The sequence below is a fragment of the Dipteris shenzhenensis genome, chromosome 2 (assembly GCF_047967505.1).
Source record: "Dipteris shenzhenensis isolate YYH24624 ecotype China chromosome 2, Dip_SZ_1.0, whole genome shotgun sequence".
Lineage (NCBI taxonomy): Eukaryota > Viridiplantae > Streptophyta > Polypodiopsida > Gleicheniales > Dipteridaceae > Dipteris > Dipteris shenzhenensis.
The window spans coordinates 42,933,116-43,005,204 of record NC_141597.1 but is presented as its reverse complement, the minus strand read 5'-3'; the positions used below and the strand labels follow the sequence as shown (position 1 = coordinate 43,005,204).

The 72,089-nt window shown below is 41.6% G+C and overlaps 2 protein-coding genes and 1 non-coding gene across 3 annotated transcripts in view; 2 read left to right on the top strand and 1 right to left on the bottom strand.

Annotated features, from left to right (window-relative positions):
- The first annotated feature begins 35,615 nt into the window (after positions 1 to 35,615).
- LOC147904788 (protein PHLOEM PROTEIN 2-LIKE A10-like) lies at positions 35,616 to 37,932 on the top strand. The gene has a single exon (XM_087388388.1). It carries the CDS (start codon positions 35,830 to 35,832, stop codon positions 37,678 to 37,680), a length of 1,851 nt encoding a protein of 616 aa, XP_087244514.1. The 5' UTR covers positions 35,616 to 35,829; the 3' UTR covers positions 37,681 to 37,932.
- Positions 37,933 to 38,317: 385 nt separating this feature from the next.
- Positions 38,318 to 38,391, top strand: TRNAV-UAC (transfer RNA valine (anticodon UAC)). Its single transcript has one exon. It is a non-coding gene; the product is annotated as a tRNA-Val (tRNA).
- A 23,772-nt stretch (positions 38,392 to 62,163) lies between these two features.
- Positions 62,164 to 72,089, bottom strand: part of LOC147904786 (TRAM, LAG1 and CLN8 (TLC) lipid-sensing domain containing protein) — a 17,440-nt gene continuing 7,514 nt past the window's right edge. The window contains exons 2-3 of the mRNA XM_087395796.1: positions 62,656 to 62,933; positions 62,164 to 62,497 (exon numbers count right to left, since the gene is read on the bottom strand). Of these exons, the coding sequence (XP_087251922.1) occupies positions 62,183 to 62,497; positions 62,656 to 62,933 (593 nt within the window). The 3' untranslated portion in view covers positions 62,164 to 62,182. The remainder of the gene's footprint in view (positions 62,498 to 62,655; positions 62,934 to 72,089) is intronic.

Below are 72,089 nucleotides of genomic sequence, written 5' to 3'. Positions count from 1 at the left end.
ATTATTGAAGAACCACTAAGTGAGTGGGAGGATCCTGATATTATTGAAGAACCACCAAGTAAGCGATGTTGTACGCACAAACACTCCAAAGCAAAAAACGTGCACAGGGTGGTAGCATGCAAGCCATCGGAGATAGCAGTCATCTATGATGGGGGTATGGCAGACCATGCATTTCGGACCCTGCTGCATAGCAGAATAGGCATCCAATTTAACTATTGCGGCCGTCAACACCACAGTCTTGCTTTGTACATGAAGAAGTTGCTTCTTGATTCCTTCCTCCCTCATCCTAAGGCTACAGATGTTCTCCTTCATCTCCTCCACTTTTTGCTCACTCTGTGCAATAGCTTCATCTGATTCACTCAGCATCTATTGAAGCTGCGTAAATTGCTGAAAAACATTTAATGGGTGATTTCCAAGACTTCCACTCTAGTTTGGAAATCTCACAGGATGACGGACTGCTTTTCATAATTGTCGAAAGCCACGGCAAGCTTGTGCAAGCATCTATTCTAATCTTCTTGCAGGGTCATGTAGCTTGCTCTTTGGACTTCCAATAGTGTTTCAAAAATACAACACTCACCGTGGCTTCTACTGCAAATCGCTCCACTGCGGTGACTGGAACTAGCTCCACTATGGTGGCTGGAACTTGCTCCATCGTGGCTGCTCTCTGCATCCTTCTTGGACTGGGGAGTTGCCTCGTTGTCTTCTCCACCCCGGCTTCTCTCTGCCCCATCCTTCCTAGCCTTGAAGCTCTCTCGCAGTTCTCGCATCACCTTTCTAGTTTTTGCATTCTCCCTTTTTAGCTCCTCCAACATCTGGTCTTTTTCAATGTTCAATGCGTTTTGCATGTTGCAGAGCCGTTTGTAAGACCCTCCTTTTTAGCTCTCTGATCTTCAAGGTCCTTTCATATATTTTCTAGCTCCTTGTTTTCCATGTCCCCATCATTTCTCACCTCTTTGAGCCTATCTCGGAGCTCCTTCATGCGCTTCTCTGCTTCTTCTCTTCTATGCCTTTCCATGTCGACCAATTTTGTAGCGGCCTCAGCTTGCTCTTGTGCCTACAAGGCCCTTGCTTGTGCCTCCTCTACCTTGGCTTTTGCACCTTCCCTGAGACTTTTCTGAAGTTGCACTGCCTTTGCTGCATCGGTGGCTACCTTTTGAGACATCTGCTTCTCATATTGCTAAAAAATCCCTTTGAGGGTAGATGCCATCAGCAGGTGCATTGCAACTCCAGTGGACTGAGATGACAATTGGGATTTGCCATCCATGCAATTCTTTAGGTTGGTTAACACGCTCTTGGAGATCGCCCTTGAGAAAGATACATCACGTCCTTTCAATTGCTCTACTGCTACTTGAACTTGCCAGAACTTGCAGGTCCCTCTCGTATCAGGAAAGAAGTGAATGGTCTTCTTCAGCACATCTTGGAGGTCTGTTGGCAAGCTCGAAATCTTGACTCCACCATCTTACTAATATGAGCATTGGGGTATACGTCTAGAATATCCTGCCTCTTCCATAGCTTCGCGAAAAAGTGTGCTTGCGAACTGCCTGCAGAAATTCCTAGAGCCTTTTCAATCATGGTTTCATTGATGGTAATCTTCTAACCTTGACAGATTAGTTGCCCCTCCTTCACGTTCACCTCCTGCACCATCCTGGTGAAGTTTTGGAGAGCATCCAAATTGGGCTTTTGAATAGCGAGAGAGGAGCTCCCATATGTCATGATTTCAAGATCAGGGGAGGAGAGGCTCTCGCACTGTGCTGCAGAGGGGGAGGAAAGATTATGTGAGGAGCTCCGAACTGTGTAGGGTCCATTATGAGAGGGGATAGAAGTTGTAGGAAGAGTGCAGGGAAGAAAGAAATGGTCGAGAGGGATAGAAGATGAAGCAGTTAAGGAAATGGAATAGTGGAGGCTTGAGATTGCAAGGGACAACGAAACGTTCGAGAGGGATAGAAGAGGAAATGGTTAAGGGAATGGACTAGTGGCCCGACTACTATCAAGGTGAGAGCCACCGTGGTGGTTGGCTTGAATTTTGAATAATTCAAGGTGGCAGTACTGACTTGCATGGTAATGAATGATTAGAGGTGGTGGCATCTAAGATACCCAGCCACGTTTGTGGTGGCAGGTAAGATTCACTGTGCTATCAGTCAATTACTAGCCACCGCAGTGGCCTACAATTACTCAACTTTCAGTTACCTCCACCGAGCTTGCATGCATGATTACTACGAGTGCAGTAAATTATGGTAATGAGAGATTAGAGGTGATTAGGGTTCATGATTTACTTTTGTGAGAATTACTGCCCAATGGTGGTGGCTGTCATTAGCCACGTTTGTCGTGGCTATCATTCCACCATGCCACCGCTCACCCACCACCATGCTTTAGTATGCATGATCACTACGAGTGCGGTAAAAATTACCAGTCACCAGGCTCGCGTGCTCATTAGAGAACTAGAGTGTATGGTAATGAGTGATTAGACATGGTAATGAGAATTATTGCCCGGTGGTGGTGGCTCTCATTAGCCACATTTGTCATGGCTAAGATTCCACTGGGTTGGCAGTTAATTATCAGCCACCAGAGTGGCACCACATGGCGTCTTCTTCATGATTACTAGCCTGTCTAGGGGATTCCATCGTGATGGCCTGCAGTTAATATGGATGGAACCCCGAGCTCTAGCCACCGCGGTGGCTCGAACTTCATAATATATATAAGATCTGTGGCATTTGGTATTTTACTACGTTGCTCTAGTCCACCCATGCTCTGGTACTTTGCTCCACACCCCTCTTCTAGCTCTTTTCTACCCCTGCTCTACTTTTTTCCATGCTCCCTCCTTCAACTATCGTCACTGTATCTGCTCCCCTGCTCATCTTCTGTTCACCCACTCAGCATGCCTAGTACCACCCCCCCTCGATGCCCTATGATCCCAATAATATTTGCCTTCTCATATAAGGTGATTGCGTTGCACTCACTTGGAGTAGAAATGCTAGCAATAGTGGAGACCCTTTGTTCCCACAGGCAACTCCCCACACATCTAAATGTCATCACCTTAGATAACATGCTCACAGAGGGCCTCTTTATGGCTGTGCTCTATGGGTTCCCCCTAGATGTCAACAAAGGCCTCAATATTTTTAGAGTAATTGCTAGGGGGGCCATAATTTGAGTCCTGGCAATGTGCATGGTCTTCAGCCTCTCTATCGTATCCTCCTTTGGCTCCCTAAAAATTTTTAATGCAAAAAGCTAGACTGGCAGAAAACTGAGTTGTACAAATTTCCTCTTGCTCAGACGCGGCTCTCAACAATGGCTAGATGTAATCTTTTGGGCTCTCAATGATCTTTTGGCTCACTAGACGTAATGTTTTGGTCTCTAAGGCATTTATTCAATTTGAGGCTCTCAATATGCACTGTTGTTAACTTTTATATTTTGTATTTGAATGGTTATGACCACTACTTGTAATCTTTTATTTAAGGCTCTCAGCAATTGCCAAGCTTTGATATATGTAAGATCCTCTGTTCAATTTTTGCTCGGTATAAGTTGATAATTTTTATATAACCTGTTATTGGATGTAAATGTACATTGTAATATCTTTTGCTAATTTTTCACTCAATAAATTGTATTTTTGCCATCATTTATATTTACTGCAATAAGGACTAAAATACCAGGAAAGAAGGACTATAATTTCCTTGGTTTATGACCAAAATAGTGCTAAAATAACTCCAACGACCCCACCATTCTGGTTGCATGGAGATACATCTAGAAAAATACAATTAAACTTTTAGAAAATGCAATTGAGACGATATGGACCTTGAGGGGTCCCCTTTAGGGAAAAGGGCCATATCAACATGCCATTTCTATCTAGTGGCATCCTGGATATTGTATAATGCATGTAGATATGGCCCTTGCCCCTCTAGGGGACCCCTCAAGGGCCATATCGTCAATTGCATTTTTCTTGGTTGCACAACGGAATACATTTTCCTTGGTACACAAATATATAACTCCAAGAACCAGCACGGTGGCATTCATAGATCTCCTCCTGTAATACGTAAAAATAGGTAACGGAGCTATAACTCCAAGAGCCAGTGTGGTGGTCTCTCCAAGACAACCTTGAATTCTGGGTGATGATAGGTGGTCAGGCTAGAGAGTGCGCTGAGGCGATGCTCAGAATGATAGTTTGCATCTCATTATTATGCCAAAAACCAACACGGTGGTCTCTCTAAGCCAACCTATGATTTGCATGGGCTGTGGGCAAAGAAGCGACAAAAGGCTACATGATGACAGGTAGTCAAGCCAGAGACTGCACTGCGGTAGTGTTCAAAATGATAAATTACATCTAATTATTAAAGCAAGAACTAGCATGGTGGTCTCTCCAAGCCAACCTTCAATTTTAATAATCTGCATGGGTGCGTGCCCTATGACAGGTGGCAAAGCTATAGCAAAAGGCTACATGATGATAAGTGATCAAGCAACGTAGGCCAGAGATTGCGCTACACGAAGCAGTGCAAAGATGCCATGTGTCGAGCTATGTGGTGTTCTGAACAAATAGATTGCATCTCATTATTACGCCAGTGCGCCTTCATGACATCGAGAAAATTTCCAACAAGAGCGTGGGTCCATGTAAAATTCAAATATTCACCTAGAAGCGCATCACGTCACGACCCCAAAATGGCCCCGAAAATAGTTTCGTGATTGGCTACACCCAAGCTAACGTTGACCCAATAGCTTGGAAACAGGTAGCTGTAAGGCATGAGCAACCAACAACGTGCAAAAATATGTCCACTCAATTAGTTGCGTTATTCTAAAATGAGCCAGAAGTATGGTAGGTATTGGAATGAGCATGAAGCACATTGTGGGAAATAGGCAGCTAACATGCAATGGTATCAATTTTGAACAAAGCTTTAAAGTTTGAAGGATGAATCAATTCAGTGAAGAGTATTCCATGCAATTGCCTCAGAAAAAAAACCGCAACAACATTGAATACGTACCGTTTCCTTTCTTTTCCTATAGGTTGCATTCACGTGATAAGAAATTTTGCTAGCAAGGTAATCTATGTATTTATAGCTTATGCTAATTTAAAAACTAATTAGCCTAAATCTATCATGTGGAGCTTGATTTTTTGGCAGTGGGAGGGCAGAGAAATGGTATGAAGATTTTATTACACGAGTCAAAGTAGGATAGGATTATAAAAAATGAAAACATGCCACATCAATTTGATCTTGATCAAGTGCTTGGTTGAAGCCAAAGAGAAAAATGATGGGTTAGGACAAGATTAGTGGAGGTTACTTACATGCATGGGAAAATTGAACGATTAGTAGTAATGCTAATGCATGGGATTCAACTAGAGACATCCATTGGACATTCAAAGGATGTGAACATTATTACAAGGTATAATACTTGTATCAAAGTGTAGTGATGCCCATTGGGAACATGAGTGAAGAAATTGTGATGATACTCATCCAATAAAAGAAGAAAATCAACATCCTTTCATAAAACAAATTAACCTATGCCCATATGCCATGCACAAATATACACAAAGCATACATAACACAATAAACCCATGCACTATGAACCAAAAGATTAGCGCACCATAATACATAAAAGAACAAAAGAACCAACTAAAACGTAAGCATGCATGTATCGATAAAGCCACACATGTACATCACACCTCATGCAATAATGAAGAACAAACAAAAGAATGCACTCAAACCAAGGAAAACAAAATGTAGTAGATGCAACGTAGAAGGAAATCTAGCTAAATGCTCGAAAACTTCCTAGTAGGAGCATTTCTTCTGAGTGAATAATCCAATGGTTAAGGGTCGTAAATCTTGCAAATTGAGTAAGGGTTTCTCTAATCCATCCAAGGAGCAAGAAAATCTCATTTATATTACCCAACCAGCATCTATACAATAGATGGAAGATGTAGATGGTGTAGAGATAAAGAGGGTCTAATGTACCCAGCAATGGAGAGCTCTCAAAGATAAGAACAATGCATATTTAGTTAGAATCTAAGCAAAGGACCATCTTGAGCAAGTGGTTGGCAATGTAGGGCCTCACCAAAAGACCAGTAAGCAATATCTTTCCTAATGAGAATCATCAAAGCAGTGTAAGAGAAGCCATTTCATAAAGGAAAGAATGGGCATGAGTACAAGTACAAGACAATTTAGTGGAAGAAGGAGCGCTTTGATTGGAGCATGAGCGAGATCTTGCTCCTATCTAATTGTGAAGGAGTAGTTTCATTAGAGCATGAGCGAGATCTTGGTCCTATCTAATTGTGTGTATAAGAGGAGCAAAACAAAACTATCTACGTAAAAGGAGGAAAGACATACTTGAGTGGCTAGCAACAATATAGTAGGGGTGGGTGAAGCTCAATCGGGGTGAACAAGGTATGAGAAGGTAGCATAATCATAGTAAGCTTGCTCTAGGTTTTTATAAAGGCATGTAGGATTGACTAACTTCTTGTGAGTTGGATGGAATCCCAAGGCATTTTGAAATCTTTTTTCCTTTTCAACCTTTGGTCCTTTCAAAGGCCTATAGAAAAATAAGGAAGGCCACATGGGTAGATTGTTTGGCCTTCCAACTATAGAACTTTGGGCCCTTTGAGCCACATAACTAAAAGGTCAATAAATAAGGCTAACTAATGAGTAAATAGTAATATTTTCAAAGAGAACAAAACAGAAAATGAGTAGGTGATTTGTGTGTGTGTTTTTCCTACCAATCAACTACCCTAACCTAATCAAACCAGTCCAGTCAAACTACAATTACTCAAGTAGTGCTCTAACCTTTCCAAGCAATCTGGATCCCTCATCCAATCATGTTTCAGAAATGGACCAACCCAATTGATGTTGTCAGATCAAGTATCAATCAAGAAGGCAACCTTCCCACCTTGTACATGAAAAGAGTTTTTCAAAGTCATCAAGTAGTAATTCCATTACATAATATTTCCTTCAATTATATGTAATAGTAGCATTCAAATTCTCTTCAAAATTCTTGTTGAGTTCAAGCATAGAATTTCGTTGTACATACCTTTGCTTCCATACATTGAAATGACACCTTACATGTAAAGGGTTTTCAACACCTAATACTTCTAATACCCTATGCAGTAAGAATGCAAAATTCATATGTTTCAAATAGCCAATATTTATTTGATCCTCAAATAGGAAAAAGTTATTCAAAATAGGGAAAGGGTAGTTCAAATCCATATATCTCAGTTCTCTGAAGCTATTTGATGTTGTACAATTACAAAAATTGAACCTATGAAGCTGGTCCATGTTCACAACATCCCTAGACATACACGGTAATGGTGCCTAAATCCCCTTTTCTTGCTTTATACCTCTTAACCAACTAACAAACTATTAGTATTTCAAAAGCAAGATTTAATGAGTTAATGCTTTATCAAACCGCTGTAATGCATGCATCACATGGTGACTCCCAACTCCTATCAATCAGAGTCCATCATACATGGCTTTGAGAACCCCAAACTCACATTTGGATTGGAACCTGGTGCGATTCTTCTATGATCACTTGAATACCCCTCCTAGAATATTAGGGTAAACATTTCTACCAGTGGAGAATGGCAGTGGCACCCTCCTGGTGCCAATCTCTTATTGGGCCCTAGAAAATGGCATTGAGAAGCCTAAACTCACATGTGCATTCTTCTATGTTCCACTGGTGGAGAATGGCAGTGGTGCCATCCTATAAAACACCAATGGAGAATGGCAGTGGTACCAATCTCAAGCTGGAACCTGGAAAGTAGCACTATGAACCCTAAACTTACATGTAGATTGGCACCTGTGCAATATGATCACTAGAATGCCACTACCCTATTGATCACATGCCACTATCCTATTGATCACATGACACTGCACATTGCTGGACTTGTAAGAAATGTGTTAGTCAATAGCTGCATAAATTCGGCTCTCATGGCCTGAATCCAAACTATCCCAAGCCTCTATATAGACATGATTACCAGCCTGCACTTCATGATCCAAGGGTTAGTAGCTATCGTATAAACACTAAACCAAGCCACGGCTATTCACTAAATCATCCAAGTGCACACTTGTCGACATTCCCTTATCTATTTTGGTCACTATGTAACGTGAGACCATGCTGCAAAGAAGTAACCAGAACAATAATATCTTTATTTCTGCATTGGAAAACCGATAGTCTAATAGTCTAACAATATACGAGACTTCTACTTTCGCTTATTCTTCTAAAGACAAACATTTGTACATACAAGGATCCCTATAATCAGATGTGTACAGAGCAAAATCTCCATATTTCATTGCCTCGTCGGTCCCTGTGTTCAGGGTAATAGGGCTTGATCATACGTTTTTGAGGTTTGTTCGCTGATGCTTGAATACCTTGCTATTCAAAGTGTATCGGGTGCAACGAGAGGTGGCTACAACAACAGCATATCAGTTCAGTTGCTAATTCCACCAACCCGCCTTAGCAAAGCATGAACTACATTACGTTACTGTATCTCTCTAGTCGGCGGTATGATTCTACCTCATTGTAAAACTGTGTGAGTACGTACGCGGGGAGATGGTAGCTGAGATGTATCCCAGTTGCGCAGTCGAAGTCTTCGATCACCTTGCATATCATTGCCTATAAACGTCACATAGTCCTATAACATACTCTTTTCACGGTACTAGCATTCATTCCGCAGTTCCTGAGACTGCGGGTGTGATGGCCATAAACGTGGTTATTCGGGAGCCACCACCCCAATTGATAAACGCTGCAGTTGTGTTCATGCAAGCTGGGGCCAAACAGCTTCACGATTTTCACCCCCGTATACTTCCCGACCAAGCTTGTCGTGCTTACGGTGTATGAGTGCCTTAAAGTGCAAGGCAGTTCATACCGGTAGGCCGAGGCTTGCAACAACATTACATAACAACTCTGACAACTCCTTTGCTAGTGCTTGGATGGATCTTCAAACGTTTGATTTTGACCACGAATTGGGATGTTCATGGTCTCTCATGCATTGTTGTCCAAAATTTTCAACAACAACCCATCCAAAAACAATCACACATAACGTTGGGACAACATAAGGCATCGGAGAGTCACTCACGTTATAGAGGCCCCACTATATTGTTTTTTTTTAAAAACATCCTCAAATATGGAGGGAGGTATCGAGTGTCCTTGCAATGCTTCCATCGTGGAGCATGATACGGGCACTCCTCATAGCCAAGGCAATTCAGATGTGGTGGGGGGCAAACACTACGCATCGCATTCCCAAAGTCATGTGTAATTTTCATGGCAGCAACAGATCAAACACATCAGTGGGAGAAAATGGTCGGAATGAGCTCCATAATCTCGTATTTGCAGAATGGCGGTTCATCATGCCAGGTGAAACTTAGCACCTAAGCACATTCTATCTGCTACTACTGATTAGCAAGGCGGTGCAATGAGATACTCTCTTCGACTATGTTCTCCTTTTGGCTCACCTCCCCATGTACAACGACTGGCCAAGCTTGCTCAGAGTTGCTTCAATGTTGCGTGAATCTCAAGACACTAAGGAGGGTATCCAAAGTCTCTCTATGCCTCACTACTACCCATTTTACTCACATCATCACAACTCCCAAGATAGAACCTGCACGGATTCTTTCGTCCTGTGCAATTGCTCAAGCCAAGGGGGTCAATGGTCATCGTCACTCTAGAGCTAGTGGTCTTGGGTTAATAAATGCTTTTTGATTGGCTCATCAATATAAACCCTATGGCAGTGTCATCCCTGTAGTTCAAATTCTCTATGCCTTGGAGACCATTACTCTTCTTCCACTTGAGAAACTGTCCGTAATTTGTGTTTCCAGCGTTCGTAGTTTGTAGTCACAATTCCATGAAGGTATTGGTTTGAATCGGTGACATCCTGGGTAATACCCACATGCTTTGTATGATCTAGTACCATCAAGTTGTCCGCCACTAGGATTGCTATCTCATTGGCTATTTAGAACCTAGGGCCACGTCATTTCTCATTGCATCCATGTGTATATTCTCTTCACTTCTTTTACCCATATCCCTATCATGACTCTAAAGGTTTAAGTCTTCCATATATTGTCTCTCAATGGCCCATACAGTATGCAACTCTAGTAAAAATTTACTCATCACCAACCAATAGGCATTTCTACTGTCCATAGCAATCGAATAATATTAGGGGCACTCGTATCCATATATTGCTTCTAAATCATTGTAAAACTTAAGATTGGGTGGTTACTTTTGAGTGACTATGCAAGCTCCCCTCCATTCATATTTCAATTACTTCCAGGTATAGGGATATACATACAAATATATAGATATAAATATAAATATAAATAAATAAATAAATAAATAAATAAAAATATAGATAGATAGATATATATATATAGAGAGAGAGAGAGAGAGAGAGAGAGAGAGAGAGAGAGAATAGTTTAGGGTTTTAGTTTTTTAAAAGTCAAAGGGCAATACCCCCTTTATAAAGTATACGACTACTATTCATTTTCACATTGCATTGGTCACACTCCTAGGTAACCCTGCTTTCCATAGCCTTCTCTTTTGTCTTCCCTAGCTTCCTTCTATACTCATGGCTTCCCTTTGACATTGTAGTTCTTTCAACGGCTCCCATGCTGACCAGATTTACCCTATTTTCTACAAGCTAATCCATCTTGAATCAAGCTTGAGATGTTTCCTTTTGGCTCATGATCCCTCTCTTTAGTTTTTTGGTAGAATTATCCATGGGTTAAAGGAAAGCCAGGGACTAAGTTTTAAATGTTATTTTACATATCTATCATTTTATTTCTTTTTGATTTGTAGTTACGAGGGTGCAAGTTAAAAAACACAAGGTAAGAAACATAATTGAGTAGTAATAAAAACAAAGACATTGCAAAAATGGAGACAATCGAGCCAAGTATCCATGGGAGAATCATTTGCATTTAATGGACATCTAGACTCCATGGAAGACTCAATCTTATCAAGTATAGGACAAGGCATGTTTGCATTCTCCAAATTTCCACAAGATGTAGTTTTATTTTCTTGTAGTGGTACAAGATATGGATATAATGAATGGAGAGCTATGTGCATAGGATGAGACTGTGAAGTTCAAGATCATCCACAAGCCAGGTTTATCACCCCGTGGAGCCAATTACTTGTCTCACACCAAAGATAAAGAAATCAAATAAAGGGATTGACAATAGTATTCCTCATGCTAATTGATGGTTTGCCTAGTCCTTCCATTTGCTCCTAAATTGGGAGATTGGTCCATTTGCTTTTACCTTCCATCGGAGAAGTTAGCTAAGGTCTTTGTTGAACCCCCAAGGTGTTAACTTTGATGTTCAAAATTGGCCCCACAACTCTGCTTCAAGCTGCTTCCTTGTGGCTTAGATTTTATTTATTCCTCATGGAATTAGAGTAGGATGCTACCTTGCCAAGGGGAATTGGTGGGCTATAACATTCACAAAATAGCTTGGAGATCATCATGGGCTTATAGACCAAAATATCAATCATCCAATAGTAGATGTCTTAGCCCATGTTGAGGCCCACAATCAAATTATTTTTGCTTTTTGCGTCTTGGAGAAATTTTAGGGTGGCCAAAGCCTCTAGCAATGAGATTGTATGGTTCACTTTGTTTTCCTAGTCGGGGGTCTTAGCTTGAGTGTGTGCCTCAAGGCTTACTTCATGTTGAGCGAGATTTACAAGGAGATGAGAGAGATGACTTCCAATGTTTGTGCTCTATCCTTTCAAGCTTGATTCACTTTGCATTGTCTATTGTCAAGTCCTTAGTGGGTCATCCGTGGCACGACTCTCACTCTCCAATTCAATGGGCTCCTTCTTTAGGGATACACATGGTTTCTTCACTCCTTCTACTACCTGGTTTTGTGCCTCCTCGGTAGATTGCTCCTTTGCTTATTTAGACTCTTGATTCTCTACTCATTGGCCACTTTCTTCTTGGCTTCCCTAACCACTCATTTTGTTTCCTTGTAGCTCAGCTTTCTTCAAGATTTTGTTCCAGCTTTGGCCTTCTATTCGTTGCAACACCCTCCTTCCTTCCTACTTCCTTCCTTTTCTTCCTCGGCATTTTCTCCCTTAGGATTGAATGGCTAGTACTAAGTGGTTATGGTCGCTAGATGTAATCTTTTGGCCTCTAAGGCTCTTAGAAATTGCTGAGTTTCTTGGGGTAGTGGAGGCTGAGGAGCCCATTTCTATGGCCTTGCCTTCACCTTTTTTGTCATCATCTTTCTTGGTTTTGGGCTTTTTGGGGTCCTATGGTTGGGTCAGTAGTTGTAGAATCTCCTTGACTTGTTATTGTGGCTCATCTTGTTTTTGCTACAGAACCCCCTTGAAAACATTTGAGCTATCATTCATAATAAGTATGTCTTGGATCTACATGGGCTTCTATTTGGATATGGGAATCTTATCCTTGGTCTTCTCGCATTGTGCCTCTAGGATGCTGACATGGGTTCTTAACTAAGTATTTTCTTTGTAAACTTGATCGCTATGGTTTTGAGCATGCTTTTGGGTCTTTTGGCACCAGTTGCTTCTTGATCTCCTTATGCAACTTTGGCACTATCTCCCTCTTTGCCTCATTGGCCTCATCAATGGCTGTGACACTCTGCTCAATGGCCTTTTCCATTTAGGTTTGTTGTTACTTTTGGTCCTCTTCAAAGGACATGCATGTGGCTCTTAATGAATTGTTCTCCTCATTGAGCCTGTGGGATCAAGTACTCTGCAACTTTGATGGTAGGAAGTTCTCTACAGTGTAGCACATTAGGCTCATTGCTTATCAAACCTTCAATGCAGAAGTGTTGTAATACTTGGTCATCCCAACCTAGTTGCACATATTGGGGAGGAGGGGTCATTGATACCTCATACAAAAACCATTTGTGGTCATCTAGTATAGTTTTTGGTTGGTATTTGCCCACCTCATGATGTGACTCCAAAGGGACTTCCCCCATGAATTGAGCTGCTTGTCCCTTTGGGGTACGGTCAGTCCCTTCCCCTAATCTTTGCAGCTTCATGGTGGGGATTCCTATTCTGCTAGAAGTACTAGTGCTACAGGTGGTGCATCTTGTTATCGTTGCTTCTGTAGCTTCAATTTGGCTGGTGGGGTTATCATTCATTAATTGTTCCCCTTTGGCATCTCTCCAAATAGATCATCCAAGACATTTGTGGAAGAGGTTGGTGGTTGGATCTTGAGCTCCTTTGTGCCTCTTACTAACAAATAGAGGTGAGCTTAGATGCGTCCTACCTTCTACCATCCTAATTGGATCTTTTTGACTTGATCATTAACTTACAAAGCCATAAGCTTTGACTTAGGATCTTTTAAACTGTGACCTTAGTGGATAATTGACCATGAGAACCTCTTGATGGTCTTCTTCCATGACAATTGCACTTTTATGCAAAAAGAAACATTGTGAGAGGACCATGTCATTGCCAGAGGACCATGTCCCCCCTTTTTCTATCGCCATACTTCAAGGATTTTATTGCAATCCTTCAGTGTCATCCATCTTTTCTTGCATCTTGAAGAAATGTTGCTATTAAGAGATATTGGATGATCTCTTTGTGCTTGTCTTCATATATCAACATCGTGAGTAGGTTATATGTACCTATGAATGTCATGTACCAAGTGCCTAGTTGGTGCTAAAAGACAAGTGACGTAGTGCTAAAAGACAAGGTGAGGCAATGAAGGACCCTAGCTATTAGAATGTTGTGCCTATTCTAGTAATACAAGAAGAAAAGAATATGAAACCTGAAGAAAAGTCAGCTGAATGGACTGAGGATGAGATAGATGACAATATATAAAGGTCCATGCTGACAAAAGATGTTAGACATGATAAATATGATGTAATGGCACTTGCCCCCTTGTAAGAGGGAGGTGTAAACCATTGTAAATGCAGTGGGTAGTATCCACTACAAATGTGAGTAGGAGGGTTGTGTATATAAAGTTATAGAATTCTAGGAGTTAGAGTCATTCTTGTTACCAAGGCAACTTGTGAGTGTGGAGAGTAGCTATGAGTTGTTTGTATATGACTACCATTTTGGGCTAAGTAATAGAAGTGAGGTTGATTCCATTTGTGTGTCTATCTTTACTTTTCTCTTTCATACATCATTGCATTCTACATTGTTCATTTCCCGCTTGCCCCCATAGGCTACACTTTTTCCACCCCATGATTCTATGTGGGTGACACCCCATTGGTCATCATCATCTAGAAAGGCAACTACCCTATGCACTTGGATGAACAAAGGGCCACGAGATGAATTGAGGAACCAACTCACACCACCAAGGATTTGTCACCTCTTTAAAATGAAACATGTCATCGATTTGATGCTTGAGAAAAACAGGGGGATTTGGAAAGAACAAACCAACCATGTGGTCATTTTAAGACTCACCATGTTCATTAAGGTCCCAATTACAACTTGCACTCACCATTTTCTCCAGGTTTTTCAAATAAACCATGTGGTCAATTTGATACCCTTGAAACTCAATAAGGTGTTCAAATTGACCATGTGGTTTCTTTGACTCTCTTGAAACTCATCAATATGAACAAATATCCACAGGAAGAGGAGAAGAGTGAAGATGAGGAGAGAGGGCAAGACTAGAGAGCACATCACAATTAACTGCATTGTACACTACATTTACATATCTTTTAGGGTTGGAGTCAAGGTTTTCATAATTGTTATGCCTTTTTAGCACTCTTTTATGTTAGTGAAATTCACAATATAAACCTGATGTTGAGATAAATGCTCAACACCATCCCTCATGATCAACATCATGATGTAGGCCTTACCTCAGTATGATGATTATGGGGAATGATGAAGAAAGACATTACATTTCATCACACCTCATTAATGGGAATGTCCCTCCTGTAAGTCAAACTAGGAACTTAATGCTGTTTCTCAAACATCTCCTTCCCAAGGGTTTGGTAAAGATATATTTTAAAAATATATTTGCTACTGTCACAATGTGATGTCACTAGTTAACACTCTTTATTTGATGAAGTGCTCTTTGACATCAATACGCTTTGTCTTTGAATGATATACTAGATTCTTGGATAATGCTTGAGCCCGCCAATCACCATAGTACATTGTAGTTGGCTTTGTGTCATCAAAGTAATCTATTTTTAACCATAGTCTTATAATCCATATATTTTCACATGCTTTATTGTGCGAGTGCTCTATATTTTTGGATTATTTGAAGAAAAAAGATAGCTGGGGATGTTTCTTTGACAACCAAGATATAGAACCTTGACCAGGAAAAATGCATATCTTATGTGGATCTCTGGATCTCATGATCTTCTACATAGTCACTGTCATGATATCCATGCAACCTTAGATGATTTCATCTATATTCTATTCCAAAGTGTCTTGTACATTTGATGTACCTCAATTCTCTATTGGATGAATTCCAAGACTATTTTGGACTTTCCAATGAACTATGCTGGTAAACTTACTACATAACAAACATCTAGCCTTGTGATAGTTAGATATATAAGAGATTTGATGAGCTACCGATAGTACTTGTCATTGATTTTTTAAAAATCAGGGTGTGTTTATATTATATCAAGTATCGTATCAATTACATCTTTATATCTCTTACCTGATAAACCAAAAAGGGAGGTCATATCATATGTTCTAAAGTCAATATTCAGAGCAAAACTTCCAACTGTCAACATAACCACGTAGCAGATAAGAATAAGATTTTCAAACATCATCTTCTATTTGTCATTGATTATAGCCTTTTTTGGATCTTTGATAGGTTTTAAATGCTCCTCCATGGAATTGGTTCCAATTTTGCAGCCTACCATATGAAACTCCTTTAGGAGGTTGTATGCATATTTTTATTAGCTCATAAAGGTGATGTCTATGAGTTTCTCCAAGACTCCATGCTAATATAATAATGCATAAGTCCAAGACCTTTCACGTCAAACTCTACAAATAAGTCTTGTTGTAGCTGGATCATGAAGATCTCATTGCTTCTCATCAAAATCAAATCATCTACATACAAAAGTACAATGGTAATTTATTCCCCTTGAACTTTGTAGTAGAGAGTTTGATTTACATTGAGCTTGATGTATTCCAATTAGAAAAATACTTTGTAGTAGAGAGCCTACATGAACTTGATGGGTCCTAGATCAAAAAAATACTTGTCAATTCTAATATACCGAAATTTGGGAGCTTGCTTTAATTCATAGAGAATTTTCTTAAGGTGAAAAACATAATTTTCTTTGCCTAGTTCAATATACCTTGGTCTTTGTTGCATTAGAATCCTTCATTTAAGAAGCCATCAAGAAAAGCGATTTTAACATCTAGCTATAGCAGACATTCCATCTACTGAGTGTGGTTAGAGATTGACAAAATATTAGGGAGTCCATATTGACTACTAATGTATAAGTCTCATCATAATCTTGCCCATATAAATTTCAAAACCTTTTGTAACTAGTCTATCTTTGTACCTTTCCATGTTGCCACACTTTTTTACAATTATCTTCTTTTTTGTTGGAAATTCACATAAATCCCAAGTATTGTTTTGTACAAATCATCCATTTCTTTATCTATATAAGGAAGTACATTGGCTCTTCTGTAGCCATGATGGTTGAATTGCTTTGTCTTTCGAAACATATGGCAATCTTGATGATGGTCTCTATTCTTTTGTAGATCGTTGGAGTTGCTCTTTTGGGGAATCTTCTAGGAATTCTTTCTCTTCTTCATCAACTTTCTTTGTATGTATTTGAGTTGTTGATGTGAATATCTCTTGTGTATATGATGACTTCCATTCCAATTCTTCATCCAAACACTACATCTCTGGAGGTAATGACCTTTGGGTTTATGGGATATATAGCTTGTATGCTTTGCTCTCTTTATGTAGCCAACCATAATGCATTTATGCAACTTTACATCCAACTTCTTGTGATGATTGTCATGTATGTGGGCACATGCTATGCAAGATGCCCAATGCATGGTTTGTATCCTATGAGTGCCTCATAGGGTGTCATACCTTGAATTGGTTCGATTAAAATCTGATTTAAGTTAAGTAGTTGGAATTGTGAATTGCTTCTTCTTAATATTGATGCAGATGATGCTTCTCACAATGAGCATTGCTCTAGTGCTATCTTCTAAAGAGTCCTTTAGCTACTACATTCTGTCGAGGTGTATTAGCACATTTGAATTGCCTTTGGATTCCCTACTCTCATGAAAGTTCATGAATGTGGAAGACATGTATCCACCTACTCTAACTAATTTGAGCAATTTGATCTTTTTTCTTGTCTGGTTCTTTGCCATGACTTTGAAATCTTGAAATCTAGAAAAAACTTCATATTTCTCCTGAGAAAATAGACCCAAAATATTTGTTGTAGTCATCAATGAAGCTCAAGTAGTACACTAAACCATTAACAATGTAGGTGTGGGCATAACCACAAATGACTGTATGAATCACATCAAGAGTACCTCTCAAGTAGTACACTAAATCATTAGCAATGCAGGTGTGGGCATAACCACAAATGATTGTATGAATCACATCAAGATTACCTCTTGCTACAAAGGTACTTCTTCCAAAGATGTCTCTTGATTGTTTACCAAAGAAACATGCTTAACAAACTTTTCCAAGAAATTGGAGTTTTGGAATGTTGACGACATATTCTGATTTCTGTATTGCATTAAACATATGAAGTTGACATGTCCATATCTCTTCTTCCATATCGTAAAAAGTGCTATTGATTAATTTTAAGGACACAATTTTGGTACTTAAGCTAGCATTCTGAACAAGCATCCTACTTTCATGGCTTTTCCAACTAGATGATTTCCTCTAGCTTTGTCTCATTCTATACATTCATCTCTAATAGACATAGACGCCTCTAAATTTACATTTGGTCATTTGTCCAAATGGACAAATATTCTTGCTAAGTTTTGTCAACATATAGGACATCATTCATTGATCCTTTGTTTCTAATAGGTGATCTCAAACTTCTAGACCCATAATCTAACTTTATAAAACATCAATAGTTAATTAAGGATTCTAATCCCATTCTCAATCTTACAATCTACTTCAAAATTTCTTTCCTAAAAGTCTTGCCATCTCTAATCGGTGTATTTAATTGTGACCAAAATATTTCTCAGTCTCGCATGGCTCCGTCTAAGATGGGAAAAATGAATTTATTTTGTTGAAACCTTACTATTTCATCTCACATGCAATCTTTCAATGTGCATTAGCCATTCCATCATGAGTGTACCCCCATCAAGACTTAGCTTACTTGATATATTTTTACTTTCCACTCTTCTTGATTTTAAACTTTCTTAAGGGGTTCATACTAAACCATCACTATAAAATTCAAACAACAATAAGAAACATACCACTCTTTGCAAGTTTCCATGTAGATTACTTTGATGTGATATTGTAGATACATAGACTTTTACCACCACTGGCTATAATGAATAAAAAATAAACCATTAAAATGAATCCCAGTCATGCTTAGCATGATTTTTAGTATTTATTTTTATTAGTAAGGTTGAAATTTATCTTTGGAATTCGGATATATAACATCAACTCTTTTAATGTAATTTTTCCTCTAAAAATCTCTCACCAATGTGTGGGAAAAAAATTTAAGACCATTAATTGCTATATGTAAAGATTTCATTCAAGGAAATATATTTGGCTCTCTTGAACGACCTATGTCATATGAAACCTAAACATATTTCTATGATATCCACCAAATAACAACACATCTATACCATGGGAAGAAAGCAAGCTATTATCTTCACTAGTATAGACTTCACTTGTATTGACACTCACACAAAACTTTGCGGGGTAACACTACCCCATGATTAGATTCAAGACTATAATATGAAAAATTACGTCCTCAAATCTAAATAGAATATGATTGTCTTGGGGAGAGAAGTTTTATGAAAATTTGAGTATTCCTGATGTAAAACTTTGTATTTTTGGCTATGATACAAAAGTTAGGAAACAAATTGTCAATGAAATCTTAAATATTTATGGATTAGTTGGGAGTATGAAATTGATATTAGACTCAGTTATTGATGTCTATTAGTGTATTTATGTTAGCATTCTTTTCCTTTTTGAAATCTTGGATAAGAAAATATAAAATGATTGCTTTGCTAATAGAAATTACAAAATATTATACATATATTTCCAAAGAATATATTATGAAATAGTATAAATATAATATTTCCTTTTGATACACAAATTGCTTTTGAAATTTAAATAGGTTGACCCAAAAGAAAATGGAAGTATTTCTACATAGCTAGCAAAGTATTTTGAGCTTGATACATATAAGAGTCGAATGGAATTGAATTGACCTCTTCAAGTTCGGAAATAATCCTTTGTGAAGGATAATTAGTCTTCTTCATTAGTGAAACTTATTAAGGGGATGGACATATGGTTCCAATTTCTTATCTTGGGGACAAGTATGACTTACAAGTTTGATACTGGACACCTAGCAAGTCATCAGTAAAAGAGTGTTAGGACTCCTGCAACATGAAATCTACAAGTTGTTTAACAAGAAAGTTAAGAGTGTCTAGTGCGGCATAATTCTTGTTTGTCACTCCAATGCTAAGAGCCATTAGCCACTCCTCTATACAACCAAGTCACAAGTTATGACTTTTCACTAGTGCCTCTAAGCTATGACTGAAGTTAAGTAACCTTGATGACAATTTGAAAAATTAATATGTGTAAATTGTATTGCTAGTACATGTAGAATGTTCTAGAGCATGTGTAGCAGAGTCATGACTCACACATATTATTGAGCTCTATTAGATTTAAAACTAGTCATTCAACCTAGAATTACTTGTTCTAGATCATGTGTAATGGAGTCATGACTCAAAAATATTATTGAGCTCTATTAGATTTAGAACTAGTCATTAAACCTAGGCATAACTTATAGCAGTCTATTCCACTCTAATCCCAATAACATGGCTATTCTATAATTCAATCATGGGAGGCATTGCATGGCCCAGTAATAACTAAGTATAAAGTACAACACAAAATTATTGCTTCATGTTACAACACTAATAAATTTTTTGTTGAAGCGTTGAACCATTGAAAGTTGCAATCATTTCTTAGATACACAATACTTGCAAGATGAAACATGGGGAGACATACTCACTCAACTCTATTTTATTCCTATTTGTTTTGGACCATGGAGTCTAGTATGTTCCCCCATACATGGAGGCTGATTAACTTATGTTTGTTTTGCAGCATGGAGGCTAGTATGTTCCCCCATACATGGAGGCTAATTAACATTAGTTTATTTAAGCTATGTCTGAGGGGAGTTCACATTATTCAAGAGGGTAGGATTTGAACCCACAATGTTGTCTTTCCCACATATGAGCCCTACCACTAAGCTATAGAGTGGAAAAGCATACCTAGTGCTAACTAAAATATAGAGTGGAAAAGCATACCTATAGAGTGGAAAAGCATACCTAGTGCTAACTAAAATATTATAAATTGTCCCTCCCCCTTTAGTACATGAGTTCTTCTTTAAAGCCCCTTCTTCTTTAATGCCCCCTTCTTAAGTGGTACCTCTTAATTGTTGAAACTCCTCCCTACCCCCTTTATCCCTTAGTTTAATCATGCCCTTTCCCTCCTCCTTTTCACCTCTCTTCTCTTCTCCACGACTACTTAATGGGAATTTCCCATTTTTCAATGTATGGGGGGCATACTTGCAAGATGAAACATGGGATATATAGCTTTCTCTAAGATCAAGTGCTTTAAACTTTTTGAATCATTTCTTCACTTTGAAATCAAGTAATTCTCTCTATTACACACTCTTCTCTATTGTTACGTCAACTGTAATACTGTGACATCGGTATAATGGGGAAACCATGAGGGCTTGACAATACTATGGGGGAAGAGGGAGCACTCAGGAAGGGATAAGAGGAGACACCAAAAGTGGTGGAGCAAAAGCTACTCCAGCTTATTCCTCTATCATATATATATGAGTATACATGGGCACTATACAAGTGGGTGGGCACACTGCCCTTTACCCCAACAACCTCCCACTTAAAGGCAGTGTGTCTTTAAGGGAGTATAGCACACACATAGTCTGAAAAACAAGATGACCACACCGTCATCCTATGCCCATCGACACTTTACAATGTGCAAAGTGCATAGAGGATATTCTGCTAGCAGATATCAGGTTTGCAGGATAGAAAATGACAAGCTGTAGATGCCTGTCAACCAAGATCTCATGCCAGATCTCACTAGGAGAGTGAACTCTCACCATCACGTGCTCCTGTGCTAAGTCCATAGCACCTGAACTGTCATTGTGCAGAGAAAATGTCTCTATACCACTTGTGATCATAAGCACATGACCTACAATAGACCTCTGCTGGTCTACCCAACCTGCATCACTTGCATGCTGCTCCTGGAAGCATAAGGACCTGATGTCCACAACCGCTTCCCTACTGCCAAAATCTGCCATAATCATGCTACCAACTCCCATTGCAATGGAAGAAAGAACTAGAAGTGTAGCCCCAATGGCAAACATGTGAGAACCAAGTCTCAACACAGTCATGGATGCATGAAGTACTATGGCTGCCATATCAACCATAACTTGCTGCTCAATTGATCTGTGATCGTCAAACCTGCAGTGTTTCAAGTATGGAGCCAATACAGGCAATGGAGTACTCCATAACTTCCCCCTCTCTATACTGAAACAACCAAGTATCTGACAAACATCATCAAGACCATGCAGCTCCCACTGCAAAGCATCCCTGTCCATAAGGAACCATATGGCAAGTAACTACCATATGGCAAGTAACCTCAGAAGGATAGCAACCTCCTAAATACTGAGACCATAATGTGTCTCACTACGCATCACATCTTGAGCTCTCATAACGGTATCAAACCTATGAAGCCAAGCTCGAGGGGATTGCTTCTGGCCATGGAGGCACTTACGAAGCAAACATATCAATGATTCCTGCCCATGCGCAATATGACCCGAGTCAATAACTGCAGACCACATCTGTTCTGGCATAACCAGCCAATGGATCATACCGGGCATCATTAGCCAAGGTATCCTCCTCACCATGCATAGCCTCATCCTCATCTACAAGAGGCACTCCGCATCCTGGGAGTAAACTATAACTGTCCATAGAAGATGCATTAACAATCTCCATAGTAGTATAAACCTGTGGAATACTCGAGACATCTGACCGTCTCTGACCAAAATCAGGAAGTAATCATGGCTGTCCCAACTTTATAACCTGCTCACCGTGGGAAAAACCTCCCACTCCAAGGGATATGGGCTGTCCCTGCATAGAATTCGGAGGTATCAGTGCACTTACACCCTCCTGGAACACCACTCTCCTGCTATCCACAGTCCTGGGCTGTCTAAACATAGCATCCTCTCTGAAATAGACATTATGGCTGCGTATCAACTCTCTAGTTGAAGAATCCCATAACCTGTAGTCCCTATTGGACTCACTATATCCAAAGAAGATACACCTCCTCGATCAGGAGCCATGAGCATAAGCCTCGCAGCCAAACACACGTAAATGCTCATAACATGGTGCCCTGCCTGTCAAGAAGTCAAATGGCACTCTACCATTCAGAGATCTCTTGGGTGACCTATTAAGCAAGTATGCAGCTGTCTTACATGCCTCAACCCAATAGCATTCGGTAAGACCTGCATATCATAGCATGCTACCAATCTTGTCCAATAGAATTTGATTTATGCCTTCTGCCAAGGCATCGTGAGCAGAAAGATGAGGGGTGGTCAACACCCCATTGATACCAAGTGTATCACATAGATGCTGAAATCTAGAAGAGGTAAACTCAGCATCACCATCAGTCATCAAGCTCAATAGCTTCTTTTCTGATTGATTTTCAGCATTACCCAAGAAGCGATGAAATGTATCATATACATCATGCTTCTGCCAAATCGGATATACCCATATGTACTTTGTAGTAGCATCAATAAATGTCACAAAGTAAGAGGCTCCACCCAGTGAAACGGTAGGCATAGGCCCACAAACTGCACTATGAACCAACTGTAATGGCTCAACATACCTCTCACTGACTGTCTTCCTCACAAAAGAGGATCCTGACTGCTGATCATCATCACAATCATGACATAAAATTTGAGAGACATCCATAACAGGAATGTATCTCAATGTTGTAAGGGCTTCCATACCTGCAGTTGACATATGTCCAAGTCTGGCATACTATAAACTAACTGATGGCTACTTACTAATCATAAGCATCTTATCTTGGACACCTGATACATGCAATGCATAAGAGAATCCAACCCGTGATCCCCTAGCTATAACCAAATTGCCTCTAGCAATCTTCCATGCATGATCACCCAAAAAGACATGATAACCTTCCTCAACCAACTGTCCAATACTGATCTTGCTCGTAGCAAGTCCTGGTATATGTCTAACCCTCTGTAGAACAAGAATAGAGCCACTAGGCATAACAAGGTGGATATCCCCATAACCATAGACATCCATAGAATGATCAATGCCCATTAAACCACTCTCCACAATGCATTCCTGATATGCACTGAACCATGACCTATGAGGGGTTATATGACATGAAGCACATGGATCTAACATCCAATCACCGAGAATGGGTACATCAGTGGCCAAGAAGGAGGTGTCAGACATAGACAAAAGAATGCCTTCATCACTGCTACTGTCAGTGGAAACCCTGGCATCCACGCCTTGAAGCTCAACATGCTTCTTCTCCTTCTTCCTGTCATTCTTAACCTTGCTCTTCTTCTTGCATTTTCTTAGCCATTTCCAGCAGTACTTTTTCATGTGGCCATACTTTCCACAATAGAAACATCTAACACAAGTCTGAGAGCTAGACTTGCTCCTGGAATTCCCCCTTGAACATGACCTGTTTCTACCAATTGATCGACGTTTGGAGTGCATATCAAGGCTGTATTTCAGCCCATCATGCTGTAACATAACACTATCATGGTCATACATCCGGCATATACGAGTATAGAACTCATATGCATGGCAGTCTACACCCTGTACACCATCCTGTACCTGCAAGTAGACTGACTTCGAGAGTGATGACTGAATGATAGAGCATGCTTGCTCATCCACGTCATCCCAATCACTCTGTTTAATGCTATTAGGCTTGACACCTTTGCATTGAATGGGCTTATGCTGCCTTTTCTGCACTAACACATCATAAATCTACTCTTTTCAATACTGAAAGTTTGATCCATCCAACCTCTCAATATCAAAGAGGGCACTACCAGCTGTAGATGCCATATCTGTGGCACAATAGCTCACAACCAAAAAGCAGTATAGTGCAATAGGCAACCCAAATGACCAAAAATATAGTGTTGTCTAGACCAATCAGGTCTCCAAATAAACTGGCTGATCCAATGCTTAAAAGCACTCAGCCATAAAGAGGCATAAACAAGAATATATGCAGCCCAGTAACCTGCCAATGCCTGGCAATTCAAGTAAGAAATGCACTGAACCAAATGAGCAATGCCTGCTCAACCAATGGCAATAGGAGCCGAGCTCAACTATCCATAAACATTAGTGCGGCATCCACTAATGCAAATCCATAATGCATCGAAATGGCATTTATAGCATCACCAATGCATCACCTCAAGTGTGCAATCCTTTGGCAACAAAATCAAGCATTCACCACTTGCCAAATGTGCCAAAGTGACTTGCCAAAATGCCAATAATGCCCTTGGACTGAAGTGAGATCCCAATCACTTTCTGTAATTTACTGTGAGTTCCCAATTCACTGTTGTGCAAGAGAAATTCCTACAACAATACCTCACAGCCACTTTGGGAAAAATAACACGCTGTCCTTGTGTTTGAACAGCGATATCTTTTCACTGAAAGACCGGATGCCAAAGCTCTAAACAGCAAAGTTGTAGCTTGTAAAAAGATCTACAACTTATCAGTTGACCTCAAGAGCCAAATCCTTGTGAATTCTCAGATATTCTCACCTGAAAAACAGCTTTTTGCACATTGGTCACAAATAGATAGTAGACTGCAACTTTTTGTGGTTTTGCAGAGGCTGTAACTCCTGCAGCTTATACCGGATCAACTTGCTTCCAAAAGCAAAGTTGTAGTATGTTCTGTGAACTACAACTTTCCAGTTTGGCACAAAGTGCAATTCTGCACCAGGAAAGAGATATTCAGTCTTGAAAATGACTGTTTTGTCATAAAAAATAGCAACAGCAGCAATTGTAATGTCCTGACTGATGGCAAACACAATGCCATAAAATCAGCCCCAAATACGGTAACAAATCAGCCCCAAAATGCTGACAAAATACATCCAGCAGATCACCCCGTATGTCAATTGCAACACCAGCAAAATGGCAATTACAATGCCCAACCAAATCAGCCCCGAGAATGCTCACAGATCAGCAATAAAATAGCCCAAAAGCACTGGCAAAACAGCCCCGAAATGTGCTCCAAACAATGCCAATCTGACAAGATCTCAATACATCACTGTACCACCGTATGTATCCAACATAGGCAAATAACCATGCATCCAACGAACTGTCAATGCATCTCAACCAGGCATGTACCACTGTCAAAGCATGTGTCACTACCACTGTCAAAGTGATGTACCTACAAGAAAGATATGCAACCCACTGACTAGAAAGAGAGAGCCGAGCTCTATGACAAGGGAGCTCGAGGACCCCCTACAACAAGCTTAGTTGACTTCTACAGCAAGCACTTCAAGCATTCACAACTATGGAGCTCATGGGCATCTTTATCGAAACACAGGCAGCAGAACAACTCTAGCTGCCCATCGACCAAAAAATGCCGAATGAGCTTTAGTGTAGCCAAGCTTCCCACAACCATACCAGACGAACATGGCAACCCGCGACCTCTGCAATCAAGCCTTCTGCAGCTCATCCATCAACACCTCCACCAGCCCTGCAATTGACGGCTAGCGGCTCTACACAAGTTTCAACGAATGCCAGATCTATGCCCTAGTCCTTAGCTCAACTCTATAAGGCAACCTCAACAACTGGCGACTCAAACGACTCCACCCACACAACAAACAAAGTCTCAGCACCACACAGCTTCAAGTAACGGGCAGCGCACATCTACATAAAAAATGTGCATGCTTCGACACTACACGGCAACGAGCTCCAATTGGCGACTCCAACTAGTAAGGCTCCACAATGCAAAGCTCCTCCGAAATAGCCTAGCAACTCATGCAGCATCCTCCAATGCTAGACTCCTTTGCCAACTCCTCACCTCCACGGCCAACCTCTCGGCCCAGGCCAACAGAGAAACAAAGCTCCATAAGCAGCTTGCTCTCAATGAGCTCCTCCGCCAAAACACCATTCAACAGACACGACGAGTAGCGCCTCAACCAAGTAGCACCTCCAAGCTCTCCAAGCCTTCCTCAACAACGGCTCCTACAGTAGTGCCAACCACCCTCATAGCAAACGGCCGACTCCTAGCACCAATAAGCTCCAAAGCTTCATGACCGCGCTCCATAGCGCTAATGCCCTCTACAAGCTCCTGTGCGACAGCCACTGTGCCATCAACGATGGATGTTTCATTTCTCTCCTCCAAGGATCTCTAAGAGTCCATTGCCAAGCAGCACCCATGCCTCACGAGCTTCTGCTTGGCTCTAATACCAGTTGTGGGGGAAGAGGGAGCACTCAGGAAAGGATAAGAGGAGACACCTTAAGTGGTGGAGCAAAAGCTACTCCAGCTTATTCCTCTATCATATATATATGAGTATATATATATATGAGTTTTATGATTTCTAGAAAATATACGTCTTTATAATGACCACTCCAGAAAGGGATGGTATGATTAGAGAAGCTGAGGAAAGAGCTAGAGAGGGAAAAGCAATAGTTGGAGAGGAAACACATGAGGAAGTACAAATTGAAATGCAAGAGGATAATGTGGAAATGGAGGATATTGATTACGGTGATTATGGAATTCCGTATGCGGAATAGAAACACAATTAGGGGTTATCAGTGAAACACTAAAAACCTTAGCTGAAGCTATAACTAAGATAGCCAATTCTCAATCGGTATCTATTACTAAAAAATCACCGATTCCTCCTAATCAAGTTGAGAGGTCTACCTCTTGACTTAGAGAAACCTCGAACATCCTTAAGGACTTAAAACCTCCAATTTTCAATGGGGAAGAAAAGGAGCATAATAAAGATGCGATTAATACGTTCTTGCAAAAATGGCAAGACTTTCATCGACTCAGGAATACACCTCCTGAAAATCAAGTCATGGAAGCAAGTCTTTCCCTTGGAAATAAAGCCTATAAATGGTGGATGAGCCTCAGGGAGACTGATAAAATTCCTAGATATTAGACTGAGTTTGAACAAGCCTTCCTAAAAGAGTTTTTACTGGAAAATGAATTAGAAAGAGCGTGGGAGGCTTGGGACAATTGCACTATGGGTAAAAACACTCTAGTCCAGTATAGGGAGGCAGTCCTTAAGCTGAAGGGAATTGATGAATTCCAAAAGATAAGGGGTTTTGTGAGAGGTCTCAAAGACACTTATGTTAAGGTGAAAAGAAATTCTCCAAAAACCTTTGAGGAAGCCATTAAGTATGCCCCAAATATCTGATGATACGACGGGGAAATTCAGAATTGGAACTTCGGAGCAAACAGGTTTTGTTCCAAAGTTCAATAAATTTTCCAATTTGAAAAGGAAAGGGCACTTTAAGAAGGAGGTTCCATAAAAAATTATCCTCTCTTGAAGAAAGAGGATTATGAAAGGGCCCGGCAAGAAAATCTTTGCTGCAAATGTCTGGGCAAAGACCATGCTGTTTGAAATTGTCCTAAAAATAAACCAACGGGAGCTAAAGCCCTAAATAGACCTCCACAAAAACAAGTGCATGCGGTGCAAGTGTTGCTGCTTAATGGTATTGAAAAGTACACTGAGGTAGAGGTCTACCATGAGGATAGCACCCACATGTGCTGTCTATCATTGGCAATGTGGCAGCCCACCTTTGGTCCTCATGATGTAATGAGGATGCATGGAAAAATTAAGGGGAAAAAAGTAAGAGTGATGGTCGATGATAGTGCAACACATAATTTCTTAAACTACTCATTAGTTAAGAAATTAAAATTGCCTAAGAGTCCCAGTGCCCATAAATATGTGGTCTCTTTGGTGAAGGGTAGTGATAAAAAAGTTTGGGACACCATGATATATAGTGTAGAGATGGATATTCAAGGCTATCAGGATGCCTTGGATTTCCAAATCATGCATCTCGACCGAATAGATGTGGTGCTTGGTCAAGAATGGCTGTATAGTCTTGGGCATAGCTTACAGAGGAGTTATCTTAATAACTCCATTATGTTTGAAAAAGAGGGTAAAGTATTCCAGATTCAAGGAGAACATGATGTGCCTAACCCTCCTCTTATTTGTTTGATGGAATTGGAACGACTACTACACCAAGAAGAATGCAAGGTATATCTTTGTGAACTTACTTTTATTTGTGATTTTATGTCTTCTGCATCGGAAAGAAGTAATGTTGTTTTTGATAATGTTAAAAAGTATAAATCTTCTTTCAATGATTTAATGTTTGAATTTAAAGATGTTTTTCCGTCTGATTTACCTACTGGTTTACCTCTTGAGAGAGAAGTAGATCATAAAATAGATTTAATTCCTGGATCTACCCCTGTTTGTAAACCCCCATATAGGCTTAGTCAAACAGAGGAACGGGAAGTCGAAAGACAGTTAATGGAATATCTTAGGAAGAACCAAATCCAAACAAGTAGCTCACCTTGGTCTGCACCAGTTTTACTGGTAAAGAAAAAGGATGGTACTATGCGTTTATGCATAGATTGCCGAGCACTAAATAAAATCACCATAAAAAATAAGTATCCTATGCCTCGCATTGATGAGCTCTTTGATCAATTGCAAGGGGCAAAATACTTTACTAAAGTTGATTTAAGATTAGGATATCACCAAGTACAAATTAGGGAAGAGAATGTCCCTAAGACATCATTTCGTACTAGGTATGGGCATTATCAATTTAAAGTAATGCCATTTGGATTAACAAATGCTCCAGCATCTTTCATGACACTTATGAATAGTGTCTTAAAGCCATATCTAGGGAAATTTGCTGTAGTATTTCTAGACGATATCCTTATTTATAGTAAAACCAGAAAAAAACATTTGGAACATTTGCAAAAAGTGTTCCAACTGCTTAGAGATAATTCACTCTTTGCAAAAGAATCCAAGTGTGAATTCTTTTCAAAAGAAATGAAATACTTGGGACATATAATATCCCAAGAAGGGGTTTGTATGGACCCTGACAAAGTAAGGGCAATATTGGAATGGCCACATCCTACAAATCTAGAAGAAAATATTCTTAGGTTTATGAGGATTCTATAGGAGATTCATCCAACATTACGCTAAGATTGCTATTCCGATGATGGACCAGCTTAAGGGGAAGGGAAGCACCTTCATATGGGATGAACCTCAAAAGAGAAGTTTTGAAAAATTAAAGGTAGCTATAGCGGCAGCTCCTATCTTAAAAGTAGTGGATCTCAATGAACCATTCGTGGTTGAGATAGATGCCAGTGATTTTGCTGTTGGGGCGGTACTTATACAAAAAGTTCGACCAGTGGCTTTTGAAAGCAAAAAGCTAGATCGTGCCCAATGGAATTACTCGGCATATGAGAAGGAACTATATGCTATAGTCTATGCTTTAAAAAAGTGGAGGCACTATTTATATGGTGCAAAATTTGAGATCATTTTTTATCAGGAGAGCATTAAATGGATTTGTAATCAACCAGTTTTTAAAGGTAGAAAAGCTAGATGGGCTGAGTTAATGCAAGAGTTTGATATACCATTGACATATAGGAAAGGGAAATTTAATGTGGTAGCAGACTCTCTTAGCCGAATGCCAATTGTTAATGAATTGAGTTTTACTCAATTTCAGAATGATTTCCTAGAGTCCTTAAAAGGGAAATGTGAGTTTGATCCTCACTTCTCTGAAATATGGAAAGCAATTAAAAACAGGGATCCAACTAATCGAGAGGCTTTCACTGAGGAGTCGCATGGAAATGGCGACACACCACAGGTTGGTGATAAAGGACTCAAGTGGAGAAAATATACTATTGAAGATGGCTACCTACTCTACAAGGGTAGAGTATGTGTCCAGGATGATAATGACATTAGGCACCAAATCCTTTTTGAATGTCATGATAGTCCAAGTGCTGGACACTCGGGAATTCAGAAGACATATGTGCTTTTAGAAAGACAATTCTTTTGGCCTAGAATAGATAAGGACGTCCAAGATTATGTATTGAAGTGCCAAAAATGCCAGGTCAATAAGGTTGAACGCCTTAAGGTAGAAGGTCTCCTACACCCATTGGAGATTCCATCTGGCAAATGGGAAAGTATCTCCATGGATTTCATTGTGGGACTACCTAGAACACAGAGGGGGCACAACTCTGTGTGGGTAATTGTGGATCGGTTGATCAAGATGACTCATTTTATTCCTGTCAGTGAAGATGTTAAAACCCCAGAATTAGCTAGGCTATTTGTGGAGCATATCTATAGATTGTATGGGTTACCAGCCGGTATTGTTAGTGACCGAGATAGCAAATTTAACAGCCATTTTTGGAGGGCTATGTTTAAGAGACTGGAAACTTTATTGAATATGAGCACGGTGGATCATCCACAGAGTAATGGTCAAAATGAAAGGGTCAATCAAATCATTGAGGATATGCTTCGAGCATATGTAAGTAAACGGCAAACTAATTGGGAACAGTATTTGCCCATATTAGAATTTGCATATAATAGTGCCAAACATTCAGCTACATGTTTCAGTCCATTCATGATGATGTATGGATTTCAACCAAGAGCCCCAATGATAGTGGGACTCCAAAAAGAGAAGGTTCAAGCGGCCAAAGACTTTCTTGAGGATATGAATCAAATGCTTAAATTAGCTAAAGATAGCATAAGAAGAGCTCAAGATAGAGCACGAAGTTATGCAAACCCCCACCGTAGAAAGTTGGAGTTTGAAGTAAATGAGAAAGTCTACCTTAAGGTACCTAAATCTTCAGAATCTCTAAAAACAGGTAAATGTCCGAAGTTGTCTCCTAGGTATTGTGGACCATTCACGATACTTAAGAGGATTGGAGAACTTGGTTACAAATTAGCCTTACGTGAGGGATGTAGAGTACATCCAGTTTTTCATGTAAGTAGGCTAAAAAGAAAATTAGGAGATGATGATAATGTGATTGGAAATGAAGTCCTAGTTGAACTTATTGAACCCGCATCTTTACCACATGAACCAGAAAAAATTGTAGATACATAAGAAAAAAGAACGCGACATACTATACGGAAAGAATGTCTGGTTAAGTGGAAAGATAGATCTGAAGAGAGTTCAACATGGGAAAAGTTAAGCAGTCTCCAGAGGAGGTTTCCCAATTTTGTTTTTGAGGACGTAAACAATTCTTAAGGGGGAGGGAATGTTACATCAACTGTAATACGGTGACATCGGTATAACGGGGAAACCATGAGGGCTTGACAATACTTACCTGTGTGGCTAATGAGGGCTAGGGTCTAGGGGGAAATCCTAGGCCTAGGCAATTAATGGAAGGGTGCAATAGTTAGGGTGCAATAGTTGAACCTAAAGAGGGGTTTAATGGTAAGGTCCACTTGGACACATGGCCATAACTTTTAATCCACAAGGAATTTTGAGGCACTATTAAAAGACAAAATGCACAATAGATCATTGTCTACAAAGTGGTTACCTCAGATCTGGATTTTATATATCTACAATTCATATTCATTCACTCTTGTCATCAAAACCACATCTTTGACCCACTATAGCCTCTTCCAACTAGCACATACATTGAATACAGATAAAGTTAGCTGCTGCATTTTATGTATTGATGTGCAATCTCCTTTAAACTAGCATGTCTTTACAATAGATCGAACTGCACTAGTCAAAGTGAGACATTGCATGAAACACCCAAGTAGTTCCTAACGAAGTCATCAGCCTGCTCAGATTTATCACCGGTCTACACATTCATACATCTGACATACCACCTTGGTATTTTTGGCAATAGATAGTTAATCACCTTGGTGATACACTTAATAGAGTGATCTTCTATTGGATGTAGGCCAATTGCACATCTCTTGCATTTGACTCGTTTTTGTCATTACTTTATTATAGGCTTGGTAAATTTCATACAAATTGTTCCTTCATGACTTGGATCACATAGTTCTTGAGAAATCTCATATCCACATAGGTTGGACTATGTTTTACAAAAACTTTATTTTGAGAGGGAGTATTATAGATTGAGCAAGTAGAGCATAAGCCCCACAATGGTATCTCAAAGCGTAAGCACCACAATAGTAGCTTTAATTTCCATGCTTAGGTTTATGGATGCTCACAAATAATGATTCCTTGTTTCCACAGTCTCAACAGGCTTCCACAATGAAGCATCATAGTGTTCTCATGGGTAGACATCTTGACAACAAATGCGTAAGTCTCTAGCATAGAACACATATAGCCTCCAATGTCATGGAGCCATTCACATTCTAATGCTATTTCACTCATGCCCCTAGAAGAAATATGGAAAAAAAGCACAATCATGGAAAGAAGTTCATGACAAAGGTCACAGGTTAGTCAGCACAATGACACACATAAAGTCCTCACAATGCCTTCCTTTGTAGCATCTACATCAACTCAGGTTGAATATTTTCATGATGTTGAACCATCACATGTATGCATGGATCCAACTCCATCTACTAAAGATGATGCAAATGTATAGTAGTAATGGAGCAGTGACCATGCACACTTGCAGGTAATCCCTTAGCATTGGGGCCTTTCATTACACTAGCACATTGTGAGGTACAACCATCACATGATTGCATAGATCAAGACTCCACATTTTGATCATGCAAATATGCAAATGTGTAGCATGAGGCCCTTCTTCCATCTCCATCACATTTTGGAGATATTTGCCATAGTGCATTGGCTATGGACTTTGGTTCTACTAGTTACGATTGACAAACCTTTAAGGAATCACCACATCTGCCCCAGTGCATCATACTTGGATTTAATTCATCATCATCGCTTGTGATTATTTGATCATTCCTCATCATGAGGACATTTCACTATTAGTTTGAACAATCTTACCATAGTGCAATTGATATTAGCAATATCTACCATAGAACAAATTGTGAAATTGAAGTATTCTAGCATGCATTCATGATTTCTTTGCATAGTTCATACTTCATGTAGTTTTGTGGTGTAATCCAAGACTACGAGTTTGTCTAGATAGCATTCCTTTATGTCATATCAACTTGGTACCTCATGTGCTTTTGGGACATCTCATGCATTTTCTTTTGCAATCATGGCTATTAGGCCTTCTTATAGTCAGCTCCTTAACGAGCTTATGACAAATACATTTGCATTTATCCTTGACCAACGTTTAGTCACTCCCATTGCAGAGTACCTTCAGCTCACATTACTTGAGCATTTAGGTCATTCAAGATGTCAGGCCCATCCCATGGAATATGCCACAACGTTCCTCTATCATATCTCTTCAAGTTTAGGACTTTATTAAAGAGAAGAGTCTTTTATCTATAAAGTACCATACTTGCTTCTCCAATCCTTGATGTTATGCAACCCCTTGATCCCTATGTCGATTATTCGATAGATCTTATATTGCTTTCACATATGCAGTGTTGCCACTTATGTTGGTTTGGTGATACCCTTGTTTGGCACAACCTTACTGAGTATATATTCATAGCTCCAACAATTAACTTCACATCTAGCTTCTTCTACAGATCAGCTTCATAGTCCACATTGAAGCTGTATGCATTGTACAGACCTTTGCTACATAGTCATCGTGTGCACACATGCACAAACCACTCTAATAGTTTTAGTTTTTCCTTTTTCAATTTTGGTTGCTATCATATGCACCAATAAATCCAAAAAGATCTTGTACATGTACTCTTTGCTTGTCTAGTGCAATTTAAGATGGGGTATTGAGAATGTTAGGCCATAGGGACAAACTCTAACCCTAAGGGGTGACTATGTATATATTTGAGTTTCATAGTGTATACTTAGTCATCCCTTGTGCACTCCACTCTCTCTACCTCAACTATTTGCTTGAGATATTTTCTTGGTGGTCTTACTCAAAGATAAGAATGATCCAATTACCTTTTGTAATTGCATGAGAATCTAACACTCTACCTATAAATTAAGTGATTAATGTTAGTTCAAGCACTTAATACTACTAAATTCAACAACAAATGGAAAGGGACTTCATTGGACATAGACATTGTTTCTCTGGAAATCAATTTGTAGACTTTTTTTACAAAAGTCCCATCACAACTTTTTAGTTTGCAAACTTTAACAAAGCAACTTCATATTCTTGACAGGTAAACCATGAGAAAAGGGGAGTGTATTAATTCATTGCTCATGTTCAAGGTGTATATTATGTTATTGGTGGTGATGGTTTCAGATTTGATGCAACCACAATTTGGGGTAGCACATGGCATAATTTAGGGCTAAATCTTCCTCAAATGATGTTACCTTACCGCCCATTCCTTTTTTGCCAAAAGTGGATAGACCAATGAGGGCAGTTGTACAATTTGCCTTTATTATATTCTTGCATTGTTATGTGCCTTTCATATACTTGGCACTATGGTCTGACACATTCATGTAGCATTGGCTAAAACGGCTAATTGTGCTTGCCTTACCAACAAGACTATATTTCATATTGTGAGCCTATATAAGAAATGATATTTGTACATTGTTAGGTGATCCTAATGTGGTGCCTCGCCCTTATATTGGCTCTTATGGATCCTTAACAAAGTAGAATGGTTAGCTGATTTTGATGTAGAGAATAGTGTGTGCGCCTCGAATTCCAACCTATTCAATGGACCTTCTAAGGTCCTTACTTTGTGCCATAATGTGAAAATCATCATCATCTCTCTCTCTCTCTCTCACACACACACACACACACACACACACACACACACACACAAGGGCCAATATCTCTTTTAAAAAGTCTTTGCTACAAGGATACCTATTAGGTTGTGAACTCTCCGCAAGTAGACAAAAGGGAAGGGTCAAAGTACCTTTCAAAGGGTTATTTTTAACTAAGGACGTAACAATTTCCAACTCTGTGTGAAATTATTCAAAAGGTCTTTTGACTTTGTGATTAAGGCTTCATGTTCAAAATGCATGAATAAGATGATGTGGATGCAATAGTCTCATATCAAAATGTGTTGCCATGCAATGCAAGCACCAAAGCATTGTGCATGTGAGTGGGAGATAGCATCAGGGACGTTGTCTTCAATTCCTACGGTGATGACATTTAGTACAACCTCCTATGAGGAAGTCAATGTTTGCGCAGTGGACGGAGCGAGCGATAGCCATGATTGTAATTCCGAAGGTTTTGGGAGCTAAAGCAGCGGTGGTTTGCACCGAATGCAACTGAAATGTCGAAGTGTTTTGATTATCAAGTAAAAACTTTGGGCGGATTTCAAAATCTAGCACGTGCTTGTTTTCGATGTCCAAGTGTGGCTTGCTTTCAACAAGTCTGTCTTTGTGTGCATATGACAAGGACTGATAAGAAGATTAAGGCAGGGCTGACAAGATTAAGGGAAGGGATAAAGGCTAATTGTTGATTATGCTCTTAATCTCCTTTCTCCCTCTCACGTTGATTATCCACATTGAATGTATCAGCGAGCTTGGCGATCATCGTCTTCATCTCCTAAAAATCTTGCGAAAATCCACAGTTGGAGCTCGACATCAAGCTCCAGAATCGCTTCCTGAGCTGCAGAATTGCTTCGCTAGTCCATTCTCTGCCTTCAAATTACTCTTTTTGCCGTCGTTTCTGGGCCGCGATGTCGCAGATTCTCTGCTTGCCTCCCTCCTTTTTCTGAGGTCTCCTCCCTCCAACATGGCGGTCCTCGCCGCTTCTGGCCGCCGCAGATTATGGCTTGCCGCCCTTGGCTTGGCCGCTGGTGGCTGCGCTTCTTACCTGGTCTACAAATCTTCCGCCTTTAGCCGCCGGAGAAAGCAGTGGATTCAGATCGTAAGCGCTCTTTCTTTCCTAGGCGCAGCAGTATCCCAAAGCGCTGAATCTCTTTCCATTCTTTCGGACGATCTCAAATCCTATCTTCTGTCCGATGTGGATACCCTGCCAAGGAGCTTGAGGCAAGCTTTCAAGATTGGTCAATGCCCGGAATTTCGGGAAAGCGTGACGGTTCTTTCCGCCGCGTTAACTCAGGGCTTGCTGCGCGGGTGCAGAAAACAAGGAGGTGGAGCCGCAAAGTTGGAGAGCTTGAAAGGGTTCCGATACCGGAAACGTCATATGGCGAATCAGGACGAACCACTGGAACCGTGTAGAGAGATAAGGGAGGTAGGTTTTAAGGCCAAGGAACATATTGCAACCATCGACAGGGTAGCTCAGCAAGGCTCACTTATGTTTGCAGACGATTGCTTGGAGTGTGAAAAGAAAACCAAAGCGGTTGGAATGTGGAAAGGGTGCGAATCGAAGAAATTGAAGGAGAACGAATTGTGTGGGAGACAGCTTCGGGGAGTCGGTGATCCTTCCAGCCATGTTGGGGGAGATAAAAGCTCTAGAAATGATGATGATAGACTTAGGACTGCGCAGAGCGAAAGCAAGCCTTCTTCCGAGGAGCTGCCTGAGAGGGTGCTTGAGAAGCTGTTTAGTGAGCCTGGCGTGGGTTTTGTTTCAGCTGTAGTGGGAAGTCTGGCTCGTAATTGTGTTCTGGCTCTCTTGGATGGCTTTCAAAACCAAACTGTGGGTGCTTTTGGTGATTATCCAGCAACAGACTCGCAGAATGTCAGCATAGACTCCACCCACGAGAAAGCACCAGGGAATTCTCAAATTGTGGATGTGATCTGTACTGACAAATGCAGGGCTCTTATTACTGAGTGCATTCAAACATTAGTGAGCACGGCAGTTGCAGTTTACATAGATAAAACCAAGGACGTGAATGTCTATGATGATATGATGGCAGGTCTTACCAATCCCTCGCATCTAGATCCAGTGAAAGATTTGGTGACCTCTGTTTGCAACGGTGCAATAGAAACACTGGTTCGAACATCACACGGGGTGATGTTCATGAAGAGCACTGGACAGTCAAGATCAGACAAGAATCTGCAATCACAAATGCAAGAGGAATGCAAAGTTCAGGACTTACCTGAAGCAGGTGGGGGACTAGTCCTCTCAGAAATGCACCCTAATGTGCACGATGAGCTGCTGAATGTCTCAAACGAGATCCCTTGTCAAGAAATTACAGCTGAAACAAGTACTTTGCAAAGCTTCACAGGTGACCCTTCTTCTAGTTTGGAATCATCTGATAGGTGTCTGAAGCCCATTAAAGGACCTTCATTCCAGGGAGATCTAAAAGAAGGTGCTGATAGATCGCACTTGACAAGCGTGGGGGACAACAGCAGCATGCGAAATTTTATAGATGTATTCTCTAAAACTGTGGCCATTCCAAGCAACCGTAAGCTTCTCTTGGACGTGGCTGGAACAATGAGCTCAGCTGCAATGAGATCACTTGTTGATGTTAGTGTGAAGTCGGTTAAATATTATTTTAGATCCAAGGAAGGTAGCAGAGCAAACATTGGTGTTTCAGAATGGATAGATGATAAAGACTGTGAGCTTCAGAAGAAGTCCACATATGATGTAGCAGTGAAGGCACTTCTGCTGGGAACAATCTGCCTAGCTATATGTTTGCATATTCTCACAGGTGTTCCGATGCTACAAAGTGTGTAGAATCTTATCCTATGAGGTTTCTCAAAAGTAGTAGTGTGCCAAATTTATATGTAGATTAACTTCATAGTGGCCATTTCTTTTAAGACTCGATGGCTTTCAAGCTCATGTAAATAGGCCTACGATACTATATATTCTTTCTGAATCTGTACAAGGTATCATGTGAAATCACTTCTACTACATGATCAAGTATCCTGCATTGTAATACTTATATTGGTTGGATTCCATACTTTAATACATGCATGTCATTTGATTATGGAACAGTTGTCTTTAACATGCGATTGGATTTTATGTACTTTTTGGTTTGATGCATATTTATGGACAATGAGATACTTTGGAATTCAGAAAAGCGGATGTATGGTTGTTATAATAATTTCGCATTAAGTTCAAATTGATTTTGAAAATGCAAATGGACACAGGCAACCTCTCTCTCTCTCTCTTTCTCACTCGCACACTTTTTTTTTTTAGTGAAATCTTTCACACACACACACATAGTGAAATCTCTCTCTCACACACACACACACACACACACACACACGCTTGCTTACACAAGCACACCCAGAGCTCCGTTTTTCTGGGAATTGCCCCGTTGACTTAACATCTCTTTAGAGACTACGTACCTCGAAATGTCGTTAAGAATGGTTTCGTGGTGTAGTCGGTTATCACGTCAGTTTTACACACTGAAGGTCTCCGGTTCGAGTCCGGGCGAAGCCAGCGTAGTAGAGATACTCTTTTGAATGAATTTTGAGGTGTAAATTCTCTTGGAATCTTTGATCTGAGTAGTACATAGTTTGACCATGTCCTTTATTCGATTGCTCAGCAATTCTTTTGCATTGATTGTGGTAAGAGTTCTCTTCGAATCTTTGATTCGAATCGTGCATACTATGAATCTAAGTCCTTTGGGACCGCATTTTACTGTTTGTTCATTTTCTTCACTATCTTAGTTTACGCCTTACATAATTATAGCTTTCTTAATCCACATGAAGTTGATTTTAAATACCCAAGTCTCTAGTCTTATTTAATTTGTTTGTTCAATGTGTTTATCCTTATGACGTTGATAGGTGCGTTTTGTAGTCTCGTTCAATTTGTTTGTCCTTATTGGCGTTGATAGGTGTCCATGGTTGAGTGCCCACATAATATGAGACCTCTCCTTCAAGACTTTCTCCCCCACGTTTGAGGATGCTCACCTCTCATTCAAGACTTGCTCCCCCATGTTTGAGGTTTCTCTAGCTTTTCGGCCTGCCCTCGTAGAAGGGGAGGTCTTAGTAATGAAATCGGCCCAAAGAAACGAAATTATGTAATTAAAGAATTCAATACACTAGAAATTTACAGCATCTCTCGATTGGATTGTGAACAAGTGTTCTAGTCCTCTTTGGAAAATTTCTTATTTTGTCACTCCTGTGCACACCCCCAACTCTCCCGATGTCGATTCTCTTCCTTTCCCACTCTCAACTTGTTCTCCCATTCCTCTTCTTCTCCCAACGCACCCCGTGTCGCTCGCACTCGAAACTTTGCACAACCACCCCTTTTCCAAAGCCAAAGTTCTAATGTCCTTCCTTCAGGCAGGCCTGATGAATCGCATTCACCTTTTTCCCTTTTTTGTGTTTTGATCATTTTGCATTTGTTAGTGTTAGTGCCGATGGCATTCCTTTACTAATTTTGATTTCCAAAAACTCTTTCAGTCCAGATTTGGACATATTCCCGCATGCAACTAGAGTCTAACTCCCACATAATCCCCTCTCTCTTTCTCTTCGATCTCTTTCTTTATGCTTTCCACCCTCTTCTCCATCTCAGGCAGGCCTTATGAATGATTTATGAGCATTCATCTTGTTTCCTCAACCATAGCCTAAACTCAAATAGCCTATGTTAATCTTATGTCAATTGGACTTTTAAGTTCTTTCTTCCTAAGATTGCCAAACCCACTACATTTTTGGAAAATGGATTTTGATTCAGTCAGGAATTCAAAGCCAAGCTTGATGACTGCTGTGGAGATTATTGTGAGGTCAAAGCCTTGTTCCATGCAACATGAAAAAGTTAGATTTTGTAGACAAGTTAGCAAGGCTATATGTTATTATTATTATTACTAATTATGAGATAGATTTCTATGTAGTAATTGAGCGGCAAATAACAACTCTAACCTAGGCGGAGAAATGCTTTGAGCAAACCATCAACATTAGATCAAAGTAGAGGGCAATATGACAAAAGGAGTTTGGTGAAGGAATTGAGTGAGCAATCGATTGAAGTAGGTGGTGTCCGAGGGATAAAAAGTCCATGACTAAAACTACTAGAAATCCTATGGGTAGAAGGAGAGCTTCTCAAAGGTGAGGCTCCATCATTGCTGTTAACTTACAGAATTGTGCAATTCGAGGAGCTAGCATGGGAGCTTCTTGCAGGGCTACTACCAGTCTCTTAGAGTGGGGGAGAAGGATCACAAGGCCAAGGGGCTTCCTAAAGGAGTACTACCAATTGAAGGTGTCAAAGTATTGCTAGAAGACCTAGTGCAAGGAGTGTTAGTGTTGTTTGTTGAGTTTGTTGTTTTGCTCACTAGCATCTATGTCATTTGGGTGTGTTGTAGCATGATGTCGTCTTTTTGTTGCATCACAATAGTGTTATTGATGCTTTCTACTTGTTGAGTCACCTGCTTGTTAATGTTTGAGTCTTTAGTTGATGCTCTGGCCTAAGAATTCTAACCAGTGACCCCTCTAGAAGATGTGAGTACATGGACTTGTGGTGCTATAAAGGCAAGAAGGTTGCTGATTGCTAGGATTATTTCTTTATTTTGTTTAATATCTACCTAAAATAGCCCAAAAGATGCATATATTAATAGATTTTATGAGATCAAATGTGGGATGGATATACAAGTTTACAAGAGTGGTATTAGTTCTACTTGCTTGTTGTGTGAAATGAGCACAAAATAATAGTAGAAAGGTACACATGCTCATGTGCTAAGCTTTTAGAGTGGAGTCAATTCAAAATGGATGAGTAAGGATTTTGGCAAGAGTATGTCCTTGCTACTAAGGACAATGGGTATGCAAAATTAGGATGTAAGCTAGGGGAAGGGTTGACTCACCAGTGTACTTGCTAGTAGAGAATATAGATGCCTTAGGTATGCAATTAGTCTCTAAGCTTAGGGAAGGGTTAACTACCTAGTATATTATGCTTATAGAGAGTGCACCTCCCGATGAATCCCCCTATAGTACCTTCATCGGAGGGTCTTGGAAGTGCCTTGAAGCATTGCCTCTCTAATCGAGCTAGAGCACCCCGTCCTCGTGTGAGTCATGTTGTACCTACATGGATCATTGTGAAACTGGTCCAATGAACACTACCCCCAAATATGTGTAAGACTGCACTATCTCCACTGGCTCATCTTGGTACATGAAGCTATGGTGATGGGACACTGCTCACGAGGTGTTGAAGATCATAACCTTGGTTTTTCCAAGGTTAACTGTCAAGCCTCTCTCTTTGCAAAACATCTCCAGAGCCTCTAGATGTTTCTGCAATCCCTCTGCTGAGGATGATATGAGGACTATGTCATCTGCGTATAGTATTATCTACACCATCAGGTCTTCAGCTAGAAGTGAACCCTCTCCATTTAGGCGATCTATGTCAAAGGATGTAATTTCATTGATATAGAGACCAACGAGAGTTGGTGAGAGGGGGCAACATTGCTTCACTCCGATAGTGCTCTCAACCCATTCTGATATACCTCTTGGGGCATGTACCCTCCCTTTGATGGACTCATATAGACTCATAACCCCCCAAATCATGATCTCTAGGAGCTGCAACTCATGTAACCTCCTGATCAGGTGAGAACGTGGGACAATATCAAATTCCTTACGAAAGTCTACAAAGAAATTATAGACTTTATGGTGCCTCAACTTTGCCTTCTCAATGATAGCCCTCAAGGTGAAGATGTGGTCCAAGGTGGAGTGTTGTCTCTGAAAACCTATCCTAGAGCCCGTTGCCCATGACCCTCTATGTGGCTGTTGATCTCCCTCTCTAGTACTGACCCAAATATCATAGCCAAGGTGTGGGCAATCATAAGAGTATGGTAGTTCCCAGCGTCCATGGGATCACTTGCCTTGTGTATCAGTACTACAGTGGTACTACTCCAGATAGGTGGGAAGCCATGGCATAGGACATCGTTGAACAACTATGCTAGAACCGAGGCTAGGACCTCCTAACCATGTGCAAAGTGCTCAATGCGTAGCCCTCATGATCTGGTGATCTCTGATTATGAAGCCAAAGAAGGGCATCCCGTACATTCTGTGTAGTAATCAAGTGACACAGTGGGGGTATGGGCATAGAGGACATATCAAGTGGTGCCTAACCCGGGAATCATAGACGGAGCACACATATGTATGCCAAATTGCTAGATCTGTGATAGGAATGGGCAGCTTCCCCTTCGACAGGAGCCCCCAGCTTGTAGTAGGATCTCCTTTGCAAAAGGATCCGATCAACTCATCCATCATGTGTATGAGAAAATCCCTTTTCTTACACCGTGTCACTCGGCATGAGATCCTTGTGTCTCTGGTGAAGTCAAATGTCCCAGTTCTCACTCACGTGTGAGATGGGCTCTCATCTCTTTGCACTCGTTGTCAAACTAGGGGTTTTGGGCATCTTCCATCTGAGACACGTGCAGATTGAGTTGTGGGAAAGGATCTGGTAGTAGCATCATGTATCACTGAGACAAGGGTGTCTGAGGCATGGGCGAGGTCTATACCCTCTCCTAGTAAGATTGGAAGTTTTGAGGCCAGGTGGCTCACGTACACTATGTCAAAAGCACGATCAAAATGGATTTGAACACGAGTGGGTGGCAGAAAGGCCCTCCTCATGACTGGGTATGGCGACCAAGATATAGAAGGCAAGGTATAAGTGGTCCCGAGTGGAGGAGGAGGCATAGTAAAGTTGTGTATCCGTGAGGCAAAGGCTAGTGGACCCAACAGGTAGTTGACTATGCTTCTACCCTACCATGTGCGAAACAAATGAGACCACCAAATGATGGCCATCTCAAGAGACCGTTATATATGATCAAGTCATGGATAGGCCCCAACTCAAGTAGGTGCCTCCCATGTGCTGTCACTAGTGCATCTACATCTGCATCTGCCGACTGCCTCACGATACCCGACTCTGGTGCATCCATCTCCGGTACTATGAGGGAATCATCATCGAAATCTAGCAGATCAACCTATCTATTTCGAGTACGTGCATTGCAGTCACCAAGGAGAAGAGCGTCCCCCTATCTAGAGAGCTCTGTGATGTCATCATGAATAGTCTCATATGGGTTGTGCCTATCAATGGTAGCTTCTTGTGCATAGAATGATGTGTCTGGGGGCAATGAAAATCGAACATGTATCTGGTAGCTGAATGTGCACCCACATATGTTAGAGAGAGAGAGAGATCTATTAATGTCTGCAAAAGATGTCACCGGTCTATGAGACACAATACTAACACCAAAAAGTGACTTACTACATTTGGATATCTAGAGAATCGAGGGACTGCACAAGGCTACCTCCTCTCGAGTTATTATAGGGCACAACTACATTCTAACACTATCATAAAGTGGCCTTTATAACATCTATTTAAGACTGAGAGTCTTTGGGTTTGATTTGAAGTCCCTAATCAATGCTTGCCCATCTCGATAAACTATCCATTTGTTTGCCTTGCGTGCTCCCTTTACCTTGGTGAGTTCAATGTTTCTTTGTTTGATCTGGATTGGAGTGAGCTCCTCAGATATCCAAATCTTTGTACCCTTCAACTTATGTGTTTGTCTAAGAATCTTGACTCTTGCTACCTTCCCTTTGTAGTAGGAATGTGCTTGTGTGCTAGTTTGATAGATATTGCAGATATCATTTTCATCCCATTTGACTTGCAGTGTACGTCCTTCCTGAGGCATGTGATTATGTCCTCAATTCTTTTCTCCTCATCATCATGAAGGCATCCTTCTCTTAGCCCCCCAATGCGTAAGATCATCTTGTTGCATTCTCTAGATTCCTATTCTTTTACTTCCACATAAAGGTTTGCTCTATTGACTTTGGTACTCGCATCAGTATAGCCATTTCTTGCTTGATTGAGCTCACATGAGTGGTGATCATATCCTTAACCATGGAGACCCACACACACATGCACATGCTCACATGCATGCACACATGCACACATCCACATGTATGTATGCACATGCACGCACACGCACGCACGCACACACACACACACACACACACACACACACACACACACACACACACACACACACACACACACACACACACACACACACACATCCCCTCCCTTCCTAGGTTACAACATGGGTATCATGTTGACCTCGAGGGAGTGGTTGGGTATGAAAGTTATTTGTTGTAGACTTTACTCACACAGGTTATGTGGAGTTTCCCTACTATAGTACCATGGTATGGTCACACTTCCCTTGTCTATTGTTCCCCTCTTGCTTGATGCTATATGCCTTGCCATATGCAACTAAACAAGGTCACACTTGTACCTCCTAGTGCTCTACTTTCTTCCTGGCATCCGCAATAATATGCCCCAACATTTTTTTGACTCCACAACAAAAAGTAGTAGTAATTAGGGTGACAAACAATCATTAACCACAAATGTTGTAATCAAACTAGTAATCCAAAGCAAGGCCTATAACCTATGCAAGTTGTGAGCACACAACGGAAGCTAAGAGGGAGAGAGGAAGCTTGAGAGATATAAGTTTTGGTGGGTGCAAAACACCCTAATCTTCTATTTCATCCATATATATATATGTGTTTGAGTATTATACATAACTGGGGTTAAGGTACAGTGGCCTTTAACCCCCACAACCTCCCACTTAAAGGCCAATGTGCCTTTAAGGGAGAACAACCAATGAGCATACTTTCCAATGCCCATCAATACACGATAATACTCAAACCGCTGTGACTAGGTAGACTCTTTGTCAGCATATCTGTAGGGTTATCATCTATATGAACCTTAATAAGCTCTATGCACTTATCCTCAAGTACCTCCCTGATAAAATGGTACCTGACCTCAATGTGTTTGGTCTTTGCATGAAAGAACGGATTCCGTGCTAGCTGAATACTCATGGACTATGCAATGTCGGTACACCTATATGAATCTCGAAATCTCTCACTAGCCGATCAAGCCATATAGCCTCCTTGCAACTCTCTATGGCTTGCAACATACTCGGCCTCTATGGTAGACAAAGCAAAGCACTTCTGTGCACGAGACATCCACGACACTGCACCATCTGCAAAGGTGAACACATAACTAGAAGTGGATCTCCTGCTATCCACATGCCCTACATAGTCGGAATTTGTGTACCCAAATACATGCATCTCTCCTCTGCCAAAGCAGATACACACCTCCTTGGTAGCCTTCATGTACCTCATGATGCACTTAACTACCTCCCAATGCCTCTTTCTTGGATACCGACTAACAATTCCCACTCCAAATGCAATGTCCGGTCTAGTAGCTATCATAGCATACATAAGACTCCCAACCACTGATGCATAAGGAACCTTGGCCATCATGGCCCTCTCCTCATCTAATTTGGGACTATCTTCCTGACTCAATTTTACATTGACAAAATATGAAGAGGGGAGAGGAGAAGAGTGGAGGTGAGAAGAGAGGGCACAGCTAGAGAGCACACCACAAATGACTAACTGTACACTAGATTTAGTTGAAAAAATAGAATATATACAAACCCTTTTAGGGTTAGGGTTAGGGGATCTAACCCTTTCCTTTATAGCACTCTATAAGGTTAGTGCTATGCACATATGATCACATGATGGTGCTATGCACACATGATCACATGATGTTGAGCGTGAACTCTCAACACCTTCCCTTAAGATCAACATCATGAAGTAGGCCTTCCCTCAAGATGATGATTCTGGGGAATCAAAGAAGGACTGAGCATTACATTCCATCACACCCCTTTAATGGGAATGTCCTTCCTCTGCATCAAACCAAGAGCTAATTGGTGTTTCTCAGAAAGCTCTTTACCGAGTGGTTTGGTAAAGATGTCTGCAACATTCTCTTTGCTATCACAATGCTGCAGTGTGATGTCACCAAGTAACACTCTTTCTCTAATGAAGTGCTCTCTGACATCAATGTGCTTTGTCCTAGAGTGATATACTGGATTTTTGGCCAATGCTTGAGCCGATTGATTATCATAGTATATTGTTGTTGGCTTTGACTGATCAAAGTAATCTGTTTCTGACAATAGTCTTCTGAGCCATATAGCTTCGCATGCACCTGTAGTCAGTGCTCTATATTTTGCTTCAGTCGAAGACAAAGAAATAGTTGGCTGTTTGTTTGACAACCATGATATAGCACCTTGACCAAGGAAAAATGCATATCCCTGTGTCGATCTCCTGGTCTCATGATCTCCGGCATAGTCACTATCACAGTATCCATGCAACCGTGGATGAATTCCTTTGTATTCTATCCCAAACTGTCTTGTACCTCTGATGTATCTCAAGACTCTTTTGGCTGCATTCCAATGAGACTGTTTTGGATTTGCCATAAACTGTGCTAGTGAGCTTATTGCATAACAAATATCTAGTTGTGTGATTGTCAGATATATAAGAGATCCGATGAGCTGCCTGTAGTATCTGTCATTGACTGTAGGCTTTTCTGAATCTTTAGTAAGTTTCACACTCTGTTCCATGGGAGTGGCTACAATCTTGCAATCTGCCATATGAAACTTCTTCAGGAGACTGTCAACATACTTGAGCTGACTCATGAATGTGATATCTAAATCTCTCCAAAACTCAATTCCAAGACAATAGTGCATAAGTCCAAGATCTTTCATGTCAAACTCTGCAGATAAGTCTTGTTTCAATTTTCTGATGAAGCTATCCTTGCTTCCTATCACAATCAGATCATCTACGTACAAAAGTGCAATCGTAATGTCTTCCCCTTGAACTTTGTAGTAGAAAGTATGATCTGCGTTGGATTTCATGTATCCCAGATCAGCAAAATACTTGTCAATTCTGCTGTACCAACTTCTGGGTGCTTGCTTTAAGCCGTAGAGACTTTTCTTGAGATGGCAAACCTTATTCTCCTTTCTTGGTTCAACATAACCTACTGGTTGTTGCATGTAGACTTCCTCATCTAGATAACCATTGAGAAATGCATTCTTGACATCAAGCTGATACACATTCCATTTGCTGAGTGTCGCTAGTGACATCAAGAACCGTATGGAATCCATCTTTGCTATTAGAGCATAAGTCTCATCATAGTCTTGACCATATTGTTGTGCAAATCCTTTTGCAACTAGTCTGGCTTTGCATCTCTGAATACTGCCATCTGGATTGTACTTCGCTTTGTATACCCATTTGTTTGCTATGGCCTTCTTTCTTGGTGGAAGGTCGCATAATTCCCAAGTGTTATTTTTAAACAAAGCATCCATTTCTTCATTCATAGCAGTTTCCCATTCTAGCTTGTCTACTACATCTTCGAAGTACACTGGCTCTTCTGTAGCCATGATGGTAGTCATAAGAGCATAGTTGGTGGTTTCCACCTGAATTGCTTTTCCTTTTTGAGCATATGTCAATCTGGTTGGAGGTCTGCTTTCCCTAGTAGACCATCTGAGCTGCTATGGCTTTGCTTGGGGTGTTGCTGGCAATTCTTGCTCTTCTTCATCAACCTGTTCTGTCGATGACTGTGAAGCCGATGCTTCTATCTCCTGTGTAGGTGAAGTTTTCCATTCTGATTCCTCATCAAAGATATCTCTGGAGATAATGACTTTGCGGTTGATGGGATCATACAATTTGTATGCTTTGCTTTCTTCACTGTAGCCAACCATGATGCATTTGTGTGACTTTGCATCCAATTTTTTGCGATGATCATCATGTATGTGGGCATATGCTATGCAACCAAATATGCAGAGATGCCCAATGCGTGGCTTGTGTCCAGTGAATGCTTCATAAGGAGTCATACCTTGTATCGGTTTGGTAGGAAGCCGATTAAGCAAGTAGTTAGCTGTAGCTATTGCTTCTGCCCAATACTGATTTGGAAGATGCTTTTCACTAAGCATTGCTCTAGCACTGTCTGCTAAAGTCCCATTCTTCCTTTCAACTATTGCATTCTGCTGAGGAGTATCTGCACATGTGAATGGTCTTTGAATGCTATGATTTCTGCAAAAGTTCATGAATGCTGAAGACATGTATTCACCTCCTCTGTCTGATCTCATGACCTTGATCTTTCTGCCTGTCTGGTTTTCTACCATGGCTTTGAATTCTTGAAATCTAGAAAACACTTCAGATTTCTCTTTCAAAAAGTAGACCCAACAATATCTGCTGTAGTTGTCGATGAAGGTCAAGTAATAAAGCTGCGGGTCTGGGCATAACCCCATACATCTGTATGAATCAAATCAAGAATACCTAGTGCATGAGAGGTACTTCTGACAAAGTTGGTTCGCTTTTGTTTGCCGAAGCAGCATGCTTCGTAAACCTTTCCAAGAAACTGTAGCTTCGAAATCCCAATTGCCATATTCTGATTCCTGAGATCTAACAAGTACTTGAAGTTGACATGACCATATCTCTTGTGCCATTTTGCAGATAGTGGCATCTGTTGCATTTGAGCTAACATGGCATGCTTATCTGGTACTGTTGCTAGCATTCTGTATAAGCGTCCTTCCTTGACACCTTTTGCTACTAGCTGACCTCTTTTGGATTTGTCTCTGATAGTGCATTCATCACTGTCAAAGATGACTTTGTAATTGTGTTCTGTCATTTGACCTACTGACAAAAGGTTCTTGCTGAGCTTCGAAACATAGAGCACATCTTTGACTAATCCTTTTGTACTAGTGAAATTGTTCATAGGGATAACACCTATCCCTTGAACTGGATTCGATGTATTGTTTGCTGTGTAGATGACATTTTTCTGATCTTCTAATGGTTTCATCTCTGTGAACCATTCTTGATGATTTGTCATATGAGATGATGCACCACTATCGATGTACCAAGGATCCTGTTCCACTTGGTCGACTTGATAATTGTAATCCTCTTTGGGATTGAAATCAGTGTCTAGGTGCATTGTCTAGGTGCATTGTATCAGTATGATGCAATTCCTCGCTTGCAAGAAACATATTTCCATGTTCATTTGCAAAATGACTGTGACTAGAATGTCCACCATGATGATTTCCTCTGCCTTGGGAATTCCCTCGCGATTACTGCTGGATTGACCACCTTGGTCGTACTGCTTCTTGCGGCAATCTCTTTCATAGTGTCCAAACTTGTGACAGTAGTTGCACTGAATGTTTGACACATTGGTGGATGCATTCCCTCATCCTTGGAATCTTCCTTGATTGGAATGATTTCCTCTTTGCTGATTCTGATGTTGCTGAGGATGATGCTGATGCCGATGCTGATGCTGATGCCGATGCTGATGCTGTTGATGATGACCACTTTTTTGGTATGAGCTACCTCTTCTTCTGCCTTTGCCTCTACTTCCATCTAAAGCTGTGAATGCCTGATCATTAGAATGACCTTTACATGCTTGAATGGCCTGAGTCCTGAGCTCTTCACCAAGTAGGACTAACTGAAAATTCTTCTAGTGTCGGAATTTGCCGTTGGATGGCAATACTCTGGACTAGATTCTCGTATCCCTCTCCTAGTCCATTCAGAATGACTTGAACCATTTCTACAGGGTTCATAGTCTCTCCTGCTGTTGCAAGTTGATTGTTGTAGTCTTTGATGCGAAGTACATAAGCATGACCAGTTTCACTGCTGTTGCGGAAACTCTGGTTGATCTGGTTTCTCAAGGTGAGAATCCTGGATGTGTTCTTGGACTCGTAGAGAGCTACGAACATATTCCATGCTTCTTCTGATGTCTTGACTGTGTTGAGCTATCCTAGCATGACATCTTGCACATTCTGCTTGATCAGGTAATAGGCATACTTGTCTTTCTTATCCCATTCTGCTTGAGCTCGGGCAATGTCACGATCTGCTACTGGTGCGAAAATTATTTGTGTAGACGTAGATCCTGATGTAGATTCCATTGCTGGTTTTGTGACAACAGATGGAGTAGAGCTACTGGTGGCTGGATTGTCCAATGGTCTAGGTGTAGACCCATCGACATACTCCCATTTGTCTTGAAGCACAAGAATGGTCTCCATTCGGTATTTCCATGTACCGTAATTGGAGTTGTCTAACTTAGCAGATGCCTCCAAATTGAGGTTGCTAGTCGACATGGTGCAAGAAATGTACTCAAAAGTGTCGTGAAGATCTCTGTATGAATCAACTGCAAATACAATGAATATGCCAAGTGAAATCTTTGAACCGTCGGTCAAGATAGAACTGCAGTATATAAAATCTGATCTGTATTACAAGGCTTGTGGCAATGATGCCAGGAATAGCCAAGAGGCTTTACAAGGTTGAAATGATGTGCATGATGCCATGAGATAGCCAAATAGGCTTTACAATGGTGGCATGTGTGTGTGAAATCAAATGCTATTTGCCCACTGAATCAATCTGCAATGCCTCTATACTTTGAAGTCTACTCACTGAATTGATGAACATAAGGTTTCAGATAATGTAATGATGTGAAACCGTATGTGAGCATATGGACTGACTCCAAGTAGGTACTAGTCGGGAATTTCGAGCATGGCTTAGATTGGCAACTTGGGGAAATTCAAAGCGTCCCCTCTATGGCAATCTAGTCTACTCTGATCTAGATCTAAACCAACTGTCGATCGATGAAAGAACAGCAAATAATTCCTTTTCTTTTGTTCTTTTTAAGTGCTAGGTCAAATGCGTCGATGTAGAGGCTAATGTGCATGAAGGAAGTGGTTTTGTCGGCAAGGCTCAAATGTGAGTGTAACTTGCGCTGAAATGTGCATGTGATGTGATGAGCACGTAGAGCACAAAAAAATGAGCGACTTTCCTTTTTGGAGCGCCCTCAAATTCTTCCTAGATCAAGAGATATGACTTGATCTAGGTGGAGGGGCAAAAGGAGTGCAAATGTGGTCAATGATGATGTGTCACTGTGAGTCACATGCAGTGATGATGTGGCACTGTGCCTAGCAAGAGGTGTGCCAGTGAAGCTCTGTGCTGAGGTGGCAGGACTGGTCACATGAAGTGACTGTGAAGCACTGTGTGTGCCTGCAGAGGTCAGTGCTGACTGGACTACTGAGGTGGCACTATCGAGGTGGCAGAGGTGATGTGGCAGTGATGATGTGGCTTGATGATGTGGCCTGATGACATGGATTATTGATGTGGCACAGGTGACATGGTAGTTGGTGATGTGGCAGCCTCACGGGGCTGCTAACGTGTCAGATAAGATTACATGGCACTTGGAGATAAGGTGCCACATGTCCAATTGTGGATCAACCAATTAACCCAAGGTCATCTTCATCGAATCCTGGTTCTATCTTATCTGCCACATGTCTGACTGCTGGGCACCAAAATCTTTGGAAGATCCTGATGGAATCTTCGAGATTCCATCGTCTTCTTCGTCTTCTTCGTTACTGGTTGACGCCCTTGAGCGGCAGGTGTCCGAGTTGCACGCTCAGCTGCAGAATGTGGAGGCTGCCGAGGAGAGGCTCGTGTCTGAAATGGGGTAGCTAGAGGCTCCAGCACTCAAATGCTGCACCGATGGCTGGCTCTATTGCTATTGGTCAGTCGATGTGCGTCGGTATTTGCTGGCTTCTGATGAAGCTATTGGAGGCTATGGTGGTCGATCGTGAGCTCTTGGAGCGTAGATGGCGATGGAGGCTTTGGCTTGAAGCTGGACTACAGAGGAGCTTGGCTAGCGCATACAGGTAGTTGTTGATGTCGATTGCAAACATGGAGAGCATAGAGGCAGAGTCCGTAGAAGACTATGGAGATTTGTGGGAGTTGCCTATGAAGCCTGGCACTATGAGCAGTGCTCCTTCCATGCGAGCGGCTATTTGCAAGGCATTGCAGAGATAGTCTGTCAAGGTGTTGAGACTTGGTGCTGTCAGCTGAGTAGGAGAGATGTGCTACAGCTGGTCGTAGGCCCGTTGGCTCTGTTGCAGGTGACCATCGGTTGTGAGAGTTAGTCATCGCCTTCTTCCTTTCTTCAGTCCATAGCTTACAACCCAATCTGAGCGCCCTTCAACTCAGCCATTCATCCCTCAATTCAATGTATCCAATCGCTTCCAATGAGATAGAAGCTATGTCCATCTACAGAAGCTTGGCTGTGAGCTAAGAAAGAGTAATTTGACAATTTTTTGACGTTTTGTAGAAGGCCGTGAGCCCATTTGCTGAGGTTGTACTGTTGTAGTTTCTTTGTAGAAGAGAGAGGCGTGAAGAGGATGTCGATTTGCCATAGGAGCTCCTATTTGATGGATGAGCTTGTCACAGGTGGCCTTAAAGCTTGGAGTAGTTGCTTGAAGGCTTTCCTTGGTCGTAGATGCTTCTAAAGGAGCTGATCGTCAAGCACTTGAGCTCTCAAGGAGAGCTTCGTTTCCTTACTTTGTAGGTGATAGACCTCTCTCTTTCTCTCGAAATGAACACATTCAGAATTTCTCTTTCTCAACAGATATGAAACTCTCTTAACTCCACACAATCTAAATCTCTCTCTCTCTCTCAAAGAGTTGAATGGAAATCTCTTAAAGAAAATGGACGGAATTTTCTCTCAAATGGACGGATGAAGATCTCTCACCGGAAGCGGACTCTCACGGAGAACACTCAAGAGAACTCTCAATCTCACAATCTCTCTCACACTCTCAAGACTCGCAATGCCTCAGCGGAAGGCAAGGGAGCTCTGATACCATGACAAAATATGAAGAGGGGAGAGGAGAAGAGTGGAGATGAGGAGAGAGGGCACAGCTAGAGAGCAGACTACAAATGACTAATTGTACACTAGATTTAGTTGAAAAAATAGAATATATACAAACCCTTTTAGGGTTAGGGTTAGGGGATCTAACCCTTTCCTTTATAGTACTCTATAAGGTTAGTGCTATGCACATATGATCACGTGATGGTGCTATGCACACATGATCACATGATGTTGAGTGTGAACTCTCAACACACATATAGAGGCAATGGAGTACTTATTTCCTTCCCCCATCCATATTGAAACACTGCAACACTTTTGTAACATACTCCTTCTGTGAAAGCCAAAGGAGTTTCCTACTTCCGTCACGCGTGATGCGCATACCAAGAATATGACCTGCGGGTCCCAAATCTTTCATGTCAAAGGCCTCATGCAACTTGGCCTTCAATGCATCAAGCTCATAAGTGTCCTTGCTAGCCAATAACATATCATCCACATAAAGTGCCAAGAGTATCAGGCTATTATCCTGAGCCCTTTTAGTGTAGAGGCAGTGATCAATCTCACTTCTTCTGAAACCCTCTTTTTCAGCTTGCAAACGAAATGATCTTTGCCCTTTTCTTCAAAGCTTTCTGGCTGTATCATGTAAATTTCCTCATGCAAATCCCCATGCAAGAAAGCTGTCTTGACATCCATCTGGATAAGCTCCATATCCTCTATTGCCACAAGTTCAAGTACACATCTAAGTGTGGTCATATTCACAACCAGAGAGAATATCTCATCAAAGTCCACACCCTTCTCTTGCTTGAACCCTTTAGCAACCAAACGGGCCTTGTACTTAGGCACATCATCACCTGTGACCTTCATCTTGTAGACCCATTTACATGGCAATGCTATCTTTCCATGTGGCAAAGAAACCAAGTCCCAAGTCTTATTCTTTATGAGTGAACTCATCTCTAATTGCATAGCATACTCCCACTTGTGCTGATCCTCGCGCATCATAGCCTCTCTGTATAGCAAGAAGGCTCCCTGCAATCAGTAAGCATCACATCGTCTACCCCTGGAACAAATCTCTCAGACGGTCTAGACACTCTAGATGTTCTTCTCAAGGGCATTTCAGCTTGCTGTCCTACCTGTATATCAGCCACATTTGGCTCATCATTGCCACCAATAGATGATCCATCATCTGCCCTTGATTGGGTACCTGTTGGAGCACCTGGTGGCACCATTTCCTGCACATTCGGTGCATGGAAAGCTTGCTGTCTATCAACATATGTGGGTGGATTCACATCCTGGAAAGTGATTCTCCTCATTTCCACATCCCTCATGGGTGTCTTATGCATCTTCTTCTCATTGAAGACCACATCATGGCTTCTATGATTTTCTTTGCTTCTGGATCCCAGAGACGATAGACCATCTCTCCACTTTCACCATAACCTAGAAAGATGCATTTCCTAGACTTAGGATCTAGCTTCTTCCGAAGCTCTTTTGGGACATGTGCATATGCCTCACACCCAAATATATGCAAATGAGAGTAAGAGGGCTTCTTGTCACTCCATGCCTCTTTAGGTTTGCCACCATCCAAACTCCTACTAGGTGATCTATTGATCACATGCATTGCAGTCTTCATTACCTCAGCCCAAAAACCACCAGAAAGACTTGCATTCGAAAGCATACATTGCAACCTTTCCTGGATGGTGCAATTCATCTATTCTGCAACTGGATTCTGCTCTGGAGTATGAGGGGACGTGAGCTCCCTCTTAATCCCACGTGTATCACAGAAATGCTGAAAGTCATGAGAGATATACTCTCTACCATTATCAGTCCGTAGGCATTTAAGTGTTCTACCTGACTGATTTTCAACCAAAGCCAACCATTTTTAAAATACCTTGAACACATCGCTCTTCCAAGCTATAGCATAAGCCCACACTTTCCTAGTTGCATCATCAATGAATGTCACATAGTATTCAGCCCCACCTAATGACCGTGTAGGCATGGGACCACATACGTCTCAATGCACCAAATCAAGCCTTTCAAGCTCTTTCTTTCCCCTTCTTTTATGGGCTAATTTAGTATGCTTCCCATAGAGATAATGCTCACAAAATTCAAAATCAGAAAAACTCAAATGCCGTACATAACCCCAACGGCATAAGAGTTTCATTCCATTCTGGCTCATGTGCCCCAACCTGTAATGGCACAAAGAAGTACTTGGCTGATCGATTATTGTGCAACAACATGATCAGACACCCCTGATACATGTAAGGGATACAAAGTCCCACACTTGGCACCCTTGACCAAAACCATAGAGCCCTTCTGAATTTTCCAACTCTGAAAGCCAACAGTGGTCTAAAAACTAGCATCATCTAGCTGCAGCATCAAGTCACCACCAACACAATGCCTAATTTAAGTCATCGCCAACCCCTTGACATGCTTAAGTCACCACCAACCCCTTGACATGCTCAAGTCATCACCAACCCCTTGACATGCCTAAAGTCACCGCCAACCCCCTAATATGCTTAAGTCACCACCAACCCCTTGACATGCCTTAAGTCATGCACCACTATGTATCACAATGCTGGAGCTTAAATGAAAACAAGGGCCTTTATACAACAAATTTGTGTTGTCAAGGTAGAGGTTAGGGAAAGGAGGTACTAACCACCATACCATGTAGTGATTCCAGATAAAGGTGGGGGGGGGGATAAGAGCTATGTATTAGAGATATATAATTAACAAACATGGGACGCCCTTGTCCAAGTTGCTTTCAATATTGAGGAAAGAGATTACCAATCTATGTGATTAGTCTTGGGGGAGTCCAGAATATACATGAAATCACTAAGGAAGATGGGTCTTGGGTCCAATCCACTAGTGTCAATCCATTTGTGCCTAAATAACCAAATTAGTTCCCATGAGTGTCAATCCATTTGGTTCTATTATCACTATATGCATTCATAACTCAATACTCTTGGTAGTTAACCATTGCTAACACTTGGAAAAGTCATCTTCCTTAGATTAAAAAAATTGCTCACATTTGCATGTCATGTATGCCACCCATGTAAAGTCACATTTGTTGAATATATTTTGGCATTAGTTCCTTCACGCATACATTAGCCTTGTATAGTCTCTTGGCTAGTCCTAACACATGGTTGTCATCATCATTTCACAATCTTGATCGTTGGCACACGTTCTTCTATCACATGACTTCTTTAATGAAGTTCCTAAGTACTCCTCTCACATCCACTTCATTGGATCACGCTTTTTGGAAAAAAATAATATTGCGAGGGAGTATTAAAAAAATTTGGATTGATAGTTCAACATAACACCCATAGTGGTATCTCAAGCTTAAGCCCCACAATGGCAACTCCTAGTGTTCTCACGAGGGTAAACATTCTTGAGGGTACATGGGTAAGCCTCTAGCATAGAGGAATAGACAATATGCAATATGGATCTATTCACAATCACATCATATTGATGATACACCAATCATGACCCTAGATAAGATCCCTCAGTGGTGGAAACAAAACCTACTTTGACCTTTCATTGCCAAAGGGCATGGACCTGTACCAAGTTATGATGCCACCTATAACTAAGTAGCATTGAGAATAGGACACAAATGTACGACATGCTTGTATGGATAACATCCACATTTTAATCTATTATTTGCAATGTTCATCATTAGTCATTTCTTTATTCAAATTTGATTCCTCTTTTCTAGCTATTTTATGTCCTCATAGATGCGATTATAAAAATTATTGTGATTTAGTTAGGGTTTATGTATTTCCAAGTTTATACCTTTTACTTACAAATTGGTATGTTGCAAAAATCAACCAACTTCATTCCTAATCTAGTATGCCATTTTCTAATTACTTTTGTAATGGCCACAGATGTCCTTAAAACTAATGAGAATAAATGTTAGAACTTATCCTTATACTTTTCCCATAATAATATGTCACCCTAGTCAAATATTACTTATAATGCATACATATATAATCTTTAAATCGATCCATGCCTCTAATAACCACCTCCTTGTATTCGATTCCTTATATATGTACATGTATGCATGCATGCAGTCTATGCTTGTGATACTATAAAGTGCTACATGATTCTTGATGGAAAATATTAGAATATGCCATGGTTACCAATTCTTCATGGATATTATACCTTTGACATTTAAAAGTCCAAATTCCAATAGTTTCCTTTACACTTTTATAACCCTTTAGATGGAAACATTTACAAAACTTGTTCACCCATCATTACCCTCTCCGATTATTATAGTTTTGTATGCTTGCTTGCCACTCTTTTTTTTTAAAGGTAAAAAAAGAATATATTTTATTATCTTGAGTAACCTTTGTACATCATAAGAGTTTAGCCAATAGAACTACGTTGTCCCAAGAAAAACCTAACATCTTACAAAAAGAGTAGTAGCAAAAAATAAAACAAGATCCTCAGTATTTGTTGACTGAAGCAGCATGAACTTGAAAGGAGAAGCTGGTGGCCTCTTCATTGTGACCTGCTCTTTGATCAACAAGAGCAGCAGTAGTAGGAACAGTAACAACAGTATCAATAGCAGGAACACCTTGAGTAGGGTCAATAGACATCTCTTTAGAAGCATGAGAAAAAAGCTAAAAAGAGGGAGCATCATCATCATGACTTTGGGCAAAAGGTTTCTGACTGAGTGTCCAATAGTAGCAAGGCTGGGATCAGCTGTGGGAGGTGTTTTTTGCATAATATGAGGCAGCTTGGCATGTTCATTAGAAATAAAACACCAACGCTTGTGCTTTGCAATGTCAGCATTCAACCTTGTGTGTTTCAAATTGTAGGCCCCTATCTGGAAGTCGTCATCTTTTTTTCTATCCCACCATGAAGCAAACAAGGCATCAGTACATAAATCTTTATGATTGAATTGAAAATTACTTCTAGAGATCCATATGAACCATAGAGCATGTGCCCTTATTTGGAGCCGAGGCTCATGCTTGGTTTTGCATGCATCTCCTAATAAAGTAGCTTTCCAGTTAATTGGTTCTCCACACTCTATCTGTATCAATGTCCAAACTCCTCTGGCATGAGGGCAAGCTACAAATAAATGAAAGATATCCTCCAGAGGGCCAAGGCATCTTTTACATTTTCCATCTCCCTACCAAACTGAATTCTTTATGTATGATTAGAACAAAGCCACCCTTCCATCTAACATCTCCCTGCATAGTTCCAATCTGCTCAAGATAAGGACCTAGTTTTGATTGGAGAGAGAATATTTGCTTATGATCTCATGCTATGTCTTCCATGTGAAAAGGTGTCTACTGACCCCAAGATTGCAAACCATTCTTAAACAAAGAAGATGCCATAATAAATTGCTCATCAATTAACAGAGAGTTCCTGAAAATTGTTGAAGCCCAAACTGAATCAATGGCCATGAAAGCACCTTTGCTAGAGAACTGAAGAAAAGCTTTTATATCCTCAAAAGCTCCCCAAATGGATTTCCACAGTGGACTCCCTTTGGCTTTGTAGGATTCAGGATTGAAGACAGCTGAAACTAGAGGGTAGTTCTTTCACTTGGGAGCCCTGCAGGGTCTTATGTGTTTCATGTTTCTCAGCAAGAGTTGAGCCCAGTCACACCTTAGGTTTAAAAGGGCTTTGATTATCCAAGTAGTAGAGAGCTTTTTAGCTGCAGCTGATATATCTGTAACTCCTAAACCCCCTTCTTCCTTGGGTTAATGCTTTATCTCCATCCTACCTTTGAAATCTTGTTGCTAACACTCCACAAAAAAGATCTACACATTCTGATAACTCTGTCTAATCCAGATTTAGATGGAGACCAGCAAGAAAGATAAAAAGTAGAAATAGGGTAAATGCAATGGTTTAGAACTAATCTCCTTCCTACCAAATTGGCCTAAAAACCCCTCCACTTGTCTTTTTTTTGGGGAAATCTATCTAAGAACCACTCTCACCTTTGTTTCATTGGTGTTTCAAAACCCATGGGATCCCAATAGTCTGAATACTGTGCCCTTTTTTATTCTGAGACAACCCAAATCCTGCAAAACCATTTGATCCTTGCCATTTAAAGTGTCATAGCTTGTTATTGAGTGATTAATCATGGAGCCTGAGGCTTTGCAAAAAGTATCAAGATAGTCCATAACACATTTGACATCCTACTCATTATTCTTTAGGGTAAGTGTGGTGTCATCTGCAAATTGCTGACAAACTAACTATTTACCATTCATGATCTCAATCCCCTGGAGGTTACCTTCCTAAAATTGACTTCTGAAAAGCCAGCCAAGAGCAGCTGCTACTATAGCAAAGAGCAGAGGGGCTAAAGGACATCCTTGTCTGATTGATCTTTTCAAGAAAAAGGTTCACTCATATCCCCATTGACATTTACCTTAGCTGAAGCATTGGTGAGTAGGAGTTTGAACACTTGATACAAAAGTTGAACCAAGTCCCATGTCTTGCAAGGATTGTATTAAAAAATCCCATTCCAGCCTATCATATGCCTTATCAAAATTAACTTTAAGGAAGCATATATCTTGTTTGGTCTCCTTAGCATACTCACATCCTTCCCAGATATTTATAATGGCTTCAAGGAGATGGTGCCCTTTTATGAAATCCTTCTATTCAAGAAGCATCCACTCTTTCATCTTACTTTGGATTCTAAGGACTAAAGCCTTTGCAAAAATCTTATAACTGCAGTTTAGCATTGTTAGGGGCCTCCAATTTTTTAATTCATCTTTGGGGCCTTTTTTTGGTATAAGTTTGATTATTCCCCCATTGACGTGATAGGGGAGAGCACCCTTCATAAGACTTTCTTGCCGCAGTAACAGAAGGTAGGGACCAAAAAAATCCCAGAAAGTCTTATAAGACTCAATGGGCAAACCCTCCTCTCTTGGTGTCTTGCCATCTGCCATAACTGTGACTACCTCCTTCAATTCTGCAATGGTAAAGGGCTCTAGAGAGAGTAAATCATATTTTTCAACAACCTTCTCCCTTATAATTTAGCAAAGTTGCCTAGCTCTCTGGGTGTCCTCATTTGGAGTGACTACAGAAGATAAGAGTAACTAGATGTGATTTTAAATAAGTTGGATATTCTCTTCTGTAGATGATACACAAGAGCCATCTGCCTTTCTTAAAAGTGGAACATCCCTCATCAATTCTCTTTCTTTTGATCAACTGGATGGTCTCCTTAGTGGGTCTATCTATTCTCCTTGCCCACTAGTCTCTGAAATACACCTTGGAGTCATTTAATCTGATCTCCTCTTATCTCCTGAGATCTTTTTTGGCAACAAGAAGATCCTCTTGTGCAACTGTAACCCATGTTCTGGGTTGATGTTCTAGCATTTTAATATTATCCTGAATAATGTCCATTCTCTGAGCCTTGATCTTAGCTCTAAGTTTTCTAGCTGTATTGAGTATCCTCAACAGACAAAGCCCAAGCTTCTGAAGCAGAAATGCTTCTACCAAAAGCATTTTGCAAAGCTTTCTTAACCAAAGATTGCACACTCTTTAAAGTAAAAAGCTTTGGATCAGCTTTGAACCAAAAGCCCCTAACACCAGACCCAAAATCATAGCTTAGTAAGACAAATTTGTTGTCGGAAAGATTTGAGAAGGAGAAAGTTTTGGTTTTTGAAGAAAGCAGACTATTCAAAAGATCCTATGAAACATAAAATCTATCCAATACGGCTTTCCTCTTGTTTTCTCCTACTTGACTATTACACCAAGTAAAATCGCCATCTGAACCAACATCTACCATTTGCCAGTGCTATTTGCATTCTTCCCAAGACAACAGCTCAACACCTATGATGATTGTGCCCTTTTCTAGCCATCTGTCTCTCTTCAACTCCAGCATATTGAAATCCCCCATAGCGACAAGTTGCCATCTACACACACTAAAGAATCCCATAAAAGTTTTATGTCTACTACTTTGTTGGAGGCATACACATAAACTACTGTTAAGTTTATCTCCTTGATAAGACGTCTACTTGAGCATCACCCATCTATTTTGGACATCTGTAATTTTGACACATCATTTTGACTTCATACATGCTACATCAAGTGTATAGGATTCAAAGAAAAGATTTTCCTTTCGAAATATAGCGAAGGAACTTTGTTGACACAAATCAAAATATCTTACATGTGGCATCATTGGGAGTTATTGAACAAAAGGAAACTCAACGTCACAAACAATCCCAACAATCACCTAAAGTTGTATATCTACGAAGCATTGATATCGTAATTGTAGAGCAGAAAAATAGATATCCACTATTTTTAAAATTGATACTTTGTATATTCAATCAACGTACATGAAAGCTTCTGTCCAAATAACATTATTAACATCTCCACGTATCCTCACCAAATTTCCATTGAATGTCGAGAAAAAATAAAGAATCCTTCTCCAAGATTATGAATAATTGTTCCCAAGTGTGGTTTAAGCTCCAGCTATCTATAACTTCAACACATTGGATATCACTATGGGCACACAAATCTCTATGTTCATTGTACCAACATCATGTTGCAAGAATATCCATGCCCCATGAGGGTTTTTCCCAACACCTACACATGCATTTCATCTACAAGATCCTCAAGCAAATCTAATACTTGATAACATCTCTCATGGACAACCTAATCCTCCTCATGGACGATTGGATCATATCTTTTGAGCCTTCTCACCTATGTTGCTAATGATAATTCCCTCAACCTTTATGCCAATAGCTAAAATTCTCACATGCACATTTATCTTCTATACTTTGATGTTACACACAAATCTTCTCACATATACATTGCTATATGATTTTTTATTTTTTTTATTTTAAAACCATGGAAGACAATCTCAATACTTGACATCTTCCTGAATCAAGATGTAGTTAATAGGTTGCCCACATGTAGTTTTAGTGTTTCCTCAACTTGAGAAAAAATGGCTTCATCCACGCATCAAGATACCTACAAATCCACCTCATCTACAATAACCATGGGAGAGCTCTGCTTCATCTCACAAATTCCAAATTGAGGTAAAATGTAGGATTGTGATACCCTACAGATCTTGGACTATGCACTTTGTGCAACATGCATGAGGTAAGCACATACTAATGAGATTCCCCAAGTGCTACAAGACGAGAGGCCAATACCATTGCTTGTTCGATAAGGGGTTTTTTCATCAAACCAGAGTTGTGCACCTCTAATGTATCTAACATCACACATGCTAATCTAGATTCATGAGGTCTACAACTCAACATGAATCCCAAACAACAAGAGATGGTGTACTTAAGGAGCCAACACTAACAAAAGGTCATACGTACTCAATCATAAGCCTACTCTCCTAAGAAACATGAGGCCAATGAATGCCATCATTACGTCACAATATAAGGCCATTTCGAGATGCACCCATGTTTGCCTCATTGTGGGGAGAAGGAGCAATGGCAAGACATTATGACCCCAAAGAAGTTCACACAACGCTTCAATTACTAATGGATGATACATGACAAGGTCCATTGTAAACACTCAAAGTGTGTTTTTACTTCTACTTTCAAATTTTGATTATATTAGAATTGTTAAGAGTGTCCCAGATCCCTCTAGTTCCCTTACCCATGTATTTTTTCATGATGTAACTTGGGTGGGTTTGGTCTCATGGCCATTTTTTGTCTTCCACGTATGTTAATCTCTCTCCCTCTCTCTCTCTCTCTCTCCCTCTCTCTTCCAACAAGAAAGATCTATACAACACATTATTTCATGCAATTCCTAGCAGCCTATTGTAATCCTATGGACTGCAATTAAAATACTGCTATAACATTGCCTTCTTGTCCCTTTTCCAGGCCATACTTTCCTTTTTGAAAGCTTTGTACAAATCTATGCCAAGAATAGCATTCAAGACATTGAGTCCAAGCATTCCCATCATTGCAAGTGGCCACTCTATGCCTGAAGGAAATTTAGAAGCATCAAGGATCAACTTTGCCGTGATGTATACATGCATCAATATTCGTGACGTGAAGAAGGTGAACCAATTTAGGGTCCATTCAAACTTCACAAAAAAGCCTTTCACGTCTCTTATGCCAGCCATCCGCAGCACGCGTCTCAGATGCAAAAAAATTGAATGAAGCTACAAAACAAGCAGTCCAAAGTGTTTGACAAAAGCAAAATTGTCTAATAAAATTCTATTAAAAACTACTCCCCCTTGACTGGAAAGTAAAGGTTCCAAATACTCTTTTCTAAAAGGGGCATCAAAAGCAAAAGAAGACTTGGGAAAAAATTCCTTACCTCACAAACCAATGTAAGAATCAAGTAATTAATCGTGATTTTGCGGAGTAGAGCCATGGTGAAACAAACAAGTAAAACGGCATGGTGTACAAGCAATGATGGTGCCCATGCATTGTACAGATGCCTTCGCAGCATATCCCACTGATCATATGCAAAGTAGCCAGACGAAAGGCACAAAATCACATGAGCCCCTGGCCAAATCCCGGAAAAAAGTTCTTCATGATTGTACATTGAAGCTAACCCTTTTTTCCTCCATTCCCATACAAGTATTCCTCCAACTGCACAGAAAGGACAACAGTATCTTCCATTTCAGCATGTCTCTAGAAGGATAACCTTGCTTCATGCTCATAGCAAAGAGTCAGGAACCAACTATATACCTTCAAGAAAAGTTTTGCCGACTAAATCCTTCTCTGTATTTTGTAACATTAAACAGTCGCAAATACTCAAGGTTTTCCAATGATTGCAGACCAAACACCATGATAACCTTTCCCAAAAGTGTCCTGATACAAATTTCATATCCAGAGCTGTATAGTGACTTTCACAAGAAATTTCAACAAATGCAGGAGCACAAAGTGAGCACAAGATTAGAAAGAGACCTATACAAGAAGAATTCCTCTGTAATAGACTTGATAACAGTTGTGTTCGAAGGCTGATCTCAAAAATCAACTGGATGGGTTGCTGGAGTCCCTCATACAGCACTAACGTAATTTATTTTGTAACTTTTCTGTTTAGTGGACTTAATCCAAAGTGGGTTAGGGGGCCCTGAGATTAAGGGAAGCAGGCTAATGTGAGGCTAGACGACTTAGAACATTAGCTAAGGGCTAGTTAGCTATATTTAGCTAGGACACTTTCCATAAAGCTGGATGCTCTTCTAAAAGAATGGCCAAGGCTATCGTGTTGGCATTCAATGTGTTGACACCATTGGAAGGTCTGGTCTGGATCATGAGCCTAGACTCCTGCCTTCTACATGGCGGATCAGAGATACTATACTGAAGGTTCCTTGTGATCGGTTCTGGTGGCATGGGAGGCTGGAGCTTTGGGCATAGCCTTGTGGGAGTCTGATACATAGCCCGCGTGCTCAAGGGTAGCTGGGAGGTGCGTCACCTGCCAATCTTTATTTAGCTTTACTGATTGTGGTCGGACTGTGTTGAGGGTTAGATCCTAGTGGGGATGCATGAATTCCATAGGCGTAAACTAACCCTTTCTCAAATAATATTTTGTGTTTTGTTCGAAGTCATCATTTGGTTTAAAGTGGGAGGGATTTTGATCCACAATTAAGGGGATTGAAAAGGACAAGAGGAACTCCCTTTGTCGAAATGATCCTTCAGTTTGCATGCTGCTCTTACTTATGATGTTTTATGCTCCATAATTCAGCAGCTCACCTTCGTCTCCTTAAGGCTCTTCAACTTACAATGCTTTCTGCTCCATAATTCAGCAGCTCACCTTCCTCTCCTTGAGGCTCTTCAAGAGGAGGTACACTGCTTGTAACCTCCTTATGCATGCGAGTTTCTTCTGCCATTATGGGAGAGTAAAAGAGGGATATGAAGATATGGAGAATTGAGAGAAAGAAAGAAAGAAAGAAATAAAGTTTATTGAAGTCTTCAGAAGACCGATGGGTCTATGAGACTCTGAAAATCCTGGTAAAAACGAGCTGTGGTGGTGGAGCAAGCGGACGAGAGATCTGAGAGAGAGAGAGAGAGAAAGAGAGAGAGAGAGAGAGCTGGATTGCTGCACAGAGGCAGATGCTAAGAAAAAGAGAGGGAGAGAGTGGCTATTTGCTGTAAAAATACGTCCTCCTTGTCTGCTGAGACTTCAAAGTGAAGGGAAGCCTGTCCAAGGAGGATTTCATGTGAGAAGTGCAACGGAAATGAACGGAAGAGAGAGAGAGAGAGAGAGAGAGAGAGAGAGAGAGAGAGAGAGAGAGCACGCCTCACACACACATCACACTGAGAAGTAGAGAAAGGAGAGAAAGGCACAAGAGAACTGCAAGTGATCTGTGGAGAAAACCCCGCTACAACTGGGGGAAAACCTCAGAACCAAGAGGAGCACAAGGGATTGGATGAACTGCTCCACTACCCTGCTCCTCAAGTGCTACTCTAGGCTGGCTCTGCTCCTCTGCCAGGCACCGCAATGAAGTGATGAATGCACATGTGGGAGGGGGTGGGGGTGGGGGGGTTGCTATAAATGCACATGTGGGGGGAGGGTGCTATATATAGACCCCAGCCTCCTAGTCGGCCAGCAAGGGGCAGGGCTGACCAGCTGCCTACATGGGCCGACCCACAGCCCTAGAGGACCGACCCCTACAGCCTCCTATATAGGGCTGTACAAGGCCCTAATGTGTGGGCCAGCCAGCCGACAAGCAGGGCTCTAGGGCTGACTGCCCCTAGCCATCCACAAGGAGCTGCACCAGCCTATATGAGGGGCTGTGCCCTCTGCCCTCCAGCCGACCTGCACATCAGGGAGCGGACTCCCTAGGCGCCTCCACACAGCCCTGGAAGGGGCTCAAGGACAGCCCTAAAAGGGAGCCTCTCCTCAGCACTGATCAGGCTGCCACTACCCTAGACTACCCTCACGGGGGTTTGGGGGGGGGGGAGGGGAGCACACCCACAACACAAGCCCTCACTCTCTACAATACCCTCACTCACTGGGCAGGCACACCCACACACAAGGCCCTCTCTCTCTAGGTGACATCAGGAGATGTTGACCTTTCAAGGGAGCCTCTCCTGAACACTGTTCAGACTGCCACTACCCTAGACTACCCTCACGAGGGGCGGGCACACCCACAACACAGGTCCTCACTCTCTACACTACCCTCACTCATTGGGCAAGCACACCCACAAGCAAGGCCCTCTCTCTCTAGGTGACATCAAGAGATGTTGGCCTCTAACACCCCTCCTCAGCTCCTGGATGGAACAAAGGCGCCACGGAGTTGGGTGTGCCCCTGGAACAACTGGAGGAATCCATCGTGTGATACTCCACCGCTGAAGACTGCCACAGGTACTGTCGAAGAAGGCCCCTTGTGGCATGAACCGCTTCAGGACGATCAATGGAAACCTGGAACTGGCTCCCAGGTCACAGGTGCTAGGTACACTCCTTTGGTCTAGTACTGGTACACCGGGTTATCTGGTACAACAATCCAACTACTGGTCTTGGTACATGACTCCAAAAGAGGATCTTGGAAATAAAATCCGACTGATATTGCCACTGGTGCAATAGCCCCCTTTGAAGCCCCCTCTCAAGTCCAAATTGGTAAACTGTTGCCAGATCAATGAACTTCAGTGCTCCAATGACAACGGGCACATAACAACTCACAAGGATTAATCAATTGTGTCTGGGTTCCTACACTAGCAATCTACTAACCCATCCAGATCTCCAGCAGAATCAGAAAATAGCTGCAGCACAACACTAGGAGATCCCCTTTGGATCTGCTAGGTCATGACGTCCAAACAGAATAGAAACTAGTAACATACTACCACTTGAGTTAGTGAAAACGACTCCTCGTGGCACGAGGTCCTACTCCCCTGCTTGATGCACCTGGTCGGCAGGTCCAGCTGCCACAAACAAGCAAGCAATCCTCCATCTGGATCTGGAAAGCCTACTAGCAACCCCTGCCAAGTGCTACTAAAAGAACAATTATATGAAGGTTCAATGCTACGTGCTATAATTGGCCGGAGTATACGTGGTCGCAGCAGGAACACTATTGGCCAATTGGTTATTGGGCCCCTCTGCATTCCATTGGGGACACTGACGCCAATAATGACCTTTCTGGCCACATCAGTTACACGTATGGGATGCCTTGACAGCTTCTTGTTCCTCAGGTGTCAACTGCTTTCTGCCTTTCTGATCAGCTGTCAAAGCCTCAGGCTGACTGTCATAGGTACGATCGACGAAGCGCTCCTCCTGGTCAAGCACCATGGGGACCAATTCCTCCCACGTCAACTCATTCACCCTACCACTGGTGATCAAGGATGAATAAAAGGCCCCGTACTGAGAGGATAACTCGGATTTAGAGTAATGGCCATGTCCTCCGATGAAATCTGCTTCCTGCCTGGAGGATATCCAGCTGAAGTTCCTGTAGCTTATTGATGTGGTCCCGCATCGATGAATACTTCTTGGGATCCAACAACCTCATCTGGACCTCCAATGAAACCCTCTTCATGGGAGAGGTTCGGTTATACATGGACGCCAAACGCTCTGATATACTCTTGGTCATTGTCATGTGCTTCGCGTGATTAACCACCTAAGGAGTACAATTAAGAAATATAACTGATCTTACTCTGGCATTGACACGGTCCCAGAGCTGAGACAGAGTCTTGGCCTCATTCTGCTCCAGGATGCCAAGGTCCTTCGCCAAGGGATTTGGTCGGGCAACACCTATCAAGATGAAACCTGCCAGGTCGTATGACTGTACCACAGACTCCATCATCACCCGCCAGACGCTGTAATTGAGCCCATCCAACTACCAGTCAACCGGGAACGTGGGCAACACTGGGATTTTAGTCTTGTTCTCTGCCATGTCGGACACAGTTGCCATGTTGGAGTGAAGAGGAAGCTGAACTGAAAGAGAAGGTGGAAGGGATAAAAGGGAGCAGAGGGTTGAAGAAAGGAGAAGGCTGAAGAAGAGGATGGAGGAATTGACAGCCCAATGTAACTTCACACCTCGCTTTCCATCCCTCAGGAACACCTCCTCTCTTATCTGAAAATACCCCTCAAAGTCACCCTTCGCTGGTCACCCGAACAGTCCACACCTCACACACGCTCCTCCTCAAAGACACCTCCGAACAGCACCCTAATGCTCCTCTCTGAGTGTTGGCTCGACACTCCCTCCACTCCTCCGGTCTCAAGCCAACCGTGGCTCTGATACCATGGGAGAAGTGCAGCAAAAATGAGCGGGAGAGGGAGAGCACCTCTCACACACACACCACTCTGAGAAGGAGAGAAAGGCACAAGAGAACTGCAAGTAATCTGAGGAGAAAACCCCGCTACAACTGGGAGAAAACCTCGGAACCAACAGGCTGCTCGAGAGCTCAGACAAACTCTCAAAACACTTTCCTAAAAGCTCCTAAAGCAGCCTTCTTTAGGAAAGCTTTGCTTTTGGAAAGCTTGGCTTTGTATAGCTTTTCTCAAAAGCCCCAAAAGCAATCCCTGATTTTTTCAGAGACCTTCAGCCTGTGGAGAAAACCCCACTACAACTGGGAGAAAACCTCGGAACCAACAGGCTGCTCGAGAGCTCAGACAAACTCTGAAAACACTTTCCTAAAATCTCCCTAAAGCAGGAAAGCTTTGCTTTTGGAAAGCTTGGCTTTGTATAGCTTTTCTCAAAAACCCCAAAAGCAATCCCTGATTTTTTCAGAGACCTTCAGCCCGTGTGAGCTCAGCCAAAAGCAATCACCCCTGCAAGGATCAGCTGCATCCTTCTGTTGAATGTGCAATTCACAATCCCTGGCTTCAGTCCCTCCCTGCCAAGACCCATTCATCCGCAGCACCCAGAACAGGTCTTTTGCACATCACACAGCCTACCCAGGCTGGCTGCAATCAATTGCACCCTAAGTACATGATCCAACAGAATTTCCCCTTGACTTCCTACAGCAACCTAATTCGCAATTAGCAACTCTCTACCATAGATCTGTGAATCTATTGCAGTAGGCTTCTACTCTCTTTCCGTAACAACCAGCACTTATTTCTTGCTCTGTTTAATTTGCAAGTACAAGAATTCCTCTTGCAGGTGTTGGGGTAAAGGCACATTGCCACCCTTTGTTAGAGTTATGACACCTATGACTGTCTTAAGATAGTCATAGGGTGAATCCCTAATCCTAATAAAACTCTATGAGTTTGTGGTGTGGCTCAACACTTTACACACCCACACTTCTTGTGTCTCCCTCTCTCTCTCTGTCTCCATCGTTCCACTCCCCCACTCTTTCCCTCACAACTGGTATCAGAGCCTCTACCTCTCCCTCTCCACTCCGGTCTACCCCTCCCTCTCCCCTCGGGCATCGCACCCTACAGCAGCGAGCAGCGGCAGCAGGAGCAGGCAGTGCGCGCGGGCAGAGCGGGGCAGCGCGTGCGAGCGGGCGCAGCAGCCGCGCGCAGGTCGCGCGCGAGCAGCCGCAACAGCAGCAGCTAGCTGCTGCTACCCGCTACCAAGCGGGCGCAGCCAGCGCGCAGCACCGGCGCGCACCCAGGCTGCACACAGCCAGCCGTACCGGAGCGATCCGTACAGCCAGCCGTACCAGCTGTACGGAATCCGTACAGGCCGTCGTACCGGCTGTACGGTCGCGTGACCAGCAGCAGCCAACGCCGTACAGGCAGCCGTACCATACGGACGCTGCGACAGGAGGTTCAGGTCAAAAAAATTTTTTGGATTTCGTGCCCTCGCAGGTACAGGGTACAGCAAGTACCCTGCGCAGGTACAGGAGGTACAACAAGCACAGAAATTTTGTTTTGGGGAAGAAGGAAAAGAGAGAGCACTCTACTCTTCATTCCCGGTTGAAAAGACCTCTTATGGCCTATGGCAGAGGCTAGAAGAATTGTATGCCCAAAAGAGCTCAGCCAGTAAGGTTTATTGGTTGAAGAAGCTTGTCGACCTTCGCATGAAGGAAGGTACAGCTATGACCTCACACTTGAGTGAGTTCAATGCCATCTTTACACAGCTTATTGCACAAGGATTGAACCTTGATGAGGAGTTCAAGGCTACTTTCTTGTTGTGTACCCTCCCTGAGAGTTGGGACACTTTCAAGACCACTCTGTCAAATTCAAATGTCACTCTTATGTATGCTGATGTGGAGAGCTCTCTCCTTATGGAGGAGATGAGCAGGAAGAATAATATGGGCAGCAAGTCTTCCAATGCTTTGCAGGTACAGGAAAGAGGTAGGACTCAGCAGAAGGGGAGATCTGCTAGCAAGTCCAAATCCCGCAGTCAGTCCCGTGGCAAAAAGGATATTGAATGCTTTTACTGTGGCAAGAAGGGACATGTGAAGTCTAAGTGCTTCAAGTTTATACGGGATCAGAAAGCCAAGAAGGCTGAGACAAAGGATGCAGGCAGTGGAAGCAAAGGCAAAGGCAAGGCCAAGGCAGATGACTTGGATACAATGAATGTTGCAGCAGAGGACAGTGACAGTGACAGACATGATGTTTTATGCTCTTCTGCTGTAATTGCACATACATTGGTTATTGATGGCCATGACATGCACACCTGGCTCTTGGATTCAGGTGCTTCTTTTCATGTTACTCCTCATAGGGAGTGGTTTACTTCCTACACAGGTACTCATGGAGTTGTTCACCTTGGGAACAACTATGCATGTCAGATTGCAGGGATTGGCAGTATACAGATAGTATTCCTTGATGGACGCATATTTATGCTTGATGGTGTTCGCCATGTGCCGCAAATCAAGAAAAATCTGATTAGCACTGGCTTGTTGGATGACAGTGGTTACCACACCACATTTGGGGATTCCAAATGGGTGATTACTGATGGCCAGGTTGTAGTGGCTGAGGGCTATAAGAGCGATACCTTGTACCCTCTTTATGTTTCCAGTGTAGGTAATCATGTTGTTGCCATAACCGAGCTGCCGAAGGTTTCATTGTGGCATAGTCGGTTGGGACACATGTCCGTTAAAGGAATGCAAGAACTGTCACGTTTGGGTTATCTGCCGTCTCTTTCATTTTCAGATTTGCCTACTTGTGATCATTGCATTTTTGGAAAGCATTCTATGACTCCTCATAAGAGGAGAACTCCCCAGAATAGAGCACCGCTTGATCTAGTGCACACTAATTTGTGTGAGATGCCACAGCTATCACTAGGGGGTGCAAAGTATTTCATTACTTTTATTAATGATGCCACACGCAAAGTGTGGGTCTATTTCTTGAAGCATAAGAGCGATGCGCTTTCAAGAAGTTTGTCGCTCAGGTTGAGAATCGGACAGGACGCAGGCTGAAATGCCTCAGATCCGATAATGGGGGTGAGTATGTGTCACATGCTTTTGTACAGTTTTGCGAAGCTAAGGGCATTAAACAGGAACTCACAGCCCCTCATAATGCATCTCAAAATGGTGTGAGTGAGCGGATGAATCGAACTATTCAGGAGAAAGTTCGATGTATGTTGTCTTATGCTGCATTGCCCCATGGCTTTTGGGCAGAAGCCGTGCAAACAGCAGTTCACCTAATTAACAGGTCGCCGAATAAGGCTTTGGAGTTGAAAGTGCCAGGAGGTGTGGTCTAGCAAGCCACCTTCATATAAGCACTTACGTGTGTTTGGTTGCAAGTGCTTTGCTCATATACGCAAAGAACTGCGCACCAAACTCGAGCCAAAGTCTTTCAGATGCATCTTCATGGGTTACGGTGACGAAGGTGAAATGGGGTACAGGTTATGGGATCCCGTCAAACGGAAGATTATACGCAGCAATGATGTCATCTTTAAAGAGGATAGTGTACACAAAGAACCCGTGCAACCTGTAGAATACAGTAGGGTTGTTTATGATGATGTCGGACAGCAAAGAATGCCCATTAATATGCAGCAGCAGGCTGCTGTAGATAACCCTGTTCAAGAGGGTATACAGGCTGAAAATCAGCCATACAATTTTGCCAATGATGCACCACTGGATATGCCAGCAAATGGCGCTGTAGAACAGCCAAATATGGTGGTACAGCCACCCGTCATGCATGACGAACAGGCTAGACAGCAGCCTAATCCGGAACATTTTGTTAGGAGGAGCACCCGTGTACAACGGCCTCCTGACAGGTTTGTTCCAGGAGCCAATAATGTGGCTGATTTTATCATGCTGACAGATTGTGGTGAGCCTTCCAGCTTCAAGGAAGCTATGGGAAGAACTGAGAAAAGGAAGTGGGAGAAAGCCATGCAGTTAGAAATGGACACCCTACTTCAAAATGATACATGGGACTTGGTGCAGCTACCTGCAGGCAGAAAGGTCTTGCCATGCAAGTGGGTTTACAAAGTCAAAGCAGAATCAAATGCTTTACCGAGGTATAAGGCCAGATTGGTTGCCAAGGGATTTAAGCAGGAGAAGGGCATTGACTTTGATGAGATCTTTTCCCCTGTAGTCAAGATGACTACTTTGAGAGCAGTGTTAGCTCTTGTTGCTCATGAGGACATGGATTTATGTCAGATGGATGTGAAGACTGCTTTTCTTCACGGATCTCCATGATGAGATCTACATGAGTCAGCCAGAGGGATATGCTGTTAAAGGGAAAGAGCAGCTTGTGTGTAAGCTCAAGAGGAGCTTGTATGGACTCAAGCAGGCGCCAAGAGAATGGTACAAGAAGTTTGATGCCTTCATGCAGTCCCAAGGGTATCATAGGTGTGAGACCGATCACTGCTTGTACACCAAACGGGCAAAGGATGGCAGTTTGATGCTACTCATTCTATATGTGGATGACATGCTGATTGCCAGCAAATCTCAGCAGGAGATTAGTGCTTT

Excerpts from the sequence above, each read along its gene's own strand:
- LOC147904788 (XM_087388388.1), top strand. The coding sequence starts at position 35,830 with ATGGCGGTCCTCGCCGCTTCTGGCCGCCGCAGATTATGGCTTGCCGCC.